Genomic DNA, 71481 nt, shown 5'->3' on the forward strand with positions numbered 1-71481 from the left:
GCATGTCCCACTCCCAGCACTGTGCGGAGAACCAGCCCCTCATCGGAGCGCTCTGCTCACCAACAGTCTGGACGGCAGGCTCCTTCCTTCCCCCACTGCCTCTGGCTGGGCTGGTGCCTCAGGAAAGCTCAAGACCCTCCAGCCTGGGAAGCCTCTCCACCTCTCAGCTAAGCTCTGGAGTGGGGGGGAAGTGATTTCCATCCTGTTCACTCCCCGACCCTACAGGCTCCACAGTCGACCCCCAGGCAGGAGCTTATCATCCTCTTTACCTGCCCCCTTCCCCCGCCCCAGCCCTGGGTCCTGCCCCCAGGGACCACAGGGCTGCTCCATCCCCTATGCACCCTCCTCTGCTGGTCAGGTTCGCTGAAGCCCCTGCAGTCAGGTTCCCTGGGCCCTGGTGCACAATGCATCCTTAGGGCTTAAGCCCTTCCTGCCTGCACTGTAGCCCAGGGAGAAGAGGCGGCTGGGTTATGTCAGTGGCCAGCAGCAGCCTGGAGGTGTTAACTGCCTTTCGACACTGTGCAGGCAGGAAGGGACAAGCTGCTTCCAGTACAGGGGCGATGGGGTGGAGGGGGAGAGAGCAGCTCTGCAAAGACATGGGTCAGGTCATCCCTCCCTCGCCCCTCTTCCCTGCGACTGGAAGCAGCTCTCGTCCCTTTCCTCCTGCACAGTGTTGAAAGGCTGCTGCTGGCCACATTCTGGTGTGAACCCTGGCAGAAATCTGGGAGGGGGGGAGGGGCATGTGACCCTGTGTGCCCCACCACGTGTTGCCTCGAGAAGATGCGGCACCAGATACCAGGAGAGATGGGACCATCCCAGGGGCCCAGCCAGGCATGGGGGGGCAGAGTGCTGGGCAGGCAGGGTCGGGTCGGTTGGTCACCCCCCCATGTGAGAGAGGTGTACAGGAGTGTGTGTGTGTGTGTGTCACCTCTCCCCCTGTGAACCCTAAACCCTTAAAAATAAGAAGGAAAATTAAAAGAATCCAACTAGCAGTATTTCTTTTTAACAGGGGCTCAAGCAACTTGATGTTAATTTGAATGTTTGTACTGCATAGTTCCAATTGATTGCCATTGAACTCACTTGAATATGAATAATTTTACCAGGTGTCCCGTATTCAGCATAGGGAAATATGGTCATCCTAGGGAAAGAGTAAACTGGATGAATTTCAGACCAAAAGCTAATTTGGAAAGTTAATAAGTAATAGAGTCACAGAGTTTAAGACCAGAAGAGATGACTGGATCCTCCAGTCTGACGTTCTTGAGAGGAGATTGAATAAAAATAATCTCTCAGTCTTAATTGTCATAGTGATAATAAAGAGAAATAAAACATAAGAAAAAGGAAATGCCTAACAAACAATATGTGTATTTCTGTTTAATTTTTAGGCAAATGGGATACAGAAATTGGTAAGTGTCATTATCCTTCCTCTAACAAGACATTTTTTGGTACCAAATTGCATCCTCATGTCGGAACTTGTTTAATTGTTGTAGAATTGTTTGCTTTTAAAATTAACTTTTACAATTTTGTTGCAATATGAAACCTCTATTTCTGTTTGCTTACTTGCTTTTTATTATTATTCTTTTTTTGGGGTGGGGAGGTTATTGTAATTTTATAAAATATGGTGAAAGACTAAACTGGATAAATTTCCCATGAAGAGCTAATTTGAGAAATTGTTAAGCAATAGAGTCACAAAGTTTAAAACCAGAAGGGAGCACTGGATCCTCTCGCCTGACATCTTGAAGAGGAGCTTGATTCCTGTCAGCCTTCACTGTCATATTGATGATAAAGAGAAATAAAACATAACAAAAGGGAAACACCTTACAAAAATATGTATTTATTTCTGTTTAATGTTTAGACAAACGAAATAAAGAAATAAGTAAGTCTCATTATCCTTCCTCTGACAAGAAACTTTTTGTACGAAAATTGGATCCTCACATGGGAGTTTAATTGTGATGGAATTGTTTGTTTTCAAAAGTAGCTTTTAAAATTGATGCAATATGAAACCTTATTTTTGTTTGTTCGCTTGCATGCTTTTAAAATTATTATTATCATTCTTTTTGGAGGGATGTGGGGTTGTTTTGTAATGTCACTTTATAAGATGTGGGGAAAGAGTAAAGTGGATACATTTCATACCAGAAGCTAATTTGAAAAACTGATAAGCAATAGAATCACAGACTTTAAGACCAGAATGGACCACTGGATCCTCTAGTCGGACATCCTAAGAGGAGGTTGAATAGAAATAATCTCTCAGCCTTAATATTCGTATTGATGATAAGGAGAAATTAAATATAAGAGAAGGAAAACTCCTAACAATATATATATTTCTTTCTGTTTAATGTTTAGGCAAATAAGATATAGAAATTGGTATGTGTCATTTTCCTTCCTCTGACAAGAACTTTTTTTGTACCATATTGGATCCTCATGTAGGAGTTTGTTTAATTGCTGTGGAGTTGTTCACTTCAATTTTGTTGCAATATTTATCCTGTTTTTGTTTGTTTGTGTGTGTGATTTTAATGATTATTCTTTTCTTGGTGGGGAGTTAGTGTAACTTGATAAAATTTGGGGAAGCACTAAATTGGATAGATTTCGTACCAAAATTTAATTTGAAAAACTGATAAGCAATAGAGTCATAGAGTTTAAAACTAGAAGGGACCACTGGATCCTCTACTCTGACATCCTGAAGAGGAGCTTGATTTCTCTCAGCCTTCACTGTCATATTGATGATAAATAGAAATAAAACATAAGAAAAAAATGAAATGCCTAACAAAAATATACATTTATTTCTCTTTAATGTTTAGACAAACGAGATAAAGAAATAAGTAAGTCTCATTATCCTTCCTCTGACAAGAAACTTTTTGTAGCAAATTGGATCATCTGGGAGTTTGTTTAATTGTGGTGGAGGTGTTTGCTTATAATTTAACTTTTAAAATATTTGCAATATGAAATCTTTTTTGATTATTTGATTTCTTTCTTTCTTATTGCTATTATTAATTAATTAATATTAATTATTATTAATAATTATTATTATTTGGGGGGGCATGGGGGTTTCTTTTTTAATATAACTATAAAATGTGGAGAAAAACTAAACCGGATGAATTTTAGACCAATCGCTAACTTGAAAAATTGATAAACTATAGAATCATAGAGTCACATAGAATCTATGATTAGAGTCTATAGAATCTATAGAATCATAGCGTTTAAGACCAGAAGGGATGACCAGATCCTCTAGTCCAGTGGTTCTCAACCAGGGGTTTGGGGCCCCATGGGGGTCCGTGAACGAGTTTCAAGGAGTCCACCAAGCATGGCTGGTATTAGACTCACTAGGGTCCAGGGCAGAAAGCCAAAGCCCCACCACACAGGACTACAGCTCGGAGCTACAAGCCCTACCACCTGGGGCTGAAGCCGAAGCCCAAGCAACTTAGCTTTGTGGTGCCCTCTGTGGCATGGGCCCCTAGGCAGTTGCCCTGCTTGCTACCCCTTAATGTCAGCTCTGGCTTTTATATTCAGAAAAACAGTTTGGCCATGAGTTTTTATACCATGTTGGGGTGAGGGTGAGCTCAGAAAGAAAAAGGTTGAGAACCCCTGCTCTAGTCTGATCTCCTTAAGAGGTAAAATAATTCTCTCTCAGCCTTAACTGTCATATTGATCATAAAAGGAGATAAAACATAAGAAAAGGGAAACACCTAACAAACAATACTTGTATTTCTGTTTAATTTTAGGCAAACAAGATATAGAAATTGGTAAGTGTCATTAACCTTCCTCTGACAAGAAATTTTTATACCAAATTGAATCCCCATGTGAGAGCTTGTTTAATTGTTGTGGAGTTGTTCACTGTTAAATTTAACTTTTAGAATTTTGTTGCAATATGAAACCTCCTTTTGTTTGTTTGTTTGTTTACTGACTGTTTATTATTATTCTTTTATTTTGTGGTGGGGGGATATTGTAACATTATAAAATGTGGGAAAAGACTAAACTGGATAAATTTCCCACCAAAAGCTAATTTGACAAACTAACAAGCATTAGAGTCCTAGAGTTTAAGACCAGAAGGGACTACCGGATCCTCTAGTCTGACATTTTGAGGACATGTTTGATGTCTCAGCCTTCACTGTCATATTGATGATAAAGAGAAATAAAACATAAGGAAAGGGAAACACCTAACTAAAATATAATAATTTTTAGACAAAGGATATATAGAAATTGGTGTCATTATCCTTCCTCTCACAGGAAATATTTTGTACAATATTGGATCCTCATGTGGGAATTTGTTTAATCGTTGTGGAGTTGTTTACTTTTAAATTTTTCTTCTTTCTTATTCTTTGGGCTTTGGGGGTTGTTTTATTAATATAACTTTATAAAATTTGGGAAAAGACTAAACTGGATTAATTTGAGACCAAAATCTAATTTGAAAATTTGATAATTTTGAGTCACAGAGTTTAATAGCCAAAGGGATGACTGGATCCTCTAGTCTGACCTCCTGAAGAGGAGGTTTAATAGAAATAATCTCTCATCCTTAATATGATATTGAAGATAAAGTGAAATAAAGGGATAAATACAGTTTATTAACAGGGTCACAATATATCTGCTACAGAACTTCTGCATCATAGCACTGTTGCTGATCTTTGCTTAGTTGGAAATTCAACTTTAATGCATCCCACTGATCTAGAATGCACACACAACAATCATAACCAGTGAATACTGAGACTCGCCAATGTCTCTGATGAGGTCAGAGAACATGCAGGGAGGAATAACATTGTTAATTAACGCTGTGCATTTTGTGCGATGCAGACTTACATCTCTCTTGAAAGCTAATCCGACAAGTTCCCCAAGGTTAGGGTGACCAGATGTCCCGATTTTATAGGGACAGTCCCAATTTCTTAGATAGGCTCCTATTACCTCCCCCCCTCCCCCCGTCCCGATGTTTAATACTTGCTGTCTGGTCACCCTACCCAAGGTGATCCATGGAACTAACCACTGAGTGGCAGGCAATGTAGCAGGCCCATTTTAGCTCCGCTTGGTGCATTGTGGTTGAAGGTTTTGATACTGTAAAACCAACATCTGTCAGGTGCATAGAAGAAAATGGTGTTGCATTTCTTATATGTTTGTTAGTCCCTGCATGTTGCACAAGATCTGCATGATGTGCATGAACCAGGGCTACAAAATTTGCATGGTGCTTTACTGTCATCAACAACCACAGGCCTGAACCCATCTTTCAATTCCTTTTCTTTTCCCCATGCCTTTCTATATTTTTTCCCATACTTTGCCCATTTTCTTGGCAACATACTGGTCTTTCATTGGCTGAGCCTCAAAATGGCGTCCAAGCGTGCCTAAATTGGAGCATGATAGGATGCGTCAAGTGGGTTGGCCAAAAAGTTCACAAATTTCCCCCCATCCACTGTCACGGAGTCACCGGGTGATGCTCCAGAACTACTCCATACGAAGCCAGTCAGGACTCTGGGGGAGCATGCCTCCTCTCTCTGAGCATACTGTCTCCAGGGCAAGAAGCTTACACAGCTTCAATCTTCCTGGGTCTGACCCTGGAGCATCAGCATCCCCCTTTCACACCGTGGGCTTCCCACAGCAAGTCTGCACAGGCGGGGCTCCTGGGGAAGCCAGAGGGCCCTCAACCCCAACTCCGCAGTCAGACGCGACTCTCAGCCAGCATAAAACAAAAGGTTTCTCCGTCAACAGGACCACAGCGTAGAACAGAGCTTGCTTTACAGACATCAGTGACTTTCAGCCAAGTCCATCTTGGGAATCCTGGCCCAGACGCCCTGGATTCCCCCTCTTCCAGTCCCCCCACACAGACTACCAGGCTCCATCCACCCGACCTTCGACACCCCCCCTTCAATCCCCTCCTCCTTCTCTTTGTCTTGCTTCCCAGGGCAAAGGTGTCACCTGGTTGCACCCCCCTCCTGGGTCTCAGATTACATAGGTGCAAATAGCTGGGCAGTCTCACCTGCCCTGAGGGCCTCAACAAAATCACACACTCAATTCCCACCACCTAAGTACTGGTGCAGTACACAGGGTAACTAAGGTACACACAGTATTAGTATAGGACAGTAAGACTCACATGCAACATAACAAGATGAATAAAACCCCACTTCGTCACATCTCTCCCTCCTCTGAGACTGAACTGAGCAGGGCCACTTTAGCCAGTGGCCTGGGGAAGTTCCGGCCCCCCTCTCTGGGACAAAGCATCAGCTATAACATTGGCACTCCCCTTAACATGGACCACCTCCATGTCATAATCCTGAAGCTGGAGACTCCACCTCAGGAGCTTGGCATTGGCCCCTTTCATCTGGTGTAGCCACGTCAGGGGTGAATGTTCAGTGTACACAGTGAAGTGCCGCCCAAATAGATATGGCTGCAGCTTTATAAGGGCCCATATCATGGCCAGACATTCCTTTTCTATGGCTGCATAATTCTGCTCCCAGGGCAGCAGCTTCCTGCTCAGGTACACGATGGGGTATCTCTCCCCCTTTCTGTTAACCTGCATTAGCACCACACCCAGACCTGTGTTTGAGGCGTCACTGAACACCATAAAGGGCTTGTCAAAGACCGGGTTTACCAGCACCGGGCCCTTGACCAGAGCCTCCTTCAGAGCACAGAGAGCCCTCTGGCACTGCTCGGTCCAGACCACCTTATCTGAATTATTCTTCTTACATAGCTCAGTGATGGGTGTGGCTATGGAGCTAAACTGGGGCACGAACCTCCGGTAGTAGCCTGCCAGCCCAATAAAAGCCTAGACCTGCTTCTTAGTCTGGGGAGTGGGCCAATCTCTGATCACCTCCACCTTGGCTGGCTATGGCTTTAGGCAGCCGCCTCCCACTTTGTGGCCCAGGTATATCACTTCTGACATCCCTGTTACCAGATTTGCCCCTTACTTTGGAGTATGCTCATTTATTCGAGTTACTTTTCTGGGGAAGGGGATTCTGTAATCCTATCAATGTACTGCTTGTGTCACTTGTGTTTTCATATGGAGCTCTACTTCTTTTCTGCAAGTCCCCTCCCAATGGAGCTATCCTGTAGGACCTAGGTTCCCTAGGGCTGGGTTACTCCAGCCCCAGAACCGAATGAACACCCACACACCCACACATACATTAACAGAGCAGGTCTGAGCAGACTGGGTCAATCAGCACTGTCAAGCTGATCCCTTATATGTCTCTGGACTCACTGGGCTGGAGGAAGCAGCACTTTCAAGCTGTCTCTCCTTATATGCCCCTGGACTCCATGGATTGGGTCAAGCAGCACTTTCAAGCTGTTACCCTTATGCGTCCCAGATTCAGTACATCCCTATCCCCACTCTCACAACACAATTGTACTGGCAGTAACCTACTTGATGAGCAAACCCCACAGTATTTTGGGCGCTGCAGGGATCTTTAGCTTAGGTAAAAGAAGCGTTGCTGTAGAGTGAATGGGGGAAGCTAAAAACACAAAAGAGTAAAGTTCAGCAAGAAAGAGAGAAGCAACCAACTTAACCATAAAAGTTATTTATTGAATAATAGCGATAACTACACAAGGAGAGCTAAACCAACATAACATACATTATTAAAGGTTAATACCTAAGGTAGAAAGAAAAACAGAGAGAGAGAAAGAGGGGAGGGGGAATCTCACCCACTCCATGAGGCTTGAACTGGTTGGGGTTCCCAGGTGATGGTGCTAGCGGAGAGTCCTGAGTGCTGGAGACAGACAGAGCCCCTAGCACAATCAGTCAGGAGAAGATGGGTTCCAGTGGAACTGATACCTAGTTTGGATCTAGCATCAGAACCCTGACTAGAGGGTGAGTAGGGATTTTTGTAGAGAAATTACAATTGTTCAAGGGAGAACACTAGATTTGTTTATAGGTAAGCTGATGACTCAAGGGTTTTCTTTAGGCTAGACAATAGGAATTGATCACTCTTGGCTATGGGTGGTGTTTTCTTCCAGGGAGCTCACAATGCAACTAGGCTGCTTCAGTATTTGGATATTAATTAAGGATTCATTACTAGAATTGGTCTGTTAATTGCTGAGCTGGGTGTGTGCTGACATAGGTTCATTAGCATATGGAGCAGAGATTCCCATGATGCAGTGCTTCCCTGCTTTTTCTGGTCCCAGAATTCAGTGTGGTTCTCTGTTCTCCATTCTGTATGTAAATTGAGATGTCTTCCTGTCCCATCTTTCATGCAGATGAGGCTAGGGGAGTTGTCTCTGCTCTCCATTCTGTATGCTAATGGAGATGTCTTACTCTTGTCACCCTTGTCAGGAGGGGTTTAGGTGTGTCTCCCAACGCCCTTCACTGCTCTCTGCAAGTTTTTTCCTCTGATGGGTTTTGGTTTAAGCAGAGGCTGGGGGGGGGGGGTGTCTTTCATGAGTCAGACTGAATACTGCACTCTGGTTCCCCAAGAACACAGAGGTGTCTGGTATCACCCCTGGTACCCAAAATTGGGCCAGCTAGTAAGCTTAAGGAGGACTAATGACCCACCAGAGTTTGGACTGTGATGGGTTGGATCACAGAAACCCCCTTGGGAGCTGCCACCTGATGTGCAAAGACTACCCCTGCTTCTGTTTTCCCTGCCAGCTCAGAACTCCAGCACCCTGTCTTGCTGAGCCAGACACTCCCGTCTGGCTCCAGACACAGACCCAGGGTCTGAATCACTTGTCCCAAAGCTGCAAGTTTACCTGAAAACAGCTCACAGTAGTGTGCTTGTCTTTAGCACTCAGATGCCCAACTCCCAATGGGGTCTAAACCCAGATAAATCCGTTTTACCCTGCATAAAGCTTATAAATTGTTCGCCCTCTATAACACTGATAGAGAGATATGCACAGTTGTTTGCTCCCTCAGGTACATACTCTGAGTAAATTACTAAATAAAAAGTGATTTTATTAAATACAGACAGTAGGATCTAAGTGGTTCAAAGTAGTAACAGACAGAACAAAGTAAGTCACCAAGCAAAATAAAATAAAATGCGCAAATCTATGTCTAATCAAACTAAATACAGATAATTTCCTCACCAGTTCCAGAGCACTCCCTTTTACAGGCTAATCTCCTTTTAGCCTGGGTCCAGCAATCACTCACACTCCCTGTAGTTACTGGCCTTTGTTTCAATCTCCTTCAAGTATCCTGGGGGGGGGAGGTTGGTGGAGAGGCTCCTTCTTTAGCCAGCTGAAGACAAAATGGAGGGGTCTCCCACAGGTTTAAATAGACTCTCTCTTGTGGGTGGAGACCCCCCCTCCTCCCTCCTATGCAAAGTCCAGCTCCAAGATGGAGTTCTGGAGTCACCTGGGCAAGTCACATGTCCCTGCACGACTCAGTCCTTACAGGCCGAAGCCATTGTCCACATGGTATCTTGCATGTCTCCAGGAAGACTACTTATGTGGATTGGAGCATTCCAAGATGCATTATTCTCCAAGTGTTTCCTGATCAGGTACTTAACCTGGCGAATTCCTTCCTAAAGAAGCTGACCAAATGCCTCCCAAAGCTTACTTAGAAACCAAGCAAGCATACAGCCCATATTCTTAACCTCAAGTAGAAAATGATATATATATGTACAAATAGGATGAATAGATATAGTAGACCATAACCTTTACGGAGATATGTTACATGGCACAGGCAACATAAAACATATTCCAGTTATGTCATAAATACATTTATAAGCACCCCCTCCCCTTAAAGCCTTATGGGGTACACTGTCACAGGTGTCTTTCATGAGTCAGGCTGGATACTGCACCCTGGTTCCCCAAGAACACAGAGGTGTCTGGTATCATCCCTGGTACCCAAAATTGGGCCAGCTAGTAAGCTTAAGGAGGACTAATGACCCACCAGAGTTTGGCAGAAAGCAGCATGTTTATTATACTGATAGCTAAGCTCAAAAGAAGGGGGGGTCACACTCACACTCGCATACTCACGACAGGAACGGCACTGGAGATGTCAGGATCCTTTAAGGTAAGTGTCCCACAGCACAGTGATGGACAGTGTGATGGAGGTCAGTCTTCCCGAGGCACGATGAAATACAACGGAGCAAACCACGGCCAGGCAGTCTGGGCGAAGGGCCTTCATGGGAGGTACAAGCTTGAGAGTGCACTCCTGAGCACGTGGCCCCTTCCCCTTTTAAGGATCTGCTCCTCATGGCCTGTGACTAGAGATGACTTGGCCGCATCTGGTTGGTCACACTCCACCTCGTCCAGTGTCCATGCATTGGGTGTGTGATCGCTGCCTAATTAGAGTCCCAGACACCTTGTCTACCTCGGAGCTCTTCTGATCTTCCAGCTGTTCAACCAGCCCATTCATCCCACAAGCATTCCAGGAGAGAAGGGGAGGGGGAAAGCCACTTCACAGGTATTCAAAAAGGGAGAGGAGACAAAAGCGGGGGGAGTGTAACAGACCTTTTGAGCAAACAGGTTATACATAGCATAGTCATACAGAGCATACAGATCACTGCTGCTCCTACAACAATCCCCACCTTGCACTTCCCAGCTTTTATAGTCAGACCTGCATCCCTGAGCCGGTCCAGCACTTGTTTAACCTGGGACACATGCTCCTCCCAGGTCTGGCTAAAAACACAGATATCAGCAATATACACCAGGGCAAAATTCTCCATCCCCTTGAGTAACTGGTCCACCAGGAGCTGGAAGATGACAGGTGCCTCCTTTAGGCCAAAAGGTAGGACCAGGAACTTGTATAACCCCAGAGGGGTGATGAAAGCAGATTTCAGTCGGGCATCCAGATCCCAACGTACTTGCCAGTAGCCCTTGGTGAGATCCATAGTAGTAAGATAACGAGCTGCCCCTAGCTTGACTAGAAGCTCGTCAGGCCTAGGCATAGGGTAGGCATCAAACTTGGTGATGGCATTAAGCCTCCGGTAATCCACACAAAACCGGATTGGCCCATCCTTCCTGGGGATCAACACCACAGGAGCATAAGCGATGAGTTATATTCCCACGTGGTGCCCGAGCACCAGCAATATTCAGAGCCCAGGAGCCCAGCTCCACCAATATTTGGGGCCGGGTGTCCCTCCTGACCCCACCTGCCACCGCCCCCCTTGCACCTCCTCCAAGTGTCCCCCGGCCCCCGCTCGCCTTTCCGGGGCCCTGGAGCAAAGAGTCACTGTCTCTTCCATGTTTCAGAGTAGCAGCCGTGTTAGTCTGTATCCGCAAAAAGAAGAACAGGAGTACTTGTGGCACCTTAGAGACTAACAAATTTATTAGAGCATAAGCTTTCGTGGACTACAGCCCACTTCTTCAGATGCATATAGAATGGAACATATATTGAGGAGATATATATACACACATACAGAGAGCATAAACAGGTGGGAGTTGTCTTACCAACTCTGAGAGGCCAATTAATTAAGAGAAAAAAAATTTTTGAAGTGATAATCAAGATAGCCCAGTACAGACAGTTTGATAAGAAGTGTGAGCATACTTACAAGGGGAGATAGAATCAATGTTTGTAATGGCTCAGCCATTCCCAGTCCTTATTCAAACCGGAGTTGATTGTGTCTAGTTTGCATATCAATTCTAGCTCAGCAGTCTCTCATTGGAGTCTGTTTTTGAAGTTTTTCTGTTGTAATATAGCCACCTGCAGGTCTGTCACTGAATGACCAGACAGGTTAAAGTGTTCTCCCACTGGTTTTTGAGTATTTTGATTCCTGATGTCAGATTTGTGTCCATTAATTCTTTTGCGTAGAGACTGTCCGGTTTGGCCAATGTACATGGCAGAGGGGCATTGCTGGCACATGATGGCATATATCACATTGGTAGATGTGCAGGTGAACGAGCCCCTGATGGTATGGCTGATGTGATTAGGTCCTATGATGATGTCACTTGAATAGATATGTGGACAGAGTTGGCATCGGGGTTTGTTACAAGGATAGGTTCCTGGGTTAGTGGTTTTGTTCAGTGATGTGTGGTTGCTGGTGAGTATTTGCTTTAGGTTGGGGGGTTGTCTGTAAGCGAGGACAGGTCTGTCTCCCAAGATCTGTGAGAGTAAAGGATCATCTTTCAGGATAGGTTGTAGATCTCTGATGATGCGCTGGAGAGGTTTTAGTTGGGGGCTGAAGGTGACAGCTAGTGGTGTTCTGTTATTTTCTTTGTTGGGCCTGTCTTGTAGGAGGTGACTTCTGGGTACTCGTCTGGCTCTGTCTCTTCCATGCAGCTCCATGCTGCCTCCCTGCAGCAACTGCTGCCACAAGGTCCTAGTGCCCCCCATCTCGACTGGCAGGGCAGACTGACTCTGAGCCCCAGAGCTTGCTGCTGCTGGCAGGGAAAGGGCTGGGGGGAGTCCTCCTCTCTGGCCCCTGTCCCAGAGCAGCCTGCCTGCATCCCAAACTCATCCCCAGCCCTGCCCCACCCCAGAGCCCACACCCCCAGCCAGAGCTTTCACCCCCCCCACACCCTAACCTCTGCCCTAGCCCTGAGCCCCCTCCCACACCCCAAACACCTTATCCCCAGTCCCAGCCAGAGCCCTCATCACCCCACACCCTAACCTCTGCCCTAGCCCTGAGCCCCTCCCACACCCCAAACCCCTCATCTCCAGTCCCAGCCAGAGCCCTCATCCCCCTGCACTCCGACCTTCTGCCCCAGCCCTGAGCCTCTCTAACACCCCAAACCCCCCAGCCCCAGACAGAGCCCTCACCCCTCACACTCCTACTCTCGCCCTGAGCCCCTCCCACACCCCAAACCCCTCATCTGCAGCCACACCCCACAGCCCTTACCCCACAGCCCTCACCCCTGCACCCCCCCTCTGCACCCCCTCCCATCCCCAAACTCCCTCCCAGAGCCTGCACCCTGCACCCCAATCCCCTGCCCCACCCTAGGGCCTGCATCCCAGACCTCCTCCCCCACCCCAACTCCCTCCCAGAGCCTTGGGCAGGTGGGGGGTGGAGTTTTGGAGGGTGGAGTTTGGGCGGGGGTGGGTTCTGAGCACCACCAAAATTTCTACAAACCTGCCATCCCTGCACAGGAGAGGCCCAAGGGCTAGAAGACTGTCGGATCACCCATAAAGCCAGCATGTCCTTGACCTCTCTCTCCAGGTTCTGGGCTGTTTTCCCAGTGACCCAGCATGGGGAGCATCTTACAGGAGGGTGGGCTTCGGTCTCCACCTGGCGGACAGCCAGGTTAGTGAGCCCAGGCTGGTTAGAGAAGAGCTGATGGCAGGAACCCAGCACCTCTTGGATTTCTGCCTACTGGCAGTGGCGTAGCCAGGTTCTAAGAGCATGGGGAGCGAACATATAAAAACAGGCACCACCCACTGCAAAGCAGCGAAGAAAAAAAAGAAAAACTCAAGTCTTGTCGCCGAAGACTGAAGAACCCACCGTGCCGAATTACCCACCACCGAATTGCCGCCGACCCGGAGCTGCCTGTGGGAAACCTGCACTGGATTAGTCCTCAGCCAAGCAAGATAGCAGGCGCCCCCCAGCGGGCACAGGGGGGAGTGTCACCTGGCTGCCACAAAATGACGGGGGGGGAGCAGGAGAAGCACCGGCCGCAGGAGCCGCCGCCGCAAGATGCACGCAGTGGAGCCCGAAGTGAGTGCCGCCCAAGACCTGGACGTGCTGGGAAGTGCCGAGTGAGTGCTCAGAGGAGCAGCCACTGCTCCCGGCAGCTGGAGCCCCGGCCCCTCCCCCTGCTCCTCCCCTAGCTGCGCTACTGCCTGCTGGGCAGGGGTTAGCTGGTCTGAGAGGGGAATTGATTCCAGCAAAGGGCCGGCCTGTCTCAGGGGGTCATCTCCCTGTTCCTCCCACTGGCCACACACGGCCAGTACCAAATTCTCCCTGTCAAAGTACAGCTTGATACCCTTTAGATATGTCTATACGTCCAATTAGCAGCCTTCTTCTTGCCAACTTTTGTGAGCAGGGCCTGCCTCTGGCTGAGAGCTTAACTTTGCTTTATGTTAGCGAAGTCTTGACCATTCCTTTGGTTCAGGCCTCAGGCCTCATACCAGGCCTCCGATACCAAGGGTTTATGTTTCAGGGCCTCATCTTACTACACTGGGCCCTCTTGCTTCCCCGGGAGCCCCACCTGTGTGGACTCGCTGCGGGAAGCGCACGGTGTGGAAGGGGATGCTGAGGTCAGATACAGGAAGGTTGAAGCTGTGTAAGCTTCTTGCCCTGGAGACAGTATGCTCAGAGAGAGGAGGCTTCCCCAGAGTCCTGACTGGCTTCATATGGAGTAGTTCCAGAGCATCGCCTGGTGACTCCGTGACACGTGGTGGGATCAAATTGCACCCCATGGACAGAGAATCGTGCAGTAAGTGACTGGGGAGCAGTAAAACAAAGGGGGATTAGCGAGAGATGGGTGTGCTGGAGGCTCCAAGAGCTGCGGTTCCAGGAAGCGGAGGAGCCTACAGCTTAACCCCGAGAGACAGTGGACCCCTGAGAAGGGCTGTGGTACTGAAGGGGTTCCTCCCAGGGATTGTGGGGAGCCGAGAGCACACAGGCCTGTGAGTCCGTGACCACTTGGGAACAGTTGGGAACAGTGTGAAGATGGCCTATAACCATCTCCTTAAGAAGAACATTGTAGAGCTGTGCAGAGAGAGAGGGCTGCGCTTTGGAAGATTCACCAAGGCATAGACAGGGTCAAAAAGATAATATGATGGGTAGACTTGTTTGTTCAACCAACATGTACCAGGAGAGAAGCAGCACCCCAACACGCAGCGGGGTTGTACCTGGTGGTGAGCTGGAGCCGGTTCGCACCGGTTAGCAAGAACCGGTTGCTAAATTTAGAAGCCGGTGTAGAACCAGTTCCTAAAGGGGCGGGCAGGTGGGCAAACTCCGGTCTGCGGGCCACATCCGGCCCACGGGACCGTCCTGTCTGGCCCACCTGAGCTCCCAGCTGGGGAGGCCAAGGCTCCCCTGGCCCCTCCCCTGCTTCCTCCCCGTCTCGCAGAGCTGCTGGAGCCCTGGGGGAAGCGGCGGGCTCCAGCGGCTATTTAAAGGACCGGAGTGGCAGAGGCAGCTGGAGCCCCGGCCCTTTAAATAGCCCCTGGAGCCCCCTGCTACCCCAGGGCTCAGGGGGCTATTTAAAGGGCCCGGGGCTCCCCTGCTTCTACCGCCCCGGTCCTTTAAATAGCCGCTGGAGCCCTGGAGTAGTGGCGGCGGGGCTCCAGCGGCTATTTAAAGAGCCGGGCCAGTAGAAGCAGCGGGCGCCCCGGACTTTTTAAATAGCCCCCAGAGCTCCACTGCTGCTACCCCAGGGCTCCAGCAGTGGGGTTCAGGTGGCAATTTAAAGGGCCTGGGGCTCCCAGCAGGGGCTGCTGGGAGCCCCAGGCCCTTTGAATTGCCCCCTGGGGAAGCCGGGCCACCCCAGTACGGTGCACCGGCTCTTGCCGGTACGCCGTACGGGGGCATACCAGCTTACTTTCACCTCTGGGCAAGGGGGTGGGGCTGCAAGCTCCAGCGGCTGCGTGGCATCCTTACACAGCAGCATGGTAACGGGGCCAGCCGGGGCTGGGAGGAGGGATTGGATAAGGGGTAGGGAGCGGTTAGAGGGTGCGGAGGTTATGGGGAGGCAGTCAGGGGATGGAGAACTGGGGGGTTGGATAGGCGTGGGAGTCCTGGGGGTCTGTCGGGGTGGTGGTGGATGGGGTTAGGGCAGTCAGGGGACAGGGAGTGGGGCGAGTTAAGTAGGGGGTGGGGTCCTGGGGGGCAGTTAGGGTGGGGGTCTTGGGAGGGGGTGGTCAGGGGACAAGGGGGGGGTTGATGGGTTGCGGGTTCTGAGGGGGGCAGTCAGGGGCAGAATGTGGGTTGGGGTCGGATGGGTGGGTGGCAGGGGGGAGACAGGCATGGGGGGTTTGTACTCACCACGCGGTTCCCGACCGGGTCTTTGGTGGCACTTTGGTGGCGGATCCATCACTCACTCCGGGTGAAGGACCTGCCACCGAAAACCTGGAGTGAGTGAAGACCCCCCTGCCACCGAAGTGCCGCCGAGGACCCGGTAGGGAACCGGTTCTTAGGATTTTGGGAGCTCATCACTGGTTGTACCTCGATGTGTCAGGAGTGATGTGTAACTTGTTTGTACCTGTGTATAAGAATGTATAAGTGGATGTCTTTGTCCAGCCTAGGAGGCAGTGGAGAGTCCTACCACTGACTGAGCTGCATCCATTGTCAGGGAGCACATATGTACTAGCACAGGGGTCAGCAACCAGCGGCACGTGTGCCAAAGGCGGCACGCGAGCCGATTTTTAATGGCACACTGCTACCTGCCCCCTGCCGGAGTCCCAGCCTCACTCAGCCCCCCCACCCCACAGCTCTCTCCTACGGGGGCAGGAGGCAGAAGCTTGGTCCTGCCAGCAGCCAAGCTTCCCCCTCCCCTGCTTCTTCCCCCAGCGTGCTGCTTTCCTGCCCCTCCTCCTCTCCTTCCTTGCATTGATCAGCTGATCGCCCTTGTGAGGGGGAGGGGGAGAAGCGGAGCCGCAGCGTACTCACTGCTCCGGGGAGGAGGCAGAGAAGAGGTGGGGACGGGGCCCTGGGGAAAGGGGTGGGGATGGGGCATATCCCCTCCAGCCCCCTGCCGTGAGCACCCTCACGAGCTGAGCACCCCAGCCCTCTGCCCTGACCCCTGAACCCCCCAACACACACCCAGCCCTCTGCCCTGACCCCTGAACCCCCCACACACTCAGCCCTCTGCCCTGACCCCTGAACCCCCCCACACACCCAGTCCTCTGCCCTGACCCCTGAACCCTCCTCATAGAATCATAGAATCATAGAATATCAGAGTTGGAAGGGACCTCAAGAGGTCATCTAGTCCAACCCCCTGCTCAAAGCAGGACCAATTCCCAGCTAAATCATCCCAGCCAGGGCTTTGTCAAGCCAGGCCTTAAAAACCTCCAAGGAAGGAGACTCCATCACTTCCCTAGGTAACGCATTCCAGTGTTTCACCACCCTCCTAGTGAAATAGTTTTTCCTGATATCCAACCTGGACCTCCCCCACTGCAACTTGAGACCATTGCTCCTTGTTCTGTCATCTGCCACCACTGAGAACAGCCGAGCTCCATCCTCTTTGGAACCCCCCTTCAGGTAGTTGAAGGCTGCTATCAAATCCCCCCTCATTCTTCTCTTCTGGAGACTAAACAATCCCAGTTCCCTCAGCCTCTCCTCATAAGTCATGTGCTCCAGACCCCTAATCATTTTTGTTGCCCTCCGCTGGACTCTTTCCAATTTTTCCACATCCTTCTTGTAGTGTGGGGCCCAAAACTGGACACAGTATTCCAGATGAGGCCTCACCAATGTCGAATAAAGGGGAACGATCACGTTCCTCGATCTGCTGGCAATGCCCCTACTTATACAGCCCAAAATGCCGTTAGCCTTCTTGGCAACAAGAGCACACTGTTGACTCATATCCAGCTTCTCGTCCACTGTGACCCCTAGGTCCTTTTCTGCAGAACTGCTACCTAGCCATTCGGTCCCTAGTCTGTAGCAGTGCATGGGATTCTTCCGTCCTAAGTGCAGGACTCTGCACTTGTCCTTGTTGAACCTCATCAGGTTTTTTTCGGCCCAATCCTCTAATTTGTCTAGGTCCCTCTGTATCCGATCCCTACCCTCTAGTGTATCTACCACGCCTCCTAGTTTAGTGTCATCTGCAAACTTGCTGAGAGTGCAGTCCACACCATCCTCCAGATCATTAATAAAGATATTAAACAAAACCGGCCCCAGGACCGACCCTTGGGGCACTCCGCTTGAAACCGGCTGCCAACTAGACATGGAGCCATTGATCACTACCCGTTGAGCCCGACGATCTAGCCAGCTTTCTATCCACCTTACAGTCCATTCATCCAGCCCATACTTCTTTAACTTGGCGGCAAGAATACTGTGGGAGACCGTATCAAAAGCTTTGCTAAAGTCAAGGAATAACACATCCACTGCTTTCCCCTCATCCACAGAGCCAGTTATCTCATCATAGAAGGCAATTAGGTTAGTCAGGCACGACTTCCCCTTCGTGAATCCATGCTGACTGTTCCTGATCACTTTCCTCTCCTCTAAATGTTTCATAATTGATTCCTTCAGGACCTGCTCTATGATTTTTCCAGGGACTGAGGTGAGGCTGACTGGCCTGTAGTTCCCCGGATCCTCCTTCTTCCCTTTTTTAAAGATGGGCACTACATTAGCCTTTTTCCAGTCATCTGGGACCTCCCCCGATCGCCATGAGTTTTCAAAAATAATGGCTAATGGCTCTGCAATCTCACCCGCCAACTCCTTTAGCACCCTCGGATGCAGCGCATCCGGCCCCATGGACTTGTGCACGTCCAGTTTTTCTAAATAGTCCCGAACCACTTCTTTCTCCACAGAGGGTTGGTCACCTTCTCCCCATGCTGTACTGCCCAGTGCAGCAATCTGGGAGCTGACCTTGTGCGTGAAGACAGAGGCAAAAAAATCATTGAGTACATTAGCTTTTTCCACATCCTGGGTCACTAGGTTGCCTCCCTCATTCAGTAAGGGGCCCACACTTTCCTTGATTTTCTTCTTGTTGCTAACATACCTGAAGAAACCCTTCTTGTTACTCTTAACATCTCTTGCTAACTGCAACTCCAAGTGTGATTTGGCCTTCCTGATTTCACTCCTGCACGCCTGAGCAATATTTTTATACTCCTCCCTGGTCATTTGTCCAATCTTCCACTTCTTGTAAGCTTCTTTTTTGTGTTTAAGATCAGCAAGGATTTCACTGTTTAGCCAAGCTGGTCGCCTGCCATATTTACTATTCTTTCTACACATCGGGATGGTTTGTTCCTGCAACCTCAATAAGGATTCTTTAAAATACAGCCAGCTCTCCTGGACCCCTTTGCCCTTCATGTTATTCTCCCAGGGGATCCTGCCCATCTGTTCCCTGAGGGAGTCAAAGTCTGCTTTTCTGAAGTCCAGGGTCTGTATTCTGCTGCTCTCCTTTCTTCCTTGTGGCAGGATCCTGAACTCGACCATCTCATGGTCACTGCCTCCCAGGTTCCCATCCATTTTTGCTTCCCCTACTAGTTCTTCCCTGTTTGTGAGTAGCAGGTCAAGAAAAGCTTTGCCTCTAGTTGGTTCCTCCAGCACTTGCACCAGGAAATTGTCCCCTACACTTTCCAAAAATTTCCTGGATTGCCTGTGCACCGCTGCATTGCTCTCCCAGCAGATGTCAGGGTGATTAAAGTCTCCCATGAGAACCGGGGCCTGCGATCTAGCAACTTCTGCTAGTTGCCAGAAGAAAGCCTCGTTCACCTCATCCCCCTGGTCTGGTGGTCTATAGCAGACTCCAACCACGACATCACCCTTATTGCTCTCACTTCTCAACTTTATCCAGAGACTCTCAGGTTTTTCTGCAGTTTCATACCGGAGCTCTGAGCAGTCATACTCCTCTCTTACATACAACACAACTCCCCCACCTTTTCTGCCCTGCCTGTCCTTCCTGAACAGTTTATATCCATCCATGACAGTACTCCAGTCATGTGAGTTATCCCACCAAGTCTCTGTTATTCCAATCACATCATAGTTCCCTGACTGTGCCAGGACTTCCAGTTCTCCCTGCTTGTTTCCCAGGCTTCTTGCATTTGTGTATAGGCACGTAAGATAACTCATCGATGGTCCCTCTTTCTCAGCATGAGACAGGAGTCCTCCCCTCTTGCACTCTCCTGCTTGTGCTTCCTCCCAGGATCCCATTTCCCCACTTACCTCAGGGCTTTGGTCTCCTTCCCCCGGTGAACCTAGTTTAAAGCCCTCCTCACTAGGTTAGCCAGCCTGCTGGCGAAGATGCTCTTCCCTCTCTTCGTTAGGTGGAGCCCGTCTCTGCCTAGCACTCCTTCTTCTTGGAACACCATCCCATGGTCGAAGAATCCAAAGCCTTCTCTCCGACACCACCTGCGTAGCCATTCGTTGACTCCTCACACACACACAGCCCTCTGCCCTGACCCCTGAAGGCCCCCCCATACCCAGCCCTCTACCCTGACCCCTGAACCACCTCCACACACCCCGCCTTCTGCTGTGACCCCTCCTCCCACACACCCAGCCCTCTGCCCTGCCTCTGCACCCCCCACAACCCCAGGCCTGACTTCTGCACCCCACACACATACCCAGCCACCCCACACCCTGACTCCTGCACCCCCTCACACACCTCCAGCCCCCGTTCTGATTCCTGCACCCCCAACACATACCCAGCCCCCCCACACCCCATGTCCTGACTCTTGCACCACCCCCCACATCCCCACCCCCACCCTGAGCACCAAATGGGAGCTCCTGCACCCTCCCCCCCCCCCCCATTCCCACCTGCACTCCCAGTCTGGGGTCCCAGCCGCTGGCCCTACTCAGCCTGCTTCCAGTCAGGGGTCCCGGCTTCCAGCCTCTTGCCAGCTAGGGTCCCGCAGGCCCCGCTCAGCCTGCTGCTGCACTAGGTGAACGGAACCCCAGGCCGGCAGCGGGCTGAGTGGGCCGGCGGCGTAAGATCAGCATTTTAATTTAATTTTAAATTAAGCCTCTTAAACATTTTGAAAACCTTGTTTACTTTACATACAATAATAGTTTAGTTATATAATATAGACTTATAGAGAGAGACCTTCTAAAAAATGTTAAAATGTATTACCGGCACGTGAAACCTTAAGTTAAAGTGAATAAGTGAAGACTTGGCACACCACTTCTGAAAGGTTGCCGACCCCTGTACTAGCAGAGCCATAGACCTCTGATCCAGGGAGCTAGAGACTGTGTTTCATTGGGCAATAAACCTGGCCGGGTGCCTTCGTACCTTATTGGAGTCTGTGGTCATTGGGGGTTCTCTCGGGGTCTGCTGTGTCAGCTATCTGTGCAGAGCCGGGGCAGCACACAGAGGAAACACACACACGCAGCTGACTGTTATCATCATTGAACAGAGCAGATCACCACACCGGTGGCGTCTGATAACACCCTGCACCCCAACTCCACAGTCAGATGTGACTCTCAGCCAGCACAAAACAGAAGGTTTCTCCATCAACAGGACCACAGCATGGAACAGAGCTTGCTATTACAGACATCAGTGAATTTCAGCCAAGTCCATCTTGGGAATCCTGGCCCAGATGCCCTGCATTCCCCCTCTTCCAGTCCCCCCACGCAGACTGCCAGCCTCCAGCCACCCGACCTCCAACACCCCCCCTTCATTCCCCTCCTCCTTCTCTTTGTCTCGCTTCCCAGGCCAAAGGTGTCACCTGGTCACACCCCCCTCCTGGGTCTCAGATTACATAGGTGCAAATAGCTGGGCAGTCTCACCTGCCCTGAGGGCCTCAGCAAAATCACACACCCAATTCCCACCACCTAAGTACTGGTGCAGTACACAGGGTAACTAAGGTACACACAGTATTAGTATAGGACAGTAAGACTCACATGCAACATAACAAGATGAATAAAACCCCACTTTGTCACTCTCAGAAAGGAACTTGGGGTAGGGGGGTGGGACTTGCATGCAGCATCTGGTCCGCTCCCCCCTCCGCCACCCAGCAAGTAGTGTGGGGGGCGGGGGGCATAGAGGAGTGGGAATGCATCTGGCCCCTTCCCCCCACCCAACCAGCAAGAAGCTGGGGGGGAAGAGGGGACGGGAATGGGACTTGCATGCAGCATCTGACCCCTTCCCCCACACACTCACCCACCCAACAAGGAGCTCAGGGTAGTGGAGTGGGACTTGAATGCAGCATCTGGCCCCCTCTACCCATCCAGAAGTGGAAGAAGTGGAAGATTGGACAAATGACCAGGGAGGAGTATAAAAGTATTGCTCAGGCATGCAGGAGTGAAATCAGGAAGGCCAAATCACACTTGGAGTTGCAGTTAGCAAGAGATGTTAAGAGTAACAAGAAGGGTTTCTTCAGGTATGTTAGCAACAAGAAGAAAATCAAGGAAAGTGTGGGCCCCTTACTGAATGAGGGAGGCAACCTAGTGACCCAGGATGTGGAAAAAGCTAATGTACTCAATGATTTTTTTGCCTCTGTCTTCACGCACAAGGTCAGCTCCCAGATTGCTGCACTGGGCAGTACAGCATGGGGAGAAGGTGACCAACCCTCTGTGGAGAAAGAAGTGGTTCGGGACTATTTAGAAAAACTGGACGTGCACAAGTCCATGGGGCTGGATGCGCTGCATCCGAGGGTGCTAAAGGAGTTGGCGGGTGAGATTGCAGAGCCATTAGCCATTATTTTTGAAAACTCATGGCGATCGGGGGAGGTCCCAGATGATTGGAAAAAGGCTAATGTAGTGCCCATCGTTAAAAAAGGGAAGAAGGAGGATCCGGGGAACTACAGGCCAGTCAGCCTCACCTCAGTCCCTGGAAAAATCATGGAGCAGGTCCTCAAGGAATCAATTATGAAACGTTTAGAGGAGAGGAAAGTGATCAGGAACAGTCAGCATGGATTCACGAAGGGGAAGTCGTGCCTGACTAACCTAATTGCCTTCTATGATGAGATAACTGGCTCTGTGGATGAGGGGAAAGCAGTGGATGTGTTATTTGACTTTAGCAAAGCTTTTGATACTGTCTCCCACAGTATTCTTGCCACCAAGTTAAAGAAGTATGGGCTGGATGAATGGACTGTAAGGTGGATAGAAAGCTGGCTAGATCGTCGGGCTCAACGGGTAGTGATCAATGGCTCCATGTCTAGTTGGCAGCCGGTTTCAAGCGGAGTGCCCCAAGGGTCGGTCCTGGGGCCGGTTTTGTTTAATATCTTTATTAATGATCTGGAGGATGGTGTGGACTGCACTCTCAGCAAGTTTGCAGATGACACTAAACTAGGAGGCGTGGTAGATACACTAGAGGGTAGGGATCGGATACAGAGGGACCTAGACAAATTAGAGGATTGGGCCGAAAAAAACCTGATGAGGTTCAACAAGAACAAGTGCAGAGTCCTGCACTTAGGACGGAAGAATCCCATGCACTGCTACAGACTAGGGACCAAATGGCTAGGTAGCAGTTCTGCTGAAAAGGACCTAGGGGTCACAGTGGATGAGAAGCTGGATATGAGTCAACAGTGTGCTCTTGTTGCCAAGAAGGCTAACGGCATTTTGGGCTGTATAAGTAGGGGCATTGCCAGCAGATCGAGGAACGTGATCGTTCCCCTTTATTCGACATTGGTGAGGCCTCATCTGGAATACTGTGTCCAGTTTTGGGCCCCACACTACAAGAAGGATGTGGAAAAATTGGAAAGAGTCCAGCGGAGGGCAACAAAAATGATTAGGGGTCTGGAGCACATGACTTATGAGGAGAGGCTGAGAGAACTGGGATTGTTTAGTCTCCAGAAGAGAAGAATGAGGGGGGATTTGATAGCAGCCTTCAACTACCTGAAGGGGGGTTCCAAAGAGGATGGAGCTCGGCTGTTCTCAGTGGTGGCAGACGACAGAACAAGGAGCAATGGTCTCAAGTTGCAGTGGGGGAGGTCCAGGTTGGATATCAGGAAAAACTATTTCACTAGGAGGGTGGTGAAACACTGGAATGCGTTACCTAGGGAAGTGGTGGAGTCTCCTTCCTTGGAGGTTTTTAAGGCCCGGCTTGACAAAGCCCTGGCTGGGATGATTTAGCTGGGAATTGGTCCTGCTTTGAGCAGGGGGTTGGACTAGATGACCTCTTGAGGTCCCTTCCAACTCTGATATTCTATGATTCTATGATCCAACAAGGAGCTCTGGGAAGGGGCGTGGGACTTGCATGCAGCATCTGGCTCACTTCCCTCCACCCAGCAAAGAACTCGTGGGGGGTAGGGGATTGGGACTTGCATGCAGCATCTGGGCCCCTCTCCCCACCCACCCAGCATGGAGTTCGGGGTAGGGAAGTGGGACTTGCTGTACCTCATACTGGCCATTGTAGTGTGAGATTCAGTTCTCCTGGCTGCAGCCAGGGCTCCGGGGTCCCCACCAGCAGCCACCTGGGTTTGGGGATCTTGCAAGGAGCATGGGCTCTCCACAGCACCCCAGAGTCACTGCAGTGAGTGTGATTCACATCCTGCTGCCAGGACTGAGTGACCCCAGCCATTGCTCCCAGAGCCGCATCCCAGCTGTTCCTGGGTCCTAGCGACGAACTGATTCCACTGCAGTCACCTGCCCCAGACCCTGCCTCCTGGGGGCCCCACGGCCCCTGGGCAGGGGCAGCTTCTCACAGCATTAAGGGGCATCGTGCATAGAAGCCACTGTGTTAATGGGCAGAAAGGAGACGTGCAGATCCCCGGGAAGGGGGAGAAGGGAGGTTTCTATGGAGACTGGGGATTGTTCCGGAGAGTCCCCAGTATCAACCGGGACACATGGGTGATGGGTCCAGGTCCTAGAGAGGCTGCCCAGGACCAGGAGCTGCAGGTGACATGTTTCTTGGTGACACTGACTTAGTGTGTGATTCATTCTGATAACAGAAGGGCACAGGGAGCAGTTTGTCAGAGACGGTCTCTTGTCTCCACACCAGGCTCACTGGCTACTAGCCCTGGGACAGAATTACAAGCTCTTCTCCCCTAACTCGGGCCCTGCAGTTGTCAGCGCTTTGCCATCAGGTTCCTCTGATTATTTGTAGGGCTGGATTAACCCATTCCTGGGCAGAAGGCAAAAACTCCTCCTGTGTGCCCCTCTGCCCCCTGGCTCCCCTGTGTGGGCACTGACAGCAGCTCCACATGCTGTGCCTGGATGTCAGCGGTGAAGCACCAGCTGGTCTGGTTCCAGGACTGATGCTCTGAGCACTCTGGATAGGCCTGAATGTCCCACTGCAGTTATGATGGAGGAAGGGAGGGGAGGCTCTGGGGCCAAAATTGAGTGAGAGGCATTTTGCCTCAGTGTCCCTCCCCCCCGACATAGGACAAGGGCCTGGGATAAACTTGAGTGGGCAGTGGGGCAGACCCATGCAAGGTAGGCCAGGGAACACTGAGTGTGAGGAGCGTGCTGAAGCTTGTGTGCCTAGCCTGAGGCAGCTGGGAGCATGCCCGGTACCAGATTTGTAGGCACTTGGAGGATTTAAATGATAGAAATTTAGGTGCACAGGATCTTTAGACACCATCAGAGTTAAGCAACAGCTAAGGCCTTGGCTACACTCGCGGATTCACAGCGCTGCCAGCACTGCGAGTACTCCACCTCTCCGAGGGGAATAGCTTGCAGCACTGCGAGCGAGCGTGCAGCGCTGCAGGCGCTGATTACACTGGCACTTTACAGCGCTGCACTCGCTGCGCTCAGGGGGGGTGTTTTTTCACACCCCTGAGCTCAGCAAGTGCAACGCTGTGAATTGCCAGTGTAGCCAAGGCCTAAGTGGGGGGGAGGGATTGAGGATCAGTGGCATCTAAATATCAGAATCAGGTACCAAAGCGAAAGTAGCAGCTAGGCATCTAAATTAGCCCCTGGTGTCTAACCTGCTTTGATAACCCCACTAGTCCCCTATCTGCATCCTCAAGTGCCTTTAAAATACCTTTAAAAATCCAACCCTATGTCATTTTGGAAAAGATGGTTTTGAAAAACTTACCCCAAATCTAATGTGCTTTAAAAATCAGTTTAATATAATCAGGGCCCACAAGCACTAAAATACTTTAGGCATAGAATATCAGGGTTGGAAGGGACCTCAGGGGGTCATCTAGTCCAACCCCCTGCTCAAAGCAGGATCAATCCCCAGACAGATTTTTTTTTAATCCCAGTTCCCTAAATGGCCCCTGCAAGGATTGAACTCACAACCCTGGGTTTAGCAGGCCAATACTCAAACCACTGAGCTATCCCTCCCTCCTTTAATCAGAACAGTATGGGGGTTTGAATGGTATCACTCCATGGAGGCTGGCACAACTGATTAAGAGAGTTTTAAACTAGGAATTGGGGGGGAGATGGTTGGGAGATGTCCAGGTAATCTCCACGCTGGATTTTAACACTGAGAGGGAAGAAAATGAAGCAAGAAAGGATACTGTCGTGAGTAGGAGAATGGACATATGGAGGAAGGGTACTGTAGATACAATTCTAATAGGTGATACTGGCAGTAGAATGTCTGGGCCTAATCGGGTAAAGAATTTGAGTGAAGCCAAACAGCAAGAATTAAGACGTTTGTACACCAATGCGAGGAGCCTAGGTAACAAAATGGAGGAACTAGAGTTACTGGTGCAGGAAGTGAAACTGGATATTATAGAGATAACAGAAACATGGTGGAATAGTAGTCATGACTGGAGTACAGGTATTGAAGGGTATGTGTTGTTTAGGAAAGACAGAAATAAAGGCAAAGGTAGTGGAGTAGCATTGTAGATCAATTATGAGGTAGACTGTAAAGAAATAAGAAGGGACGGAACGGATAAGACAGAGTCTGGGCAAAAATCACATTGGGGAAGAAAGCTACTAGAGCCTCCCCTGAGATAGTGCTTGGGGTGTGCTATAGACCGCCGGGATCTGATTTAGGTATGGATGGAGACCTTTTTAATGTTTTTAATGAAGTAAATACTAATGGGAATTATGTGATCATGGGAAACTTTAACTTCCCAGATATAGACCGGAGGACAAGTGTTAGTAATAATAATAATAGGGCTCAGATTTTCCTAGATGCGATAGTTGATGGATTCCTTCACCAAATAGTTGCTGAACCAACAAGAGGGGATGCCATTTTAGATTTGGTTTTGGTGAGTAGTGAGGACCTCATAGAAGAAATGTTTGTAGGGGACAACCTTGGTTCGAGCAATCATGAGCTAATTCAGTTTAAACTAAATGGAAGGATAAAGAAAAATAGATCTGTGACTAGGGTTTTTGATTTCAAAAGGGCTAACTTTAAAGAATTAAGGAAATTAGTTAGGGAAGTGGATTGGACTGAAGAACTTGGGGATCTAAAGGTGGAGAAAGCCTGGAATTACTTAAAGTCACAGTTGCAGAAAATATCAGAAGCCTGCATCCCAAGAAAGGGGAAAAAATTCATAGGCAGGAGTTGTAGACCAACCTGGATGAGCAAGCATCTCAGAGAGGTGATTAAGAAAAAGCAGAAAGCCTACAAGGAATGGAAGATGGGAGTGATCAGCAAGGAAAGCTACCTTATTGAGGTCAGAACATGTAGGGATAAAGTTAGAAAGGCCAAAAGCCATGTAGAGTTAGACCTTGCAAAGGGAATTAAAACCAATAGTAAAAGGTTCTATAGCCATATAAATAAGAAGAAAACAAAGAAAGAAGAAGTGGGACCGCTAAACACTGAGGATGGAGTGGAGGTTAAGGATAATCTAGGCATGGCCCAATATCTAAACAAATATTTTGCCTCAGTCTTTAATGAGGCTAATGAGGAGCTTAGGGATAATGGCAGGATGACAAATGGGAATGAGGATATGGAGGTAGATATTACCACATCCGAGGTAGAAGCCAAACTCGAACAGCTTAATAGGATGAACTCAGGGGGCCCAGATAATCTTCATCCAAGAATATTAAAGGAACTGGCACATGAAATTGCAAGCCCATTAGCAAGAATTTTTAATGAATCTGTAAACTCAGGGGTTGTACCGTATGACTGGAGAATTGCTAACATAGTTCCTATCTTTAAGAAAGGGGAAAAAAGTGATCCAGGCAACTATAGGCCTGTCAGTTTGACATCTGTAGTATGCAAGGTCTTGGAAAAAATTTTGAAGGAAAAAGTAGGTCAATGGTAATTGGGACAAAATACAACATGGTTTTACAAAAGGTAGATGGTGCCAAACCAACCTGATCTCCTTCTTTGAGAAGGTAACCGATGTTTTAGACAAAGGAAATGCAGTGAATCTAATTTACCTCGATTTCAGTGAGGCATCTGATACGGTTCCACATGGGGAATTATTAGCTAAATTGGAAAAGATGGGGATCAATGTGAAAATTGAAAGGTGGATAAGGAACTGGTTAAAGGGGAGACTACAACGGGTCGTACAGAAAGGTGAATTGTCAGGCTGCAGGGAGATTACTAGTGGAGTTCCTCAGGGATTGGTTTTGGGATCAATCTTATTTAATCTTTTTATTACTGACCTTGGCACAAAAACTGGGAATGTGCTAATAAAGTTTGCAGATGACACAAAGCTGGGAGGTATTGCCAATACAAAGAAGGACCGGGATATCATACAGGAAGAAATGGATGACCTTGTAAACTGGAGTAAAAGTAATAGGATGAAATTTAATAGTGAAAAGTGCAAGGTCATGCATTTAGGGATTAATAACAAGAACTATTGTTATAACTGGGGAGGCATCAGTTGGAAGTACAGAGGAGGAGAAGGACCTCGGAGTATTGGTTGATCACAGGATGACTATGAGTCGCCAAAGTGATATGGCTGTGAAAAAAGCTAATGTGGTCTTGGGATGCATCAGGCGAGGTATTTCCAGTAGAGATAAGGAGGTGCTGCTTCCATTATACAAGGCATTGGTGAGACCTCATCTGGAATACTATGTGCAGTTCTGGTCTCCCATGTTTAAGAAGGATGAATTCAAACTGGAACAGGTTCAGAGAAGAGCTACTAGGATGATCCGAGGAATAGAAAACTTGTCTTATGAAAGCAGACTCAAAGAGCTTGGCTTGTTTAGCCTAAGCAAAAGAAGGCTGAGGGGAGATATGATTGCTGTCTATAAATATATCAGAGGAATAAATACCAGGGAGGGAGAGGAATTATTTAAGCTCAGTACCAATGTGGACACAAGAACAAATGGATATAAACTGGACATTAGGAAATTTAGACTTGAAATTAGATGAAGATTTCTAACCATCAGAGGAGTGAAGTTCTGGAACAGCCTTCCAAGGGGAGTAGTGGGGGCAAAAGACATATCTGGCTTCAAGACTAAGCTTGATAAGTTTATGGAGGGGATGGTATAATTCGTCTTTGACTATTAGCGGTAAATATGCCCAATGGCTTGTGATGGGATGTTAGATGGGGTGGGATCTGAGTTACTACAGAGAATTCTTTCCTGGGTGTCTGGCTGATGAGTTTTGCCCACATGCTCAGGGTTTAGCTGATCGCCATATTTGGTATCAGGAAGGAATTTTCCTCCAAGGCAGATTGGCATAAGCCCTGGAGGTTTTTCGCCTTCCTCTGCAGCGTGGGCATGGGTCACTTGCTGGAAGATTCTCTGCACCTTGAAGTCTTTAAACCATGATTTGAGGACTTCAGTGGCTCAGACACAGGTTTGACACGAGTGGGTGGGTGAGATTCTGTGGCTTGCATTGTGCAGGAGGTCAGACTAGATGATCATAATGGTCCCTTCTGACCTTGTCTATGATTCTATGGTTGGGTCTGACAGTCGGTGCTAAATGTCTGAACAGACTCATTGTTAATGATTATTGCTAAAGCCAGTAGCAGGTTTACTTTTCTCAGAAAATGTATCCTGCGCTCTAGGAGTAAGTACAGTAATTGTGGGGAAGAACAATCTGTATTTGTCAATAACAGAAGTTGAATACCTGCTTCAAGGTCAGAGCCTCGTTCTCTCAGCAATCTGGAGGTGCTGCCCCCTCTCCTCATCATTCCTCTTGGGGCATCACTTGTAGCCCTTTAGATTACATAGTCACCCCTGACATTTACAAAACCATTAAGTTGGTTGTTCTGCATATTGAAACTGTAAACTCTTTCTCTTAGGAGCTGTCTCTCATGATGTGTATATACAGCACCTAGCACAATATGACCGTAGTCTTCTGTGGAGCCTCTGGCTGCTGCTGTATTACAAATATTCATGGTATTAACTCAGACGTGATTATTTTGTAGCCAGACAAGAATGAATTTGGGGAAAGTTGTGGTATGTGGAACAGGCCGAGTATCAACAGAGAGAGACTCCCAAACCTACCACTCTAAACTTCCTGTCCTGCTAAACCACATTCACATGTTCAATTTTACTACTGCCAATAGCCCCATTGATTTAAATGGGTCTGAGCTAGAATTAGGTAGGTGGTAAGGTTGAGAGAGCAGAAGTCTTGGGTTGAAACACACACACATACACACATTGTATGGGTGACCTCGCTGTGCAGTTCTGTACCAGACCATGTTTGCATTGCTTTTATGGTTAACCTCCACTATGAATCTGCTGGGTATTTAATGTAAAACAAACTACACTTGGAGTGTGAGAAACTAAATTCTACTTCCAAAGGAGGAACAAAGACAGACTCCTCTCCCCACACCCATCCCAGCTCCGTACTTTACATGCCCAGCACACTGCTGTGCCCAAATCCCCTATGCACCAGCAACAAAGCAACATTTACAAATTGGTAGAAAAGTGCAGAGATGCTGGGACCCAGTCACAAAGCAAACACTCCGAGAGCAGGGAATTCAAGGAGCTGAGATTAGAGGGATGCAGTGTGGGGTGAGTTGGGCAGAGTGAGTCTCTGTTGTCCCCACACAGGACAGGGTGATAAATGGGTGGGTGGGGGGAAGGACCAGCTGGACTGTCAGACTGGTCATCTTCCTCTGGCCTCAATGCGGGGAGTCAGCCTGGCTTCAAGGCTGGACCAGGTGTGCTGGCTTCCCCAGCTTCCTACATGTCTCTGCCCAGGCTCATCCTCTCAGTAATCGGGAGACGCTGCCCCCTCGCCTCATCATTCTTCTTGGGGTATCATTTGTAGCCCTTTAGATTTCATGGATGGCTTCACCCGGCACTCATAGGGCAATACTTGTCTCTCTGGCATTGGTGCAGCAAGTTCACAGTTCTCAGCCTCAGCTGTCTGTCTCTCAATAGACAAGACTGCAGTTTCCCAGCTCTCTCTCCCCACCCTCTCCCCATCTTAGCTGTATCTCATATCTCTGAAGGGGTCAGGGAGTAACTCCATGCCCTGATCAGTCTCGGCCTCTCGGAGTATGAATCTAGCACTCAAGCTAAGTATTTGTGCAGAGACATTGATAATTTTCATTGTTCAAACAACACAAATATCTCAAGACAAAGGATAAAGGTTAAAATAAAATAAAAAGGACTCTTCTGGAAAATGATAATTTGTCTCATAAAGTTCTCAATAAACTTGTGCTACATCCTGTCAAACTAAACTAATATCAAAGTATGTGACCAAACAGCCTTGAGGAAGAGAGGAAAACCAACAGTACAAGGTGGGCTACAAAACACTCAGGTTCATAAAGTGAAATCCCACACAATCATAACTCCCAAAAGAAGAAAAAGCAAATGTATCCATTTGCTTCTGAACTGGCTAAACCTGCTTTACTCAGCACCCCCTCGTTACTTGATTGTGTCATTTACAAAAGTTTTACCATTGTCCTAATGCCAAAAAAGGAAAAAAGAAACAAACAAACCAAATCCAAAATCTGCCCATCTATAAATGTTCTGGACTTGGCTGGAAAAAGCCCAGAAGCCACTTTACCAAGAGATGGAAATAGTGATTTAAGCTCAAACAGAGTTTGGGGTTCATTTGAATTCCCCCCTCCAGGTCTGGGACACTTTCATCTCTAGCCCTCAGAGTCTGAGTCAGGAGCAAATAAATCAAAGTGTGATGCTTAAGCATGGAGAGCAAAGAACACTGTTGGAAGTGCCGTGCTGGGAGGTGGGGGGTAGAATGGGGAGAGGATAAACTCTCCATGGCTCAAACAGGGGCTGCTGTGTCAGGGTGGAGTGTGACAGTGAAGGGGGGAGAAAGGAATCCCTCCTACTCACCCTATCACCCTTAAATAATACGGAGCCCAAAATACATTTTCCTACCCCTGCTCCGGAACTTTTAGAATCTATTTAATTCTGGTCTCTAAGGGAGTCAATATATATAAAAAATGTTTTTTGGCATAACGTGGAGCAATGTGACACTATGTGAGAATGGGACACTCTCTCCCCAAAAGGGGAACTCAGTAACTCTAACAATCACTCTGCTAATGGGAGCGGGGGGAGCGGAAGGGTGAAGGGTGAAATCAGTATATACAAGAAAGTTGGGGTCAGTCTAGACTAGGAAAACTGGAGGAGGGTCAGGGGAGATTTGCTAGCTAATCCCAACCACTTTTCCCACCACAGACAGACCCTCGGAGGCTGATGCTATGGAGGCAGAGGTGGGATCCCGAGGCCTTTAGACCTCCCACAAAAGAGACTATGGAAATCAGTCCCTTTCAATGGTGCTTTCTGAATGCAGAGAAGGCGGGGAAAAGGGGCTGAGGACGTGACTGATAAGAGGAAGCACCTCTCTTTCCCATACCCTCCTCTCTTACCCCATGATCCCTAACATTTTATTTCCCCTGCACCCAGCACCCTCTGCTTCCCACATCCACCAGACCCAACCATTCAATCCCCCAGTTTCCTCCCCAAAACCCATCCCTCCTGGTCCCTTCATATTTGATCCCCCGGAACCCAGCACCTCAGGGGATTTAGAGAGGGGAAGTGTTGCCAGCCCCAGGGACACTCTCCCTGCAGGGACCAGCTCCAGGTAAGTGGGGGAGCCCAGCCCAGGAATATTGCTGGAAGATGGGGGGTAGGGACAGGTGTCCAGAGTGAATGTGGGCCTGACCCAAGTATCCCTCTCCTAGTCTCCATGGAAGAGGAATCATGCCTGGGAAGGGAAGGGAAGGGAAGGGAAGGGAAGGGTGGAACTTCATCCAGCCAGAGGGAGCTTCTGGAGGAGTTTCTCTCTCCCTTCCCCCAGCAGGTTAGCAGGAGGCAGGAAGGCCCTGCACTTCAGCAGCCAGGGCTGCAGCAGGGGCTGATCAGGACTTCTCCTCCTCTTCCTGGGCTTTGCTTAGGTCCCTGATCAGCTCAGGGTCAGCTGCTGCTGGAACCTGCCCCCAGACATGAGCAGCTGGATACCTGGGAGCCAAATGCCACTGTGTGTGGGAATTAGGAAATGGAGTTTTTACTATGGCTAGCCTCTTCTGTGTGGAGGAGTCTCCGGTGTCCACTGTGGTGTCAGCTCCAACTGAAGCATTTTCCAAGCTAAGGACATCTGACAGGCCTCTTCCTTGTGTAGATTTGCTGATGCTGGATGCCATGTGAGCACCAAATGAAGGTACCCATACATTCAAGCTCTTTCTTCTGTGAATTATCCAATGGGGAATAATGTGTGAGCTCAGACTGAATCTTTTCCTGAAGTTATTGAAGCTTTTCCCACAATCCAAGTTTTTATGGGTTCTCTGTCTTGTGTAGATTGTCGGATGTGAAGCGAGGTTTGATCTTCGAATTGAACATTTTCCACAGCTGAGGCATTTATAGATTCTGTCCCATGTGAATTCTCCAACGTTTAGAAAGGTATGACGTTGGATTGAAGCCTTTCCCATCATCCAAGCATTTTGGGGATTTCTCTGTTGTCTGAATTGTCTGATGTCTACTAAGGTGTGAATTCTGACTGAAACTTTTCTCACAGTGGAGGCATTTTCACAGTTTCTTCCCTTTATGGATTCTCCCATGCTTAATATGGCTTGTGTGCTGACTGAAGCTTTTCCCACAATCCAAACAGTTATAGGGTCTCTCTCCCGTGTGCAGTCTCTCATGGGCAATAAGATTTGAGCTCCAACTGAAGCTTTTACCACAGTCCAAGCATTTATAGGGTCTCTCTCCCGTGTGGGTTCTCTGATGTGTAATAAGGGCTGATGCTGCAATAAAACTATTCCCACACTCAAGGCATTTATATGGCCTCTCTCCCATGTGGATTCTTGCATGGCTAATAAGATGTGAGCTCTGACGGAAACTTTTCCCACAGTCCAAGCAATTATAGGGCTTCTCTCCTGTGTGGGTTCTCTGATGTACAATAAGGGCTGATGGTGCACTGAAACTTTTCCCACACTCAAGGCACTTATATGGTCTCTCTCCCGTATGCAGTCTCTGATGGGTAATAAGATTTGAGCTCCGACTGAAGCTTGCACCACACTCCGAGCATTTATAGGGTTTCTCTCCTGTGTGGGTTCTCTGATGTGTAATAAGGGCTGATGCTGCAATAAAACTTTTCCCACACTCAAGGCATTTATATGGCCTCTCTCTCATGTGGATTCTTGCATGGCTAATAAGATGTGAGCTCTGACGGAAACTTTTCCCACAGTCCAAGCAGTTAAAGGGTTTCTCTCCTGTGTGGGTTCTCTGATGTACAATAAGGGCTGAGCGTGCACGGAAACTTTTCCCACACTCAAGACATTTATAGGGTTTCTCTCCCGTGTGGGTTCTCTGATGAATAACAAGGGCTGATGATACAGTGAAACTCTTCCCACACTGAAGGCATTTATATGGTCTCTCTCCTGTGTGGATTCTGCTATGGCAAAAAAGGCCTGAGACATTACTGAAGCTGTTCCCACACTCAAGGCATGTATAGGGTCTCTCTCCTGTGTGCAGTTTCCCATGGTTAATAAGATTTGAGCTCCCACTGAAGCTTTTACCACAGTCCAAGCATTTATAGGGTTTCTTTCCTTTGTGATTTGTCAGCTGGGCTCTGGTTTCCTTGGGATCCTTACCTCCTCTCCTACTTTCAATGGATTCATCTACTTGCTTCCTTTGGCAATTTCCCAGCTTTCTTTCTGACCTGTGCCAATTACTCCAGGCTTTTCTCTGTTCCAAGCATTGGAAAAAATTCCCATCTGCTCTTCTCAATATGCTCCCTTGCAGTTCCACTTGCTCAGGACATTCCTGTTGTGGATTCCCCTCCTCATTCTCACTCATTGTCTCATCACCTGCTGGGGGAGAGAGAGAATCCAGGCAGGAGTTATTTCCTGGGCTGGTAGAAAATACAGAAAGGGCAATAGCAGAGAGGGAAAACATAATGCAATAGCTGTTGGAAGACTGAGAATTTGGATTCTGCCTCCACATCCCATCCAAACACTGACAGGGAAGTGAAGTCAGGGAGAAAACTCCTGACAGCTAACAGGGGTGGATGGGAAGCCATGAGCGATATCTGCCATGATGATATGACACCTGCTGACCACAGCCTAACCTGGGTGGGATGAGACAGAACTGAAGGGGCTCACACCAGATTTTTGGGATTTTCAGCTTTTTCCTTCTTTTGCAAGATAGTTTCTGTGTCAATGTCACTGACTCCTCACCTGTGTGGGTACCTCTTGAGATCTTTGTTTCCTTGGAGGCCTGGAGATCTGGGACCCATGGCTCTTCCCTTGCATCCAGCTGGTTGATCAGGTCAGGTTTGGGAATGGGGAATCCTGCTCAGGGGATGAAATCAGGCATGATCAGAGTGCTCTGAGGATTGGTGCAGTATTTGTCACAAAGGGCACATCTTGAGTTTAAACTCACCCCATGAATTGCGGGGGGTTGTGGGATCTGAATAGATGGGAACATGGTCACTGAGTCTCAGTGGGGGAAGCCAATGTCTGGGAGAGGGGGGAGCTGTCACACCCTCATTAGGAGTTTTCAGGATCTGTGTGCTCTGAGGGACTTGCCGAGGCACAAACAGCTCTGGTGTTAAACCCCTGGATACATCTAAACCACCAGAGGCCAGAGCCCTCCCCACACATGGAGCTATTTCCAAGAAGGGAGGTGAACAGAGATCCTGTATATGAGTGAGAATTAATGGAGACAGGATAATACACTGTTCCTGCCCCATGAAAGCTAGAGGGATGGGGATAAATTAGCATGTCCATTAGGTCCATGACTCCCCTATCCCACTGGGGGGATATGGAGATGAATGGCTCTCTCACACTGGAGTTGTGGACTATGAGATTCATAGACTATGTCCCCTCTAATGTAACTGACTAGGGAAGAACCTGACCAGGTGCAGAAATGCAGGCCCCAGGGCTTCAAATAGCTGAGGGGACAGGAATCCTTACCCAGTGAGGTCACAGTCTCATAATTCTCCTGCATGACGTCCCTGTACAGGGCTCTCTGACTGGGGTCCAGCAGAGCCCCCTGCCCCTCAGTGAAATACACAGCCACATCCTCGAAGGTCACCGGCATCTGAAAAAACAGGTGCTTCCCACTCAGTACCTGCTGCCCCAGCCACAATCCCACTATTCATGTGGGAAGAAGCACACAAATAGGACAGCTCTGGGAGGGCCAGAGGAGCAGAATCCCACCCCCACCCTGCTCAGAATGGCCAGGAGGCTCCAGGGAACAGAGAAAAGGTGAGAGCTCCTTGTCCCTCCCGGCAGGGTTTTCTCATTTACCACACACCTACTGCCTACAGGCTGATGTGGGAAGCAGAGCTCCGTGCAGGGAACAGGGACAGGAATCCCAGTACCCTCCCTTTGTATTTCATCACAGTCTCTGCCTAGTGCGTTCAGGCTTCAGCACTCTGGTCTGTCTTCCCAGCCCTGTCCAGGGGGTTGTTTCCTGTTTCAGAAATGGTGGAATGTTCACTCTCCCCCCCCCTCCCCCACCATTGGCCTGTTCATAAATCAGGCCCTAGGCTGAGCATGTCCCAGCAGATTTAACACACCCTGTCCCCATCCCTGCCTGCCCCTATGTATTTCCTGCCCCTTCCTCTCCACAACAACCCTCCCTGGCAGCTCCCCCCAAAATCCCATACCTGAGCTGGCTCCACCATAGCCATTTCCCTTCCCCGTACCCTAGGAAAATTGGATGATCTGGAGTAACACGTTGTCCTTATTCTGCAGCCTGTCAGGGTGAGAAGGGGAATTTTCTGAATAGCGTTAGTCCATTTCACACCCTGATTCCCCCCAGACTCTTTCCCTGCAGACAGACACTCTAGACTCCGCCATGCAGGGCAAACCCTCAGTGACATTATTACAACACAGACCTGACCCCTTAGACGGGGACTAAACCCAGAAGATATTTTTAAACAGTCCCAGTAACAGAGTCTCTGAGCCAAGCACTAGAAAAGAGCAGAATCAAAGGAGCTACTTTGGTGATCCCCCAGACACTGTCCCCAGGAAAGCACATTCCCCCAGCAGCGCAGGGACTAGGTAGAGGCAGGAACTGGCTTTTCCTCTCTCTGCTCCTCACCTTCTTCTAATTAAAGTCAATCTGCCCAGGGGTGCTGCAGGAAATGGAGCTGGGCAGGGCTGGGAGCTGGGAACCTCCCTCCCCACTTATTGCTCTTGCTGCCCCTTCCAGTCTCTCCCCTTTCCCTTCTGCATGGAAGAACTGGTTACTGTCCTGCCATTCCTGCGAGCTTTCCTCTCTAGTAGCTACTGCCAGGGCTAACAGGTGTGTGACAGGATGTATCAAGGGCAGCAGCTCTGGGACTTGCAGACAGCTGGGAGAAGAGATGGGATGAGGAGGGTCCATTTGTTCAGAATCACTTTCCTGTCCTTCCCCAGCACTTTACTGCAGGTCTCTCTCATCAACTGGAGTCTCTGGCAGAGCCCAGGGCTGCCCTAGGGGCTGGTTTCAGCCACACGAGAAAGTCCTCCCTTGGCTGGGCACACAGGGGCTTTAATGTTGGTCTATCCCAGCACAGACCCTGCGGGGCAGCTGCACAGCCCAGGCTCCCAGATCACAGTGGAGGCAGCAGCATTTGCCTCAGGAAGCCCAGCTAGCTCTCGGGCTCTACTATCCTGAACACAGAGATTGACACCGGCCTCCTCTGCCTTAGCAATTACCAGAGCCCTCTGGTGGGGGCCACTAATGACCGAGCCTCCATGTGCTGCCCCTGCAACCCCCAGGGACAATCAGGCCAGCGCTGATTTCATTTGCCCATCTGGACACTCACTGGAACCAGAGAATCAGTCCAAACTGGAATTTCATATTGGAACCAAAACTGAACCATAGTTTTTATTTACTGACTGAATTGAACTGGAAAAAAAAAGTGGGTGGGGCAGAGGGGACCAGTTAAAATAAAGATTCAGCATAATTTTAAGATCAATATAAAAAAAAATTAGTAATCTCATTTTAATTTTAAGAGAATAAAGTAACTAGCCAATGGTCTGGTGATGGCTCCCAGAATGGCCTGCCCCAGGATAGTGAGAAGAGAATGAGAATAGAAGAGGGCCAGCCCACAAGCACAGGGAGGGCAGCTTCCTGCACACCAGAGGAACCATCTCTGAGATGCCCCCCTGGGGAGAGAAGAGGGGGGATGCTCCCTGGGCCCTGAAGTTCATAATATCTCTTCAAGCCCAAGGGCAAAGGTAAGGGCTCCCCAACCTTCTCCCCTTAGACAGGCCTCCTCCCACCATCCCCAGCCCCTGGGGCAGCTCCTCCCTCCCACTTGAGGCAGGGTTCATGCTCCAAACTCCCTTCCCCACTGAAGCCACCTGCAGGGCCAGCTCCCAACCCCTTCCCTCCTTCTTCCCTTCCCCCCCCCCCCCCCCGGCACTGTCTGATGCCCACCTCCACCCCCCACTATCAGAGGAGGACAAAGTCAAGGCAAAATTTCATTACACCAAAACATGGAAGAAGATGGAAAAGCTTCAGTCAGAAGTAATGATGTTATAGAATCTGTCAGAGACGTTTGAAATTGAAAGATACATTGGAACTTCTTCTGAAAGCTTTTGAAATCTCTAAAAAGGAAGTGATATCTGGATGAAGGAAAGCCCAGAAAAGGATTGGGCCAATTCTTGATTCATTTGCAGACGAGCCATTTCTCAATAAGAACAAACTACTGGGAACATCCAAAAAATGTCTTTTCCAAGCTGAATCAACTAGCAACAAATGTACTGGCAGTTCCAGCAACACAAGTGAGTGTTGAAAGAAAATTTCCAGGCCTCACATGTATCCTTTCACTGCAGAGGTCCAATATGGCAAAGTAAATGTTGAAAGATATTATTTTCGGTTGTTCAGCCAAATTGTTCATTTTTAAAAAATCGTATTTATTTGACAACAAAAAAATCCAGGAAAATTCATGTAGTTAAAAAATAAATAAATTATCAAAAATCAAAACAGTTTCCATTTTAAGTTGCAGCTCTCTTTTTTTAATTAACCTCCACTAACATTGAAATAAGATTTAAACTGGTAACTGAACTTTTATTTTTGTTTCTTTGGGTGGCTAGAACCAGAAATGAAACCCAATATATTGAATGGAACTGAATCTGAACCAAACCAAAATAAATACCAGTTGGATTCCTTGCCTGCTGTCACTAGCAGCGACTCTGGTTTGACCCAAAATCCTGCACAGAAATCAGAGTAGGATGCTGCTGAGTCCTGTGAACTCCAAGCATTTAACATACAGGAATCAGACCCCTAAATAATGAGACTGTCTTAAAAATATCCAAAAATAAATTGGGAGCAGGGTGTATGTGGGGGGAGCGAATTTCCCTTATAAATGTTGAGCCCTTAGGGGTAAATCCCCTCTCCACCCCCCACTGCTTGTTTAACCATTCATTTCTGGGGGGAAAGATTCCACACCAGCTGCTGGGCAGGGCAGCCCCCCACCCACCCCATGGACTAGGGGAGCTGCCATTGTATCTCTCACCATCCCTCTCCCTTCTCTGACCCTCTGCTCTTCCTTCCACAGCCAGTCTCCTCTTGCTCTCATATTCTCCCTTCAGTCTTCCCACATCCCCCTTTTCCTTCTCTTTATCCCCCCAGAATTTCCCTCTGTTCCAGCTCTGTTCCCCCGAGCCCCAGAATCCGCCCCCTTCCCCGATTCCTGTGTGTTCCCTCAGCCTCCCTTCAGCGTCCCCACATTCCCATCCCGCCCCCTGCATCCCTGTCCCCCCTCCTGCCCCCTCACACATCCCTCTTCAGCCCCCTTCCTGCTCCCATATCCCTATCCCTATTCACCTCTAAATCCCACCTGTCCACCCACCCCTACCCCTCTTTAGCCCCCTTCTGGCTCCCACGCCGCTCTGTCCCCCCAGGTGTCGCTGTCCCCGGTCTCCCCACGGCGCGCGCTGGCTTCACCCGCCCTGCAGACAATGGGAGCTGGCGGCAGCTTTCCTGGGCACGGGGCAGGAATCGCAGCCAGCTCCACTGGGAGCAGCCTGGGGCCAAACTCTCCCCCGGCAGCCAGGGTGGAACCGGGAGGCATCGCTTCCTGTGGGGATGGGCAGGTCTCTCTTACCTTCCCTCCAAGCGGTGCCCTCCCTGGGAGCAGGGGCTGGGGCCCGGGAAGGGGGGTCCTGGCCAGGCTGGGGTCTCTGCACTGAGAGAGGTTCCTGGGAGCAGCGGGAATGTTACTACTCGAGATTCACCTCTCCCGGCTGCAGCCAGGGCTCCGAGGTCCCCAGCAGCAGCCGCTGGGGCTCAAGGATCTTGCAAGGAGGGTGGGCTCCCCAGAGCGCCCCAGTCACTGCAACCAGAGCAATTCACTTCCCGGTGCCGGGACTGAGTGACCCCAGCGATCGCACCCAGAGCCGCATCTCAGCTGCTCCTGGGTCCTAGCGAGCAAGGGATTGCACGGGAGCCCCCCTGCCCTAGTTCCTGCCTCCTGGGCCCCCAAGTCTCCTGGGCACGGGCAGCTTCTTTCAGCATGAAAGGGGCGTCGTACATAGAAGCCACCATCTCCGTGAGCAGAAAGGAGACCTGAAGATTCCTGGGAGTGGGGGAAAGAGTTATTTATATGGAGACTGGGGATTGGTGCAGAGAGTCCCCAATATCATCAAGGGCAAGGGGATGTTGGATCTTCTTGGTCCTAGAGAGGTTACCTAGAGCCCGGATCAGCTGGGGACACGTTACTCAGGGTACGCCACCCTAGACAAAGGAATGTAATTTCCCTCCCCGCCTTTCCCCAGAGTTACTGTCATAGGACTTTGAAAGACCATGAGAATGTATTTACATCTCGCTTACACAGACCCATCAAGCTAACCAGGGTTGGAGCAACCCCATCAATTGCACCAGAGGGGGCTGGAACTAAACGATTTGCAGTTTAGCAGACACAGCCATAGGCGCCGACTCTGTGGGTGTACCGAGGCTGGAGCACCCACGGGGAAAAATTAGTGGCAGCCAGGACAAGCCAGGACAAGGCTGGACATTTCAGAACAACACCCCTGTGATGGTGTACACCGTGAGGCTTTATGGAAATATGCTTATGAATGTATATATGACATAACTGGAATATGTTTTATGCTACATATGCCACGTAACATCTCTGTAAAGGTTATGATCTACTGATTACATTCCTCCTATTTGTATGCATGTATCATTTTTGTACTTGAAGTTATGAATATTGGCTGCATACTTGCTAGATTTCTAAGCAGCCTTAGTAGAGCATCTGATCAGCTTCTTGAGAAAGGAATGTGCAAATTAAGTGCCCAATCAAGAAACACTTAAAGGATCTTGGAAGGCTCCAATCCACATAAAAAGTCTACCTGAGGACGTTCAAGGTAGCATGTAAGCAATGGCTGCTGCTTGTAAAAACTGAGTCAGGCATGGACATGTGACTTGCCCATGTGACTCCAAAACTCCATCTTGGAGCTGGACTCTTTGCATAGGAGAGCGGAGAGGGTCTCCACCCACAAGAGAAAGTCTATTTAAGCCTGTGGGAGACCCCTCCATTTTGTCTTCAGCTGGCTAAAGAGATAGCCTCTCCACCCCCAAGGATACCTGAAAGAAACTGGAACAGAGGACAGTAACTACAGGGGGTGTGAGTGATTGCTGGACCCAGACTAGAAGGAGACTAGTCTGTAAAAGGAAGCTTACTGGAATTCCTCTAAGGGTGCAGTTTTTATCTGTACTCAGTTTCCTTACTATATTAGACTCAGATTTGCGTGTTCTATTTTATTTTGCTTGGTAATTCACTTTGTTCTGTCTACTATTAGTTGGAACTACTTAAATTCTACTTTCTGTATTTAATAAAATCACTTTTTACTTATTAATTAACCCAGAGTATGTATTAATACCTGGGGGGGGGGGGGCAAACAGCTGTGCATACCTCTCTATTAGTGTTATAGAGGGCAAACAGTTTATGAGTTTATCCTGTATAAGTTTTATAGACGGTAAAATGGATGTATTTGGGGTTTGGACCCCATTGGGAGTTGGGCATCTGAGTGTTAAAGACAGGAACACTTCTTAAGCTGCTTTCAGTTTAAACCCGCAGCTGTTAGGGGACGTGGTTAAGAGCTGGGTCTGGGTTTGCAGCAGGCTAGCGGGTCTGGCTCAAACCAGGCAGGGCACTGAAGTCCCAAGCTGCGAGGGCAAGAAAGCAGGGGCAGTAGTCTTGGCATATCAGTTGGCAACCCCTTCCTGGGAACCTTCGAGGCTGGTCAGGGTGTGAAGTCTCCTCACCCATTGTTGAGGGAGGCTGGGGGAGGCGGGTGGAGGTCCAGGGCAGGGGCGGCAGGTTTGTATAATTTTTGGTGGTGCCCAGAACAGGTCCAAGTCCCACCCCCCACACCTGCCTTGTAAGCCAATATACAGTAATTCCTCACTTAAAGTCATCCCAGTTAATGTTGTTTTGTTATTACGTTGCTGATCAATTAAAGGGTTGGTTCCCAAACTTCTTTTTCACCGGACCACCTGAAAATTGCTGATGGTCTCAGCAGACCACTTAATGATCTTTCCAAATGTTGTTTGTACTGTTAGCTAACTGTTGTAAAGCACTTTGGATAAAAGCGCTATGTTCTACACATAAAAGCACACAGCTCATATTTTAATATCAGTAGTCTTACCTTTCTAATGTGATGGATGTGCCCTTTCTCCCCCACCGTGGCAGCCTCCGAGCTGAGGCTGTGAAGGAGGGGAGTCTCTCCCTCTCTCCATTGCCACAGCAGCCCCCGAGCTGGCACTGGGAAGGAGGGCCGTCTCTCCCTGGCAGCCGCAGTCCTGGAGCTGGGGAAAGTCGCTTTTCTCCGGCCGCCGCAGCCCTGCATATCCCAAATTCTCCCCACCCCCTCTTCTCACCCCACTGCCTCCTCCCACCTACCCTCTATTCCCTCCAAGGCCACCACCTGACCTTACATATGCATCTTCTCCAGGGTCCAGGCACCTAATTAGTGGAGCCATGCCTGCGCAGCTCCACTAATTAGGTGGGTGGCCCTTCATTCTCTCATGTGTGGCTGTCCAGGCGTACACCTTAGAGGGAACTATCCATGGACCACCTGAATGGAGCACCCTCTTGGGACTGCCACCTGATGTGCTGAGACTACCTTTGAGCCCATTTTCCCTGGCAGCTTGGGACTTCAGTACCCTGTCTTGTTGAGCCAGACACGCTAGCCTGCTGCAAACACAGACCCAGGTCTGAACCACGTCCCCCACAAGCTGCAGGCTTAACTGAAAGCAGCTTAAGAAGTGCTCCTGTCTCTAGCACCCAGATACCCAGTTCCGAATGGGATCCAAACCCCAATAAATCCATTTTACTCTGTATAAAGCTTATACAGGATAAACTCATAAATTGTTTGCCCTCGATAACACTGATAGAGAGATATGCACAGCTGTTTGCTCTGGGTTAATTAATAAGCAAAAAGTGATTGTATTAAATATATAAAGTAGGATTTAAGTGGTTCCAAGTAATAATAGACAAAACAAAGTGAATTACCAAGCAAAATAAAAACACGCAAAGCTAAGCCTAATACAGTAAGAAACTAAATGCAGGTAAATCTTATCCTCAGAGACGTTCTAATAAGCTTCTTTCTCCGTCCTAGTTTGGGTCCAGCAATCACTCACACCCCCATATTTACTGTCCTTGTTCCAGTTTCTTTCAGGCATCTCTTTGGGGTGGAGAGGCTATCTCTTGAGCCAGCTGAAGACAAAATGGAGGGGTTTCCAGGGCATTTTATAGTCTTTCTCTTGTGGGCAGAAACCCCTTTATTTTCCTGTTCAGAATCACAGCTACAAAATGGAGTTTGGAGTCACATGGGCAAGTCATATGTCCATGCATGACTCAGTTCTTTACAGGCCAACGCCATTGTTTACATGTTAGTTTGAACGTTCCCAGGAAAGCTCAGATATGGATTGGCGTCTCCCAAAGTTCATTGTCAATTAAGTGTTTCTTGATTGGGCACTTACTGAGAATAGTCCTTTCTCAAGAAGCTGATCAAATGCTTCACTGAGGCTACTTAGAATCAAAACACATTGAGATACAAGTACATAGCCAATATTCATATATTCAACTACAAAAATGATACCATTACCCACATACAGATAGCATAAACATAACCAGCAAATCATAACCTTTCGACACCTCACACGACAACCTTTGTACAATATTTGCTGCAAATATATAACAGTAGTTGCAACAATGATCTATACGGTCACAGTTTATGTCAATAACGTCACAGAGGGATTTTATCTTTCATGGGGAATGTGTTTTATTATTTCCGAGTCTGCAGGTCACAGCTCAGCCCATACAAGGTTCCAGACAAGCCCCAGAAAGTGGATTTTGATTTTAAAGGTTTCAACATCACAAACAGAGAGAGAAAAGGAACAATTTGTGGCACAGACAGAGAAAAGTAACTAACACCACACATGGTTTGTCTGAGGGCGTCAGGGTGGTTTGCCCTGACTAAATAAGACAGAGCAGAGAGGGTGATGCAGGGGAGAGGGGAGAATATTTGTTTTGGGGGTGGTTAGCCATTTACAAATCTAACCCTATTACTGTCACTGGGACAAGCCAGGGGGTCCCGTTTAATTCCACAGAGATGGATCAGGGACATGTGTGCTCCATCATAGACTCCCAGAGTCTAAAAAGATTTAGGGTATGTCTAAACTGCAAATAAAGACCCATGACAACTTTCAAAGCCCAGGTGAATTGACTTGGCTTTGGGGCTAAAATAGCAATTTCAATATTTGGGTTTGGCCTGGGGTCTGAAACTTGGCAAGGAGGTGCGAGGGTGAGCTCAGACCCCAGGATCCAGCCCAAGCATCTACACTGGTACTTTAGCCCTGCAGCCTGAGCTCCCCCCTGTGACCCTGAGTCAGCTGCCCCAGGCTCAGAGACTCGCTGCAGTGGTTTGTTTGTTTTTTTCCCCAGTGTCGACACACCCTGAATGAGACAGGTCCTGTGTTAATGAACACTGCAGTGTGTGATTCTCTCATTAAAGATTATATAGTAAGGCACAGATACAAGGGGGCTGAATTAACAAGCCCAGACATCCTTGGTTCTGGCAATGCTTAACTGAGACTGCTTGACTTTGCACCCTTAAGAACATGCTTTTACTGTAATATTTTGAGGGTAAAGTTGTTATAAATCCCCTCCAGTTTTCCTGCTCCACCATATGATTATTTAATATACAGATATTCTACCCTCCAATCTTGCCCCCTTTCTTGCCAATCATCAAATATTGCTGCACAGATTTCCCATTTTCTTCACTTATTGAATTTTACTGCAGCCCCCATGAGTTGCTGATCACTTTCTCACTGTAGATGGGTTACTAATATAATCTCTGCATAAAGATTGTGTGTTTTTTCTTTAAATACTTACTTGATATGAAACCTTTCAAATACAGATATTGCTTTTTTCCTGTGTACTTAGCCAATTTGTGTCATTCTTCTCAGATTTTGTTTAAACTCTCCTCAACAGTCACAGATTTGTTCTGTCTCTAATTACTGAATAATGAAAGATTCCTTCTGTTTGGGAGGAGAATTACTGCCCTGAGTAATTGCTCAGATGGGGGTGTAGTAGAGAAAGAGCCTGGAGCACTGGGCCTGGTGCAAGATCTGAGGCCTGAACCAGAGGCTGTGAACCCAAGTCAGGCCATGTATTAAAGCCGATGCTCACAAGTTCACCGCCCTGTACATAAACTTGGCAAAGTTGCTGCTGCTGTACCAGGCACTAGAGATTTACATAGATATATCCGAGATAGTACAGATACATCCCAGTCTAGTACAAGATAAGATGGTTTGACAAACAATGGATAGGGATGTTTTGTTCAAGATATCAGGAAGAAGGCAAGGAAACAGTTGTTTGTTTCAGTCTATAAATGTTGGGGTACTTTGCCTTAATTCTTTGTTTGGCTGAGGGGGCAGTGGAAAGTCCTGCCACTGGCTGAGCTGTTCCTGGCTGCTAGGCACTCATGTGTTAGTGTACCTGTAACCGTGGAGCCAGGGCGCTGGGACTGTGCCTAGAGGGCAAAAAACCTGGCCCAGTGCCTTTGTCACTGAACCAGGCCTGTGATCGTCCTTGATGAGTAACATCGAAGGCTGCTGAATGAGGGGTTCCCTTATCTGCTGTTAATAATAACCAGGGGCAGAAGCACCAGGCAGCCTGAGCAGCGTTACGAAGGCAACAACGTTCCAGCCTTCAGCACTTAGCAGCACTGGCTAGTCCTTTCGAGGTCTGCTGAACAAGCTATCTGCGCAGAGCTGGACAGCACACTGAAACAACACACACAAGGGTGGCCCTGGGAGTGGAGTTGTTGGGGCTGTAGCCACCCCAAAATTTGCCATAGCCCCCCATGCTCACCCCTCCAATTGCAAAGGTCAAAACTGCCAGAGATCTCCAGCCGCCCAGCTCTGAAGGCAGAGCAGAGAGAGCGACGGCTGCTGGCGGTGGCTCTAGGGGCTGGTACATACAATCTACCTCAACCCCCCACACAGGGAATGGGGAGAGCATGGAGAAGACCTTGGAAAGGTGAAGTACATTTTCAGGTGCCTGTTGTTGTGGGGGTTGAGTTAGTTTCTTTTTGGTTTTTGGGAAAATTGCGAGAAACGATGTTCGCTTTCGTTCCAAAGCATGGTTTGTTGACTGTTGGGAGTCTGAGTGTCACTTAGGGTATGTCTACACTACGGGATTAATCCGAATTTATATAATTTGAATTTGGGAAACAGATTGTATAAAGTCGAAATGTATGCGGCCACACTAAGCACATTAATTCGGTGGTGTGCGTCCAAGTACCGGGGCTAGCGTCGATTTCTGCAGCGTTGCACTGTGGGTAGCTATCCCATAGCTATCCCATAGTTCCCGCAGTCTCCCGCGCCCATTGGAATTCTGGGTTGAGATCCCAGTGCCTGATGGGACAAAAAACATCGTTGCAGGTGGTTCTGGGTACAGCCTCACCTCCTCCCTCCCTGCATGAAAGCAACGGACGGCAGACAACCATTTTGCGCCTTTTTTCCTGAGTGAACACTGCAGACTCCATACCACGGCAAGCATGGAGCCCGCTCAGCTCAAGACAGCAGTCATGAACATTGTAAACACCTCGCGCGTTCTCGTGGAGTTTATCCTGAGCCAGGACCAGAAAAACGAGGCGAGGAGGCAGCGGCGGCGGCAGCGCAGCGACAAGCATGATGAGGACATGGACACGGACACAGAATTCTGTGAAACCGCGGGCCCCGGTGCTTTGGAGATCATGATGTTAATGGGGCAGGTTCTATCCATGGAACGCCGATTCTGGGCAAGGGAAACAAGCACAGACTGGTGGGACCGCATAGTGTTGCAGGTGTGGGATGATTCCCAGTGGCTGCGGAACTTTCGCATGCGCAAGGGCACTTTCATGGAACTTTGTGACTTGCTGTCCCCTGCCCTGAAACGCCAGAATACCAAGATGAGAGCAGTCCTCACAGTTGAGAAGCGCGTGGCGATAGCCCTGTGGAAGCTTGCAACGCCAGACAGCTACCGGTCAGTCGGGAATCAATTTGGAGTGAGCAAATCTACTGTGGGGGCTGCTTTGATGCAAGTAGCCAAAGCAATCACTCAGGTGCTGCTACGAAAGGTAGTGACACTGGGAAATGTGCAGGCCATAGTGGATGACTTTGCTGTAATGGGATTCCCTAACTGTGGTGGGGTGATAGATGGAACCCATATCCCTATCTTGGCACCGGAGCACCAAGCCACCGAGTACATAAACCGCAAGGGGTACTTTTCAATGGTGCTGCAAGCACTTGTGGATCACAAGGGATGTTTCACCAACATCAACACGGGCTGGGCGGGAAGGGTTCATGACGCTCGCATCTTCAGGAACACTACTCTGTTTAAAGGGCTGCAGCAAGGGACTTACTTTCCGGACCAGAAAATAACCGTTGGGGATGTTGAAATGCCAATAGTTATTCTTGGGGACCCAGCCTACCCCTTAATGCCATGGCTCATGAAGCCATACACAGGCAGCCTGGACAGGAGTCAGGAGCTGTTCAACTACAGGCTGAGCAAGTGCAGAATGGTGGTAGAATGTGCATTTGGCCGTTTAAAAGGTCGCTGGCGTTCATTATTGACTCGCTCTGACCTCAGCCAAAGAAATCTCCCCATTGTTATTTCTGCTTGCTGCGTGCTCCACAATCTCTGTGAAAGTAAGGGGGAGACCTTTATGGCGGGGTGGGAGGCTGAGGCAAATCGCCTGGCTGCTGATTACACGCAGCCAGACACCAGGGTGATTAGAAGAGCACACCAGGAAGCGCTGTGCATCAGAGAAGCTTTGAAAACCAGTTTCATGACTGGCCAGGCTACAGTGTGAAATATCTGTTTGTTTCTCCTTCATGAAAACCTGCCCCCTTTATTGACTCATTTTCTGTAAGGAACCCACCCTCCCCCTTCCCCCAGCTTGCTTTCAAACCAAATAAAGTCATTATCATTTAAAAATCATTTATTCTTTATTAATAGATTAGAAAAAGAGGGAGAGAACCCGGGTGGGATTTGGGAGGAGGATCGGTGGGAAGGAAAAGGCCACTAAAAAAAGGTTAAAAAAATGACAGCCTTTTGCTTGGGCTGTCCACTGGGGTGGAATGGGAAGGTGTACGAAGCCTCCCCCCCCCACCCCCGCGTTCTTACACGTCTGGGTGAGGAGGATATGGAACATGGGGAGGGGGGAGGGGGGTACAGGGGCTGTAGCGGCAGTCTGTTTTCCTGCAGCCATTCCTGAAGCTCCACCAGACGCCGGAGCATGTCTGTTTGCTCACGCAGCAGCCCCAGCGTTGCATCCTGCCTCCTCTGATATTCCTGCCGCCACCTCTCATCTCGAGCATCTCTCCTCTCCTCACGTTGGTCCCTCCTGTCCTCACGTTGGTCCCTCATGTCCTCACGTTGGTCCCTCCTGTCCTCACGTTCACTGGCTTCTTTCCTATACTTTGAAACCGTTTCCTTCCACTCATTCAGATGAGCTCTGTCACTGCTCGTCTCGCGTCTTCTTTTTATGATGCCTTATCTGTGATAGCCTTCGGGATGGAGGAGGGAGGCTTGAGGAATTTGCAGCTGCTGTAGGGAGGGGAAAAAAGAGAGAATTGTTTAAAAAGATACATTTTGCAGAACAATGCTTATACTCTTTCACGGTGACCAACACTATTCACATTACATAGCACATGTGATTTCTGTGCAAGGTCGCATTTTGCCTCATAATACTGAGTGCCTGTGGCTTTGCTGCTAGAGATCACAGGTCCGAGCAACAGAATTCGGGATCGACCCAGGATATGGATAAGGAACTATTTAATGTGCTTAGAGAAGTAATAAGCAATAGAAACTGTGTAATTATGGGGGACTTTAATTTCCCAGAAATAGATTGGGGAACAAACGCTAGTAGCAATAATAGGGCTCAGATGTTCCTAGATGTGCTTGATGATCAATTCCTCCATCAAGTGGTAGCTGAACCGACGAGGGGGGAGGCCATTTTAGATTTGATTCTGGTAAGTAGTGAGGACCTCGTTGAGGAAGTGGTAGTAGGGGACAATTTAGGGCTCCAGTGATCATGAGCTAATTCGGTTTAAAATACAGGGAAGGAGTAACAGAATTAAGTCAAAGACTACGGTTTATAATTTTAAAAAGGCCAATTTTAACAAATTAAGGGGACTGGTAAGGGAAGTGGATTGGGCAAACGTATTAATGGATTTAAAGGCAGAAGAAGCCTGGGATTACTTTAAGTTAAAGATGCATGAGCTGTCGGAGGCCTGTATTCCCAAAAAGGGAAAAAGATTACCAAGCAAGAGATTTAGACCGAGCTGGATGAGCGACCGACTCAAAGGGGCGATTAGGAAAAAACAGAAAGCGTACAAAGAGTGGAAGAGGGGAGGGATCAGTAAGGAAATGTACCAAAGCGAAGTCAGAGAATGTAGAGATAGAGTGAGAAAGGCCAAAGGCCGTGTAGAATTGGACCTAGCGAGGGGAATTAAAAGCAATAGTAAGAGGTTTTACAGCCACATAAACAGGAAGAAAGCAAAGAAAGAAGAAGTGGGACCACTGAAGACTATTGCCGGAGAGGAGATCAAAGACAATCTAGGCATGGCGCAATATCTCAATGAATATTTTGCGTCGGTGTTTAATGAGGCCAATGAAGGGATTAGGGATACTAGCACCATTACAGAGGGGCGTTCGGGATGGGGGATTACCGTATCCGAGGTAGAAACAAAACTTGAACGCCTTAATGGGGCTAAGTCGGGAGGACCGGACGATCTTCATCCGAGAATATTGAAGGAATTGGCGCGGGAAATAGCAGGCCCGTTAGCGATAATATTTAATGAATCTGTAAACTCGGGGGTGGTCCCGTTAGACTGGAGAATAGCTAATGTGGTTCCTATTTTCAAAAAAGGGAAAAAAAGTGATCCGGGTAACTACAGGCCTGTTAGTTTAACATCTGTAGTGTGCAAGGTGTTAGAGAAAATTTTGAAGGAGAAATTAGTTGAGGACCTGGAGGGTAGTGGCAATTGCGATAATTTACAACATGGTTTTACGAAGGGCAGATCGTGCCAAACGAATCTGATCTCCTTCTTTGAGAAGGTAACGGATTTATTAGATAAGGGAAATGCGGTGGACCTAATATACCTGGATTTCAGTAAAGCGTTTGATACTGTACCCCATGAGGAATTATTGGTTAAACTGAAAAACATGGGGATCGATTTGAAAATCCAGAGATGGATAAGGAATTGGTTAATGGGGAGAATGCAGCGGGTCGTATTGAAGGGTGAACTGTCGGGTTGGAGGGAGGTTACCAGTGGAGTTCCCCAAGGTTCGGTTTTGGGACCCATTTTATTTAATCTATTTATAACTGACCTCGGAACCGATTGCAGGAGTAGGCTGGTAAAGTTTGCGGATGATACGAAGGTGGGAGGCGTTGTAAATTCGGAAGAGGATAGGGATATCCTGCAGGGAGACTTGAATGAGCTTGTGAATTGGAGTGTCAGAAATAGGATGAAATTTAATAGTGAAAAGTGTAAGGTGATGCATTTGGGGATGACCAATAACAATTTTAGTTACAAGATGGGGACGCATTGGTTAGAAGTAACGGAAGAGGAGAAGGACCTAGGGGTCCTTGTAGACCGCAGGATGACTATGAGTCGACAGTGTGACGTGGCGGTGAAAAAAGCCAATGCTGTCTTGGGATGCATTAGGCGAGGTATATCTAGTAGGGATAAGGAGGTCCTGCTTCCGTTGTACAAGGCGCTGGTGAGACCTCATTTGGAGTACTGTGTGCAGTTCTGGTCTCCCATGTTTAAAAAAGATGAACTCAAACTGGAACGGGTGCAGAGAAGGGCCACTAGGATGATCAGAGGAATGGAAAACCTGTCGTATGAAAGGAGACTAGAGGAGCTTGGGTTGTTTAGTCTGACCAAGCGAAGGCTGAGGGGGGATATGATTGCTATCTTTAAATATATTAGAGGGATTAATACAAGGGAGGGAGATGAATTATTCCAGCTTAGTACTAACGTGGATACGAGAACGAATGGATATAAACTGGCCGTGGGGAAGTTCAGGCTTGAAATTAGACGAAGGTTTCTGACCGTTAGAGGGGTGAAATATTGGAACGGCCTTCCGAGGGAAACGGTGGGGGCGAGGGACTTGTCTGGCTTTAAGATTAAGTTAGATAAGTTTATGGAGGGAATGGTTTAATGGTAAAACATAGTTGTCAAGGAAAACCAAGCAATGGTAGGTAAATAGCATAATGGCTAAAAGGGGTCAGGATGGAGACTCTTGCCTATATGCTCGGGGTCTTACTGATCGCCATATTTGGGGTCGGGAAGGAATTTTCCTCCAGGGCAGATTGGCTGAGCCTCTGGAGGTTTTTCGCCTTCCTCCGCAGCATGGGGCAGGGATCTCTAGCAGGAGGGTCTCTGCCGATTGAGGTCACTAATAACAGGATTGGGGACTTCAGCAGCAGAGTCCAGGGAAGGGGCGGGGATGGTTTTATGGCCTGCAGCGTGCAGGGGGTCAGACCAGATGATCATAATGGTCCCTTCTGACCTTAAAGTCTATGAGTCTATGAGTCTATGAATTCGGCTTGCATGCGGCCATGGTAAGCCATTGTCTTACAGCTTCTGCGCCCTCCTTTCCCACATACCAAGCAAAGCCCGTAGAGCACTGCGGTTTTTCTGTTAACATTCAGCAGCAGCAGAAAACAAACTAACCACCCCCCCCTCCCGCCATGAATTCTCTGGGATGATCGCTGTACCCCTCCCCCCACCGCATGGCTGGTATCAGGGAAGATCCCTGCAGGAACCAAACTAACCCCCGCCCCCCCGCCACCTCCCTCCCGCCATAAATTCTCTGGGATGATCACGGTACCCCTCCCCCCACCGCGTGGCTGGTAACAGGGAAGATCCCTGCTAGCCAAACGCGAAAAGCTCAGGGCCAATTTCCCATCTGCGCTTGGCTAACTGCAGGGAAGGATTTATTTTCAGCCACAGGCAAACAGCCCAGTAGGAACGGCCACCTCTGTCCCCTTAATTAAGTTCCCGTATTTCAACCAGGTTACCAGGAGTGATATCACTCTCCTGAGGATTACACAACAAGATAAAGAACGGATGTTGCTTGAATGCCAGCAAACACCGGGACCATACGCTGCCAGGCTTTGTCAGGCACTGATACCAGATTACTTGCTGCAAGCATGGCATGGTCAAGTGTCCTACCATGGAGGACGGAATAAGGATGCACTGCCCAGAAACCTTGTGGCAAGGCTTTTGGAGTACCTCCAGGAGAGCTTCATGGAGATGTCCCTGGAGGATTTCCGCTCCATCCCCAGACACGTTAACAGACTTTTCCAGTAGCTGAACTGACCGCGAATGCATCCCAAGTCCTCAGGGCAAAGTAATCATTAAAAACCGTTTGCTTTTAAAACAAGTTTTATATTTTAAAAGGTAAACTCACCTGAGGTCCCTTGCATGGGTCAGGGTCTTGGATACTGGCTTGGGAGGGTTGGGAGGGTACTTCAATCAGGCTGAGAAAAAGATCCTGGCTGTTGGGGAGAACGGAGTGCTGTGTGCTCTCTGCAAGCTCATCCTCCTCCTCCTCCTCCTCCTCTCCCCCATTGGCAGAATCCTCAGGTGTAGCTGATGAGACTATCCCCGACCCGGAATCCACGATCACAGGTGGGGTAGTGGTGGCGGCCCCCCCTAGAATTGCATGCAGCTCGGCGTAGAAGCGGCATGTCCGCGGCTCTGACCCAGAGCGACCGTTTGCCTCCTTTGTTTTTTGATAGGCTTGTCTGAGCTCCTTGACTTTCACGCGGCACTGATCTGAGTCCCTATTGTGGCCTCTCTCCATCATGCCCTTGGAGATTTTTTCAAAAGTTTTGGCATTTCGTCTTTTAGAACGAAGTTCTGCTAGCACTGAATCCTCTCTCTATATAGCGATCAGATCCAGTACCTCCCTCACGGTCCATGCTGGTGCTCTTTTTCGATTATCGGCCTGCATGGTTACCTGTGCTGATGAGCTATCTGTGGTCACCTGTGCTCTCCACGCTGGGCAAACAGGAAATGAAATTCAAATGTTTGCGGGGCTTTTCCTGTCTACCTGGCCAGTGCATCCGAGTTTAGATTGCTGTCCAGCGGTCACAATGATGCACTGTGGGATAGCTCCCGGAGGCCAATACCATCGAATTGCGGCCACACTATCCCTAATTCGAAATGTTAAAATCGATTTTGGTGCTACTCCGCTCGTCGGGGTGGAGTACAGAAATCGATTTAACGGGCCCTTTATTTCAAAATAAATGGCGTCGTTGTGTGGACGGTTGCAGGGTAAATTCGAATTAACACTGATAAAACCGAATTAAAGTCGTAGTGTAGACCAGGCCTTAGGCTGCGAGAGATCCAGGGTTCAAATCCCGGGCAAACCCTGCCCGTGGCTTTCCTCTCAGCTGTATGGTGAATGTGGGGGCTGATTTTCCATCTGTGAGGTTTTTCTCACTCTTCTTCTCATTTGCTTACTTTGATGGCATGGTCCATCTACTACTCGATGGCACCTCCTTGTTGCTCATCTGGGGAATTAGCTCAGTCAGGCTCAGGCCCCTTCCAGCGGCTACACCCCATCACCTTCTCCTCTGCAGCCCCTCTCTCGCTCTCAGGAGCTGCAGCTGTCTTGTTTGTGACTCAGCCCTCCCTCTAGGTCACTCAGCATCTCCCCCCTTCCGGGGACAGTCCTTCAATTCTCTGTCACTACCACAGTGACCCAGGCAGTCTTCCCATTCACTGCCGCACGCCTGGTTTATGCCTCGCCCCTGGTGGCCGATGGGGGAACCCGGTCTTGCTCTCCACTCTCATTTCCAGTCCAGAGACCCTACTCCCAGCACTTCTGGGCCTTACCGCTCCTTCCTTGGATTGCTTCCTACAACTGCTCCTTTCCCTCCTTGCTTTGGGTGTACCAGCTCCAAATCCTCTTCCCAGGGAGCGACTTTGCTTTCCCAGCAACTGTGTTGCCAGCTTCCCGGTTTTATAGGCTCTGCCTGTTCCTGCTTGCAATCAGTCTCTGTTCCCTGGCTCTTCCTCCAGGTGCAGCCTGTGGAGTTATTAGGCCTACCTGGCCAACTTAACCCCCTCCAGTGCTGGGTGCAGTGGACACCCCATCACACTTAGTGTTTGGTTTGGTTCATTCTGAGGACTGATGGTTTTCAATGGGTCTCTGTGTGGCTTGTTAGTCTAGGCACATGATTCTTGCTTTGGGAGCAAGAGATCCTGGCTTCAAATCCTGTAAGAGGCCCAGCAAAGTGCAACTTCCTTATGTGCCTCGCAAGGTTTTCCCTGAGGCTTTTCTCCAAAAGTCTGCCAAGCCACAGCGGCCTTAGCATGTGAATTTGGTCCCTTGGTGGCTGATAGAGGATGGGGCTAGAGCTGCACAGGGTGAGCCTGGGTGGCTGCCTCCCCCAATGGTGGAAGGAGCGGCTTGAGCTGGTGGCACAACAGGGCTAAGGCAGGGGCCAGGCTGGCCTGGGCAGCGACCTCAGCCACTGCGATGAGAAGTGGGTTGAGGGGGTGGCCACCCTGGGAAGCAGTGGCAGGGCAGCCAGGTGGACCCATGGGACCAATGGGTTGACCTGGTGGCTGGAATTCTTTCCGTCCAGGGTGTCCCCCAAATGTACCCCAGGAAGATAATACTCCCCGGCACAAGCCACAGAGGAAGGCTTAATAGTCGAGCTGTAGCGGAGGGTGGCAAGGCTTTCTTGTTGGTACACCCAAGAAGGGGTGAGGCTTAAGGGGTGGCCTCTGGAGGTTGAGGCTGGGAGGTCCCTGGAGCTGTTCTGCCCACTGGGCAGAGGCACACGCATGCCCCCACCCCGAAGACCAGAATGGAGTATCCAGCTCAGCTAGAAAAGAGCAGCAGGAGCTGGGGATGCCTGGACCCCATCCGTCCATCTGTCAGGGTCAGCCCCCCAAGTCAAGAAGGGCACATCCAGATCAGCCAGAAAGGAGATCTCTTGCACCTTTCTTTTGTTTTTCATCTACACACTCTTCCCCTAAGCAGGAACAGGCAGAGCCTATAAAACCGGGATTGCAGCTGAGCTTTTAGGTTTTTTGCTTCTGTTTTTCTCCAACATCCTGTGGAAGAAGAGCTGCATTAGGGTCTAAATTGGATTGATTGGTCGAGGTGTATCATTGTCGCTTCAGGCGGGAGAGAGCACCGAGAAGACCTTGGAAAGGTGAAGTCAGGGGCAGTACTTTTTCAGGTGCCTGTTGTTGTGGGGGTTTGGTTGGTTTGTGTTGGGATATGTAAAGGTTAAGTAGAGACCTGGGAAACTGCTGGTGTGCTGGTATGGTATTAGGGAGTAAATCACAGGCAGGCACCATTTCTCTGCTTGATAGATAAATGCCATCCCTTGCCCTCCCCTTCAGCTCACAGCTGCAATAAGGAATGATAAGCTCACAGCTGCAATAAGGAATGTGGGAATCTAAATTATACTTTTTGTGTAAAGCAGCATTTATTACTTAATCAGGGTTTTTGGGGTGTTGTAACGGATGTAGACCTTGTGATGCGCTGAATCATAGAAACCCCGTTGGGACTTCCAACTGAGGTGCCAAGACTACTTCTGCCCCTGCTTTCCCTGCCAGCTGGAGACTGTCTTGTCTTGTTGAGCGAGACACACCCATATGCTCCAACACAGACCCAGGGTCTGAACCACGTGCCCCAAAGCTGCAGACTTAATTGAAAGCAACATACAGAAGTGTTCCGGTCTTTAACAGTCAGATGCCCAACTCCCAGTGGGGTCTAAACCCCAAATAAATCTGTTTTACCCTGTATAAAGCTTATACAGGGTAAACTCATAAATTGTTCGCCCTCTATAACACTGATAGAGAGATAGGCACAGCTGTTTGCCCCTCCCCTGCCAGGTATTAATACATACTCTGGGTTAATAAGTAAAAAGTGATTTTATTAAATACAGAAAGTAGGATTTAAGTGGTTCCAAGTACACCTCTACCCCGATATAACGCTGTCCTCAGGAGCCAAAAAAATCTTACCGCATTATAGGTGAAACCACGTTATATTGAACTTGCTTTGATCCGCCGGAGTGCTCAGCCCCCCCCCCCACCACGGAGCGCAGCTTTACCGCGTTATATCCAAATTCGTGTTATATTGGGTCACGTTATATTGGGGTAGAGGTGTAATAGCAGACAGAACAAAGTGAATTACCTAGCAAAATAAAATAGAACACGCAAATCTATGTCTAAGAAAACTGAATACAGATTAAAGCCTCACCCAGTAAGCTTCCTTTTACAGACTAGTCTCCTTCTAGTCTGAGTCCAACAATCACTCACACCCCTGTAGTTACTGTCCTTTGTTCCAGTTTCTTTCAGATATCCCCGGGGGGTGGAGAGACTATCTCTTGAGCCAGCTGAAGACAAAATGGAGGGATATCCCAGGGGTTTAAGTAGACTTTCTGTTGTGGGTGGAGACCCCCTCCTCTCTTCTCTGCAAAATCCAGCTCCAAGATGGAGTTTTGGAGTCACATGAACAAGTCACATGTCCATGCATGACTGAGTTTCTTACCAGCCAAGCCACATTCCTGGGAAAGCTCTGATGTGGATAGGTGTCTTTGAGTTCATTGTTGGCTTAAGTGGTTCTTGACTGGGCACTTAATTTGCACATTCCTTTTTCAAGAAGCTGACCAAATGCTTTACTAAGGCTACTTAGAAATCAAGGAAGTATACAGCCAATATTCCTAACTTCAAGTACAAAAATGATACATGAATACAAATAGGAGGAGTGTATTCAGTAGATCATAACCTTTACATAGGTATGTTACATGGCATATGAAGCATAAAACATATTCCAGTTATATCATATATACATTCATAAGCATATTCCCATGAAGCCTTATGGGGTACACCGTCACAGGCGTGTACATACCAACTTAAAAAAAAGAGTGTGCTGTAACTAATTCAGTGCTTACTGGACAATTGGGTCCAGGGGAACAAGTATCGCAATAAAGAAGCCTGTACTCATATCCGCCTCTGGGTCAACCTGCTCCTTTTTCTTCTAACATCTGGCATCACAAACAGGATCCCAGGGGAGAGTCGTGCCTGATCACAATGTCTCGCCATGGATTCAATGAGTAAGTTGAACTTGAGTGGGCCCTTTACTCCAACCCCAATTAAGTAGTTTATTAATGAACTGGTAGGGAAATGGGATGGTCTTTATGTGTCCTCTCCCCGCCCCAGGGATTGTCTGGGTTGGCTAGCCATCCAGGAGTGGGTGAAAGCTGCCCTGGCATCCAGGTGCTCCCAGGATAAGAAAAAGGCTGGTTTGATGCTGTCTGTCTGTGAAGGTCTGTCAGGTTTTAGCTAAAAATCTATGGACAATTTTAATCGTCTTAAGTCAAAGAACCTGGCCCAGAAGGGTCAAATAGACACCTTAAAGCAAAATATTTTTTCTCTGGCCCCTTTTTACCCATCTGTCCCTTCTCATAGGCTGCCAGTAAACTTTCAAGTTTAGTGCTGCTTCAGGAAAAACTGCTGAAGGGTTCTAAATCAAAGTTAGGCGTAGTTAAAAATAATTTGGCACAACAGGGTTTAAAGTCAAAAGCAAAGTTAACAAACTACCTTAAAAAAACTGGAGCTGGGACTTGGTCCTGGGGAAGTGAAAAAACGGCAGGGTTTGCAGGAGCTGTTAAAAAATCCCATTCACCTCCCAGAGGCAGAATAAGAACCTAGGGGTGAGGGTTCCCAACTGTTTCAACCCAGGGAGCCCTATTCTTAGCTCAGAGCTAACTATATCCTTTTCTTCATTTCCTTCTTCTTTTTCTCAGTTTACTTAATTTGCTGCTGGTAGCCTGTACTTTAAACAGACCTCACAGGATTAATTGCTTTCTTTCCACCTCTTCCTCCACCCCGCTCCGCTTTTCCCCCACACTTTTGGTTTTCTGAAGTTTTAATGGATGGTACTTTGGATACTTAGTGAAAAGTTTGTTTGGACAAGCATGACAGAAGTCTGCTGCATTTCATTTAAAAGTTTTTAAGTAAAAGATCCATGGGTGACCATAGGCAGGGCCATCCTTAGGCATACGCAGCATACGCAGCTGCGTAGGGCACCATGAAATTTGGGGCACCAAATTGCCCCAAATTTCATGATGCCCTAGGCAGCTGCATGCTGCATATGCAGCAGCACTAGCCCCGGTGACCAGCCGTATCCCTCGACCGGCCTCCCCTGCAAGGGGCAGGGCTGTGCCTAGGGGGGTGTGGGGCCCCGGACAACTCCCTCCGCCCTGCCTCTTACCCTTCCCCCCTGCTCCGCCCCCATCCCGTCCCCAATCCACCTCTTCCCCCAGTGACCCTGCACTCACCGGCAGTGGCAGGAAGCAGAGCAACCCGGCCCCAGCCCACTCTATTCCGCCTGCTCCCAGCTGCGGCGCTCTGCTTCCCTCCGCCGGTGAGTGAGGGGAAAGGATCACCCCCTGCACTCACTGGCGGCGGGAAGTGGAGAGATGCAGCCCCAGTTCACTCCGCGTCCCTTGCCCCAGCCGCTGCCATGTCGCTTGGGTTGGGGAAAGGATGGCCCCCAGCTCTCACTGGCGGTGGGAAGCGGAGCGCCGCAGCTGGGAGCTGGCGGAATAGAGTAGGCTGGGGCCAGGCTGCTCCGCTTCCCACCACTGCCAGTGAGTGGGGGGGATCCCTTCCCCCAAGCCCTCTCCTCTGAGCAACACGGCTGGGGCCAGGGTGAGGGAAGCGGAGCGGGCTGCTCCCAGTGCCCCACTAATCCCCTGGGCCACTTTGGGCCTGTGGGGGCCCCCAAAAGTGGCCCCCCACAACTCCTGCCTCCCAGACTCTGGGGAGGCCTGGGGCCCCACACAGGACACCCCCCCCGTGGGGGGGCTGCATAGGGCACCCTAATGGCTAGGAAAGGCCCTGACCATAGTAATAAATGTTTTATTGCTTTTTTAAATAATCCTAAGGTAAAGGAGGCACAGGGAAGGGCAGATGTGTTGCCGGGATTGTACTGGGTGGCTATGTCGTTACAAGCAAAATATACCACCTTAAAGAATTAAATGCACAAGCAGATAATTTAAAGTAAGTAAATAGTTACAAGTAGCTTTATAGAAATTAATATTACTAAGTTTGGTGGAAGTTTAAAGGGAAATAAACAGTTAAAAGTTGTTAAAATGTTAAAGAGTAACAGTTGTGGTGTTATAAAAAAGGAATTTATGGTTTAAAAATAAAACCCAATTATGTAAATGTAATATATGTGCAACTCAGTACAGTCACATTGGGTGACATCCTGGTAGTTAAATAAATTATCCAACGGGGTCAGGGGGCTACTACCACCACTGTGTTTTGGACCCCAGGAGCCTTTATAGCTATTCTGAGGGGAAATGGGCCCTTTTCCCATAGAAATGGTCTGTAAAGAACTGCTGCAGGCATCAAGCAGCCAGGTACGCTGATCTATATTATTTAACTATTGGACAAGTTAATTAAAATCACTAAAAATGTCAGGGGTTTCTATTGGAACTTAACTTGACTGTCTCTAGTTGTACAAGATGGGAGTGTAATCAGGGTACAGTTATATAAAAAATAATAAAAGCAGTACAAGGGGTGTTGAGCAAAAAAGAATTTTTGCATGTAAATCTTTTTGTATAACTTTGTAATGTTTTAAGGACCTAAACCAGCACTCATGGTTTATAAAATCCTGTTTGTAAGTTTAAAATAAATTGGTTTGGTTTTATTTTTTTAAATAATAATAATAAAAAAAACAATGCCACTAAAATTCCATTTCAATCTCTCATTCAGAGTTGCAACACTAACATACCCTTGTGCTAGACACAGGCAGATAGTGTGATGTGGCTTTGGTATTTAGCATTTAACCCTTTGGATACTTCCATGTTTTTGTAGAGTATAATATCTTTTTAAATAAAAAACAAACAAAAAAATATGTTCCTGGCTAGGCCAGCCAGAACTGGGAGAATGGGGAGAAATTCTGGATCTTTTGTTGTTGTTGTAATAGCAGCTAAGAACTGCAGAAGAAAAACAAAAAGTTAAAAGACAGTGTACCTCTAAAGGAAAGGCAGGGGTGAAATGTACAAGGGAGCAATGTTAGAAACACTAAGCCTTGGGGTGGTTCTGGGTGATCGGACTGTCGCTTTGGTGGGGGTCCATGAGAACTCTGTGAATCATAGAATCATAGAATATCATCTAGTCCAACCCCCTGCTCAAAGCAGGACCAATCCCCAACTAAATCATCCCAGCCAGGGCTTTGTCAAGCCTGACCTTAAAAACCTCCAAGGAAGAAGATTCTACCACCTCCCTAGGTAATCCATTCCAGTGCTTCAACACCCTCCTAGTGAAAAAGTTTTTCCTAATATCCAACCTAAACCTCCCCCAATGCAACTTGAGACCATTACTCCTTGTTCTGTCATCTGCTACCACTGAGAACAGTCAAGATCCATCCTCTTTGGAGGTAGTTGAAAGCAGCTATCAAATCCGCCCTCATTCTTCTCTTCTGCAGACTAAACAATCCCAGTTCCCTTAGCCTCTCCTCATAAGTCATGTGCTCCAGCCGCCTAATCATTTTTGTTACCCTCCGCTGGACTCTTTCCAATTTTTCCACATCCTTTTTGTAGTTTGGGGCCCAAAACTGGACACAGTACTCCAGATGAGGCCTCACCAATGCTGAATGGAGGGGAATGACCACGTCCCTCGATCTGCTGGCAATGCCCCTACCTATACAGCCCAAAATGCCATTAGTCTTCTTGGCAACAAGGGCACACTGTTGACTCATATCCAGCTTCTCAACCCCTAGGTCCTTTTCTGCAGAACTGCTGCCTAGACATTCGGTCCCTAGTCTGTAGTAGTGCATGGGATTCTTCCATCCTAAGAGCAGGACTCTGCACTTGTCCTTGTTGAACCTCATCAGGTTTCTTTTGGCCCAATCCTCTGATTTGTTTAGGTCCCTCTGTATCCTATCCCTATCCTCTAGTGTATCTACCACTACTCCCAATTTAGTGTAATCTGCAAATGTGCTGAGGGTACAGTCCACACCATCCTCCAGATCACCCTGTGGGCACAGGGGAGACAGTTACACCTTGTGTCAAAGTTAATGTAGCTAATATAATGTTGTACGGTTGAACTATGGAGGGGGTGTGCATTTTCCCAGAATATGTGCAGTGTATGTTATAGAAGGGGTAAAAGAAGTGCAAACAAAACATGCTACATAATTAAAATCCTCTTAGGGCTCCAAAAGAAGCCACAATAGGTGGTGTTTTCTTTTTCAAATGGCCGTGTGTTTTAAAAGCAAGAATTAAAAATAAAAAGTAATCAGAACTCTGGTGGAAGTTAATTGTGTCCCTTTTAAAACAAAGTCTCTAAGCTGCTAATAGCTTTGGATCCAAAAGAAAGCCAAAAAGCATCTGTGTGGATGCAAATTACCTAGCTGATAGGGGAAGGAAAGAACTGCCCATAAATGGCAGCACAAAAAAGCTGCAAATAATAAATAATCCTGGTCTGTTGTACAAAAGGAAAAACTGATGTACACAACCTCATGAATTTCATAAATGAACTTGGAACATGCCCTGGGATTACTGAATGGGGGGATTATTACAAGGATCTGCGCTTAGCTCAACAGACCATTTATTGGGAAATGTTATTCTATCCTTCAAGAATATTACAAAATCCCTTATAAATAAATTAGTAAATAGTGTAAAAAAAACTGTTTTGTGGGGAAAAAAGCATGTGGCCAGGTTCAACAAACCCTCACCAATCATCTTGTATACCTCTTGCAGGATGCCTGTCAGGGTTTATGGCCATCTGAGTTGGAAGGGACCAATATTGGCCCTTTAGAGCCACCTAGCAAACAATTTTGAGGGACTGTACATTAAGCTGCTGTACCCTTACTGTCAGGGAAGTGGCTGAAGAAGAATGGACCTCAGCCACCCTTTTACAGCCGGGGTTGCAAATGAAAATGGTCCTAAAAACCTGTATGGCAAGTAGTAATAACAAATAATGACACACGGTTTCTAATGGGATCCAAGGTATACTACCCACAGATGGGTCTCACGTGGGTGGGACAGGAAAATACCTGGAAGGGATGGCCATAGGAACCGCCACCCCTGCAGTGTTCAGAACCGGTACCCCCTCAGCATTGGGTGCAACAGGAAAATAAAATTTGCTGGGAGGGATTAGCTGTGCTTAATGGCCAGGTTCTAGAGAGTGGAAGGTGTTTGAAGCGGGTGGGATCTGGACCAGGAAACTTTTCCTTGCAACTGGAAAACTTCACTTACCAGATCCATATACCATCGGCTTAATGTAACCGGGCACTCAACAATAGCTACTAACTGGACTGTGGTGGTACTGGAACCCACCTGAATGAACGGGACCATGTGATACAGCTACTCCAGGAGTTCCAGACTGAGCATCGCCGAACGCTGATTTTGGAAGCCAAGGCTCTTCAAGGAATGAATGCCTTCCAACTGGCTACTGAATTGCCTGCTGATTGGGCTTGGGCTGATGTTGCCTGTACCTTTCAAACAAGCCTAATGGACACTTATTCATTTCTTAGTCATATTACTCATGTTGTAAGAATGTTATTCCTATTAATTGTAGCATTGATCATATTCATGGGGTGTTTCAAATTATGTGCTGCCTTAGCCTCTCCCCGAAAGCCATATTTGTAAATTCAGTGGCTTAGCCCTTTTTAATGACCTGCCTTCTCTCTCGCCTCATAGCATGATCAGTGGCTCAAGGTATCAGGCTAGCTGGAGCCAGAGCCTCCAGCCTGAATACCCCACCGTTCAGTGTGTGAGAAGGAGGGGCGCCTGGGCCCTTCTTTGAAAAAAGTGGGAGAGTGTTGGGATATGTAAGGGTTAAGCAGAGACCTGGGAAACCACTGGTGTGCTGGTATGGTATGAGGGAGCAAAGTCACAGGCAGGCACCATTTTTTCGCTTGATAGATAAGTGTTATCCCTCGCCCTTCCCTTCAGCTTGTTGGGGATAGATAAGCTCACAGCTGCATAAGGAATGTGGGAATCTAAATGATACTTTTTGTGTAAAGCAGTATTATTTCCCCCTCCCTTCCTTTCCCAACTACATAAACGAGCCCTTGCTCATGGGCCCTTCCTGAGAATCGCTGAGAAGGGAGATTTGTGGCAACAGATTCTTGCAAATGTAACCCTTCTGCCCATCTAAGTTGGCAGCAACAAGGGCCAGGTTCTGTATCTAGGGGTTCTGTTTCAATAACACAATGCAAAACCGGCTTGAGCCCCCACCCAGTGACCTGGGACAATTACATACCACCCCCTGAGGCAATACTTCCCCTCTCGCAAGCACGGAGTCTGAGTGTAGCAGAAAATGTTTAATAACATGAAGTAAACGACATCAGCATTAAATTGGGAAAACACCACAAACAGGATTCATAACACAAACCATGAGCAAAAGACCCACCCCAGCAAATTGGGCTCTGTCCTTTCCCTTTGGTTCTTGAATACAGCAACCCAAAAATTACCCAGAGTCCCCAAAGTCCAACACCCCCAAAGTCTCTTGGGTCCAGCAACCATCCAAAGTCCCAAAAGTCCAACAACCCCCAAAGTCTCTGTTCCTGGTCAGTGCAGCCCCAGAGTAAAAGGGGGGCATGCAGGGTGTTAAGGGGCACCTTACATGATCCAAGGCCAGCCGGCCATCTCTCCGTGGGGTTCCGCTGCAGCCTTCACTATGAGCCAGTCCACTTCCTGCCATCCCACGAACTGCTCTGCTCTACAAGCTGCTCCGCTCCGCTCACCGCCCTGTGAGCCGCTCCAGCCGTCCCCGCAAACAGCCCCACTCGCCGTTCCTTGGGCCACTCCAACTGTCCCTGCAAGGCTCCGTGCCACCCACTGCTCCTCCAGCCATCCCCACAAACTGCTCCGCCAACCACTTAGCTATATGGCTTCAGGCTCCCCCACTAGTTAACACAGCACTCAGTGAGCTCAGCTCTTAATAACTTTAGCTCTTTTGTAATTTCAGCTCTTAGTGATTTCAGCTCATAGTAGGGGAGCCCCAGTGCTGGTGCACTATTGCCCTAGTGAATTCAACTCAGCAGCCTGTAATTAGACTCCTAACAGAATCAAAGTTAACTCTGACATTCAACAGTGGGGAGAGGGTGCAATTGGTGTTTCAAGCCCTCAAAGGTGGGATGCCATTAGGTACAAATACCTGTCCCACTCCTCTCTCAATTCACTGGGTTGTGGAACCCATGTCTAGCGAGTGCTACTTAGGTGATGGTGAGACACTCTGTCATAAAACAGTTTCATTGTCCTTGATTCACATAATCAGGGTAACAACACTTTATTCCTCCTGCCCCAATAACAGAGAAACTGGGGATCCCACCCCATCCAAAGTAACCACTATCAGTTGCTGTTGTCTCATGCCAGGCAGGTGGGTGTGCCTATGCAAACAAGTTCAGCCCTTGGAGTTCTTTTCCCCACTCACCATAATTCACCACCAGATGTCAGGGTAGAGCTCATCCTGACTCTGCTTACACAAAGAAATGTATTTTCAAGGTAAAAATGGCTGTGTGATATGTGTAATGCTGTTCACAATAGATAGAGGTGGGTTTACTAACAGAATGGGTGTTTTTATTACTTAATCAGGGTTTTTGGGGTGTTGTAATGGATGTACGTGTGTACATACTAACTTAAACAAAAAGAGTGTGCTGTAATTAATTCAGTGCTTACTGGACAATTGGGTCCAGGGGAACAAGTATCACAATAAAGAAGCCTGTACTCATATCCGCCTCTGGGTCAACTTGCTCCTTTTTCTTCTAAGAGTTTGTTTTTAGTTTTTGGAAAAATTGCGAGAAATGATGTTCACTTTCGTTCCAAAGCATGGTTTGTTGACTGTTGGGAGTCAGTGTTGCTTAGGGTGCGAGAGGTCCCGGGGTCAACTCCCTGACAATCCCTCACCAAAGGGTGTGTTTGCTGCTCTTCCTTTCTTTGTTTTCCCTACTTTTGCCTGGGTTTTTCTCCCAGATAGTGCGGCGTGAGAGCTGCATTAGGGTGTGAAGTTGGTTTGTGAAGTTTTTCTCCAACAGTCTGCCGAGCCACAGCAGCCTTAGCATCTGAATTTGGTCTCTTGGTGGCTGAAAGAGGATGGGGTTGGGTGGCTGCCTCCCCCAATGGTGGAAGGAGCAGCTTGTGCTGGTAGCCCAACAGGGCTAGGGCAGGGACCAGGCTGGCCCAGGAAGCCACATCAGCCACTGCAGTGAGATGACCACCCTGGGAAGCAGTGGCAGGGCGGCCAGGTGGACCCCATGGGACCCAACAGGTTGACCTGGTGGCTGGAATTATTTCTGGCCAGGGTGTCCCCCTAAATGTACCCCAGAGCGATAATGCTGAGGAAGGCTTAATAGTTGAGCTGTAGCGGAGGGTGGCGAGGCTTTCTTGTTGGTACATCCAGGAAGGGGCGAGGCTTATGGGGCGGCCTCTGGAGGTTGAGGCTGGGAGGTCCCTGGAGCCGATCCGCCCACCGGGCAGAGGCTTACGCATGCCCCCACCCCGAAGGCAAGAATGGAGCATACAGCTGAGCCAGAAAAGAGCAGCAGGAGCTGGGGGTGCTTGGACCCCATCCATCCACCTGTCAGGGTCAGTCCCCCAAGTCAAGAAGGGCGCACCCAGATCAGCGAGAAAGGAGAATTCTTGCAGCTTTCTTTTGGTTTTCATCTACCCACTCTTCCCCTAATTGTCGTCAGAGGCTCAAGGTATCCCTCCGTGGGAGGCAAAGACACAGGCACTGGATTCTGCCTAGCAGGAGCCAACCACACACACACACACACACAGAGACTGTTGCCTAGGGTACTGTGGCACTCTAGGAGTGCCATTTCCAAATGGTTAAATTTTACAACTAGATTTGGCTGTTGGGTTTTGGCCCAAAATCCTGAGGACTGACGATTGCAGCAATGGCCAAATGTGGCTTGTTGGTCTAGGGGGTCTGATTCTCGCTTCAGGTGCCAGAAGGCCCAGCTGCAACTCCCAGAGAAGCCCTCCCCATGGGGGTGTTTGCTGCTGTACCTTCCCATTAGCAGGCTCCTTCTGCCTGGGTGTGTGGCTGGTGGTTTGGTTTTGTGCACTCCTGTGGAATGCATCTTTCCTTAGAGTTCCAAAAGAATTTGTTGGACTAGGGCACGAGTCTCCTTTCAGGCGCAAGAGATCCAGGCTTCAAATTTAATCCAAGCCCTTGCCAAGGCAGGGCTTGCAGCTGAGCTTTTAGGTTTTTTGTTTCTGTTTTTCTCCAACATCCTGTGGAGGGAGAGCTGCATTAGGGTCTAAATTGGATTGGTTGGTCGAGGTGTATCATTCTCGCTGTGGGTGGGAGAGAGCATGGAGAAGACCTTGGAAAGGTGAAGTCAGGGGCAGTACTTTTTCAGGTGTCTGTTGTTATGGGGGTTGGGTTGGGTTGTTTTTGGGTTTTGGCAAGATTGAGAGAAATGATGTTCGCTTTTGCTACAAAGATTGATTTGTTGACTGTTGGGAGTCCAAGTGTCGCTTAGGGTGCGAGAGGTCCTGGGGTCAACTCCCTGACAATCCCTCACCAAAGGGTGTGTTTGCTGCTGTCCCTTTCTTTGTTGTCCCTACTTTTGCCTGGATTTTTCTCCCAAATAGTGCAGCGTGAAAGCTTCATTAGGGTGTGAAGTTGGTTTGTTGCTCCAAGGTGCGACAGACCATGGAGATGACCTTGGAAAGGTGAAGTTAGGCACAATACTTTACAACTTTCTGGCTAGAGTGGCCTGTTCTTTCTGCCAAAATTCTAAGGCACACTGAATGCCTTCCTTGTGAGGGTGCCTTGTTGGTCTGGGGTAGGATTCTTGCTTTGGGTGCAACAGATATTGGGTACAAATCCCAGAGAAGCCCTGCCCATGGCTTTCTCTTGGCTGTATGGTGAATGTGGGGGCTGGTTTTCCATCTGTGAGGTTTTTCTTGCTCTTCTTCTCATTTGCTTACTTTGATGGCATGGTCCATCTATTGCTGGATGGCGCCTCCTAGTGGCTTATCTGGGGAATTAGCTCGGTCAGGCTCAGGCCCCTTCCAGAGGCTACATCCCATCACCTTCTCCTCTGCAGCCCCTCTCTCGCTCTCAGGAGCTGCAGCTGTCTTGTTTGTGACTCAGCCCTCCCTCTAGGTCACTAAGCATCTCCCCCCGTTCCGGGGACAGTCCTTCAATTCTCTGTCACTACCACAGTGACCCAGGCAGTTTTCCCATTCACTGCCGCACACCTGGTTTATGCCTTGCCCCTGGTGGCCGATGGTGGAACCCGGGCCCGCCCTCCACTCTCATTTCCAGTCCTGAGACCCTACTCCCAGCACTTCTGGGCTTTCCCCTCCCAGCCCTCACCCCTCCTTCCCTGGACTGCTTCCTACAACTCCTCCTTTCCCTCCTTATTTTGGGTGTACCGGCTCCAAATCCTCTTCCCAGGGAGCGACTGCACTTTCCCAGCAGCTGTGTTGCCAGCTTCCCGGTTTTATAGGCTCTGCCTGTTCCTGCTTGCAATCAGTCTCTGTTCCCTGGCTCTTCCTCCAGGTGCAGCCTGTGGAGTTATTATGCCTACCTGGCCAACTTAACCCCCTCCAATGCTGGGTGGGGTGGACACCCCATCACACTTAGTGTTTGGTTTGGTTCATTCTGAGGACTGATGGTTTTTGATGGGTCTGTGTGTGGCTTGTTAGTCTAGGCACATGAGTCTTGCTTTGGGAGCAAGAGATCTTGGCTTCAAATTCCGCACGAGCCCTAGCAAAGTGCAACTTTCCTGATGTGCCTCACAAGGTTTTCCCTGGGGTTTTTCTCCAAAAGTCTGCCGAACCACAGCGACCTTAGCCTTTAAATTTGGTCCCTTGGTGGCTGATAGACAATGGGACTAGGGCTGCACAGGGCAAGCCTGGGTGGCTGCCTCTGCCAATGGTGGAAGGAGCAACTTGAACTGGTGACGCAACAGAGCTACAGCAGGGGCCAGGCTGGCCTGGGCAGTGACCTCAGCCACTGCAGTGAGAAGTAGGTTGAGGTGGCCGCCCTGGGAAGCAGTGGCAGGGCAGCCAGGTAGACCCCATGGGACCAAATGGGTTTTCCGGGTGGCTGGAATTCTTTCCGGCCAGGGTGTCCCCCAAATGTACCCCAGGGGGATAATGCTCCCCAGCACAAGCCACCAAGGAAGGCTTAATAGTCAAGCTGTTGCGGAGGGTGGCGAGGCTTTCTTGTTGGTACCCCCAGGAAGCTGAGCTGAAATCACTGATGCCTATGTCTAAGCATTAGAGCATTTGGGGCTAGTGGTTCTGAGTGCACCAGCACTGAGGCTCCCCTAATACCAGTTGAAATCACTGAGAGCTGTGTTAAATGGTGGGGGCCGGGAGGCTGAAGACATATCGGTGAGCAGCTAGCAGGACAGCTAGTGGAGAGGCGCGGCTAGCAGAATGGGTGGTGGAGAGGCGCGGCCAGCTGGGTGGCTGGCAGAGAGACTGCAGCCAGAACCCCATGGAGAGGCGTGGCAATCAGCCATTGACCTGAGCAGCGGAGCATGTAAGGTGCCCACATACCTCCCTCCCCTTCCACCCAGGCTGGGAGGTCAACTCTGCAGATGAACTTCTGAACTCTGGGGCTGCACTGACCAAGGTCAGAAACTCTGGGTGGGGTGACTTTTGGGTTGCTGGACTCAAGAACCAAAGGCAAAGGACATGGTCCAATCTACTTGGAGGTGGGTCATGGTTCGTGTTATGAATCCTGTTTGTGGTGTTTCCCCAACATAATGCCGCATTGTTTCCCTCCTTTATTAAAAGGCTTTTGCTACACTCAGACTCTGTGCTTGCGAGAGGGGAAGTATTGCCTCTTAGAGGTGCCCAGGGGGGAGGTATGTAATTGTCCCAGGTCACTGGGTGGGGGCTCGAGCCAGTTTTGCATTGTGTTATTGAAAAGGAACCCCTAGATACTGAACCTGGCCCTTGATGCTGCCAACTCCGATGGGCAGAAGGGTTACAGAACAGAGGCTGTTAAATGATCAGTGAGGCTTAAATCACAGTGCCTGCAGACTGGTCTATGTCAGAGTGTTGTCTTCAAGCTGGAGAATGTCAAATTAAAAAGCTGGTGCTGTCATTGCTGATTTGTACCTTAGCATTTATTATCATTGTTGTTATTTGCATCCCAGTAGCAGACCCCAGATGAGATCTGACCTTGATTCTGCTGGAACCTGCAGGAAACAGTGTGAGGGACAATCCCTGTTTTGAACAGATTACAGGCTAATCTGAGAAGAAAAATGCAGAGTGGGAAACTGAGGTCCAGAGAGAGGAAGTTAATTGCCTGAGGTCACCCAGCAGGACAGTGGCAGGGTAGGAAATAGCACCAAAGTTTCTCAAGGCCCATGCCAGTGCCTAAACCATGAGATCATGCTGCTGCTGCCCTGGCAGCACCGAGCAGCGATGCAGTCTGTTAGAAGGGAAAGACTCCTTGAGAAAGGTCCCAAGACCTGCAAGGAGATGTAGTTTCTTCTTGGGATTCTGAATTCTCATGTTGCGCCATGAGGGGTTGAACTGAGGTGCTGGTCTGCACTGGAGGAGCTCACTGTGCTAAACACGGTGTGGCCCCTGAGCACCTTGAGCTCAGGCACAAGAGGGCTCCAGGCTGCGCAGGTCCATGTCAGATCTCATTGGGATTGAACTTGATTTCAGCAAAACTAACCCCTGAGTGGTGCTGCCCTGTGTCCGTCTGAAGGACCAGCTACAATGGTTCCATTAGCCCTTACTCTGCTCTCCCACAGTGCAGCATTTTCAAATCTCCAGAACCCGCTGCTGCTGGGAGCTTTGCTGGGAGCTGTGGAATAGCTGCCCAGGTGGCATTGCCACTGGAAGAGTTCAGGACAGCACTAGAGCAAACCTCAACCATTCTAAACAAAAATCACATGTTTAATGGGGGTGTCCTAGTGCTAAGACCAGTTCTGTCCAGACAGTACCATCCCCAGGGCTTCAGGGCTGAAATTTGATGGGAATTGGGCTCCAATGAGACTCCCAGCCCAGATTTCTAACCCTGGGGGCTTCTGGGATTTGTGTCACTTTCTTAGTTAAACCTTCTCAAAAACAGGTTGTTTTACACAGCAAAAGAAAATCCAAGGGTGTGACTCCAATTTCATGTTGGTGTAAATCAGTGGAGACACGAGGTCAAATAATTTCAAAATCTGAATATAAAACACTCCCAGTCTCCATTAATATGACTCCACTTCCTTAGTATCTCTGATATCATAGACCTTCTCCAGTCAGCAGTGGAGTCTGATTTTTGTTGCGGTTTGTTTGTTTTTTTGGTTCACCAATAAAAATAAAAATCAAACCACCCAAATCATTTCTGTTAATTCAGGAAAAATCCAGACCCATTTGATGATTCTGAGGGAAGAGAGAGAAAAGCTCCCAGGATTTAAATTGAATAGAGAGAAGAGAAACCAGGAGTATTTGGTAGCTTTGTGTTATTAACCTGCATTGACACGGGCTGCAAGCTCTGTTTGTAGGCAGACTCCTTTGGATCTTGGGGAATGTCGGCTTTTGTCTGTTACTCCATGATGATGGATACTTTGTGTGTACATGTACATGCACCTCCATAGGCGGTGACTCCATGGGTTTTCCAGCCCTGGAGCACCTATGGAAAAAAAATAGTGCCGGCAGCCAGGTTTCCTCCAACCCCCAAGTGCCTCCTGTTCACCAGCGGCCCTACCGATCAACTCTTCCCTCTGCCTTCCAGCACCTCCAGGCCACGGCAATCAGCTGTACTGCAGTGTACAGGAGGCGCGGTCCGGGGAAGGAGTAGGAATGGGGTGCACTCGGTTGAGGAGGCGGAACTGGGCAGAAAGAGGCGGGGTGGGAGTGGAGCGGGATCGGGAAGAGGCAGGGTGTGAGTGGAGCGGGGGCGGGAAGAGGCGATGTAGGCGTGGGGATTTGGGGGGAGGGGTTGGGTGGGAGCAGAGGAAGGTGGAGGAGAGGAAGGTGATCAGGAACAGTCAACATGGATTTACCAAGGACAAGTCATGCCTGACCAACCTGATTGCCTTCTGTGATGAGCTAACTGACTCTGGAGATATGGGGAAAGTGGTGGATGTGATATATCTTGATTTTAGCAAAGCTTTTGATACAGTCTCCCACAGTATTCTTGCCAACAAGCTAAAGAAGTATGGATTGGACGAGTGGACTATAAGGTGGATAGAAAGCTGGCTAGATTGTTGGGCTCAACGGGAAGTGATCAATGGCTTGATGCCTAGTTGGCAGCCGGTATCAAGCGGAGTGCCCCAGGGGTCAGGCCTGTGGCTGGTTTTGTTCAACATCTTTATTAATGATCTGGATGATGGGATGAATTGCACCCTCAGCAAGTTCACAGATGACACTAAGCTGGGGGGAGAAGTAGATACGCT

At 48.8% G+C, this 71481-nt stretch overlaps 1 protein-coding gene across 1 annotated transcript; it reads right to left on the bottom strand.

Moving 5' to 3' along the window:
• Nucleotides 1-22883: 22883 nt before the first annotated feature.
• On the bottom strand, nucleotides 22884-39980 carry LOC122172742 (zinc finger protein 436-like). The gene is made up of 5 exons (XM_024112765.3): nucleotides 39661-39980; nucleotides 36226-36314; nucleotides 35528-35654; nucleotides 34790-34903; nucleotides 22884-34423 (listed from the first exon to the last, which is right to left on the bottom strand). Exons 2-5 carry the CDS (start codon nucleotides 36247-36249, stop codon nucleotides 33138-33140), a joined length of 1551 nt encoding a protein of 516 aa, XP_023968533.2. The 5' UTR covers nucleotides 36250-36314; nucleotides 39661-39980; the 3' UTR covers nucleotides 22884-33137.
• Between the last annotated feature and the right edge of the window lie 31501 nt (nucleotides 39981-71481).

The sequence above is a fragment of the Chrysemys picta genome, chromosome 12 (genome assembly GCF_011386835.1).
Source record: "Chrysemys picta bellii isolate R12L10 chromosome 12, ASM1138683v2, whole genome shotgun sequence".
Taxonomy (NCBI): Eukaryota; Metazoa; Chordata; order Testudines; family Emydidae; genus Chrysemys; species Chrysemys picta.

Excerpts from the sequence above, each read along its gene's own strand:
- LOC122172742 (XM_024112765.3), bottom strand. The coding sequence starts at position 36,249 with ATGGCTATGGTGGAGCCAGCTCAG. Across the intron at positions 35,655-36,225 it reads CTATGGTGGAGCCAGCTCAG|ATGCCGGTGACCTTCGAGGA; the intron begins GTATGGGATTTT and ends CTGTTTTTTCAG. Across the intron at positions 34,904-35,527 it reads TGAGACTGTGACCTCACTGG|GATTCCCCATTCCCAAACCT; the intron begins GTAAGGATTCCT and ends TCCCCTGAGCAG.